Source organism: Quercus lobata, chromosome 8 (assembly GCF_001633185.2).
Source record: "Quercus lobata isolate SW786 chromosome 8, ValleyOak3.0 Primary Assembly, whole genome shotgun sequence".
In the NCBI taxonomy this organism is placed as follows: domain Eukaryota; kingdom Viridiplantae; phylum Streptophyta; class Magnoliopsida; order Fagales; family Fagaceae; genus Quercus; species Quercus lobata.
This window is the reverse complement of record NC_044911.1, coordinates 56,147,214-56,219,302: the sequence shown is the minus strand read 5'-3', so window position 1 is coordinate 56,219,302 and position 72,089 is coordinate 56,147,214. Positions and strand designations below refer to the sequence as shown.

Sequence of the window (72,089 nt, the reverse complement as noted above, 5' to 3'; positions counted from 1 at the left end):
CAATTAAATTTTAAATTGGAATTCAATTTTATGCCGCGTGTTCCATCTAATTTTAAAATTTTTGTGACAAGTGAATTATTAGGTGAAAAAATTGAAGAGTCTAAATCTAATTATATTTCAAATTGGATTTCAATTGGAATTCAACTTTATGCCATGTGTCTTATCTAATTTTTCTTTTATTTTTATATTTTATAGCAAGTGAATTGTTGGGTGCAAAAACCAAAAATTCAAATTCAATTATATATATATATATATAATGAGAAATCATTATATATTTTAGAAATTCATAACATAAAAAATGTGTGAGTTTTAACTTTAATACCATGTATAATTTGAATTCAAATATGTGTAAAATTGTGATTATTTTTAAATATATCCACACATATGCACAGAGTTATATACTAAAGGCAATGCAAAGCTAACCCCATGTGTACTATTAAATAAGCTACCTTGTTTAGTTATTTTATATGTTTAGCCCCTAAATAACTAAATAAAAAACAAGAAGAGGAAGGGGAAAAGAGAATACATACCTTATAAACAGAGCTGAACCCCACTGCGCCAATCTTATTGGATTTGTGGAAGCCATTGGTGGCAATCTTCAATTCCTTATGTGAGAAGGTATGCATGTTTCCAAAATTTTGTACTACTCCTGGTTTTGTGAAGGGTTTAGCCAAATTTCATTATGAGTAAATAATTAACTAATCAAACATATAATATGCCATGTCATATTTTGATAACTTAGAAGTTTTGATCATTTGATAGTTATAGTAATAAGAGAGAGGGATTTTATTTTTATTTTTTGGGGGAGAAAAATAGGAGAGAGGAATTTGAAACTCAGTTCTTCTAATAAAAAATAGTAAACAATATTACTAAATTACAAAATTCTTGACAAATTAATAGTAAATTATCTTTGGAATTCTAAAGGTTCTTTCCTTAAAAAAAAAAAAAAAAAAGAAAAAAAATTCTAAAGTTTCTCAATACAAAATTTGCTTATCAATAAGAAAACTAGGCATACTTTCAAAAGGATGCCATGTAAAAGAGAATTAAACAAAACAAAGCTATATGATTATCATTTTCTTGGGATTCTGATAAAAAGGATAAAAACAGCATTGTTTCAACTATAGGTTAAGACTTTTTTGGCCTAAGTATGGGGTAAGCATCTCTCACAAATTATAGCTATATTGGATGAACTAAAACTTTCTCTTACATTATTGGCAATAAACAGCTCAAATATGATCGACTAGTATTGCAACTTCATAGGAATAAAGATTTTTTTTTTTTAATTTTTTTTAATTTTTTTATTTTACCCATATCATCTAAAAACCAAATTATAAATGCAACATAAACAGAAAATGACAACAAATTTTATAAGCATCTTCTTGATGATGACTACATAAAATGAACAATAGTTTACAGAAACGAAAGTCAGTATTGCTTAATCAAATTCTACAATACCTTGTGTAATACCCGAAAAAAAAAAAAAAAAAGGATTTAAAAGGAAGGGTATTTAAGTAAATTTGTTTATGGGGTCAATTGTTATAATTAACATTGATAAGGGGTTTTTTAGAAAATAAGGTTGAAACCCTAGCTATAAATATAAGTTTATTAAGTCAACGTATATAGAAAGATATTTTGAGAGAGGAGACTACCTAGAATACTGAAGTAGAGAATGATTGACTATGCCTTTCTTGTCAAATCTAAGTATTATTTAGAATTAAAGTATTTTTTTAGTGTGAGTATTTCGGCCAACAGTGTGACTTTCTTTAGACATGGCCGCATGGGTCTGTTCTGCATAATTTTCTTAAGGGAATAGTATCGGATTGATGGAGTTTGAAAAAAAAAAGAAAAAAAAAGAAAAGAAGAAGAAAGCTAGAGGCGGCAGTGGCATATATATAAATCCATAGAATAATCCCCTTGTCATAGCAACGCCAGCTTCTTTCTAATATTATTGTTATTATTATTATTATTATTATTATTGGTTCATTGGTTTGGTGACTGAGGCGTAGGGGAAGTCAGCAAGTGATCATGGAACATGGTCTAGGCGATGCTTTTGACCCTATATGACAATACGTATCCTAGGTTTTATTAGAGGCAGTAGAGGATACATACAAGGACATTTACTTTGAGATAATAAAAAGGAATTATTAGATATTTCTAGCAGTCGTTCTGTTGGCCGGATATTGTTATGTATTTTAACCATTGAAACTTGTTTACAGATGTTACAATTTTATTTTTATTGTATTACTGATTTCAAGTAAAGAATTATCACAAATATATCTGATTATTGAATATATGATGTATCTTATTTAATTGTTTTTAGTTATACTGATTCAAAGTAAAGAATAAGGAATTTTCACAAATACATATGAGCATTGAATATAAGAATTATATTATTTAATTGTTTGTTTTTAGCTATATTGATTTAAAGTAAAGAATATAGAAATATCACAAATAGATTTGAATATTGAATATATGATTATATATATATATATAAATATATATGTATTTGAATAAGATATTTTTTTGGTAGAAACTATAATTTCTTATATATGATTATGGGTAAGTTGACTATGAATTAACTCTGATACCTAAACCAATGGGGGTTATTCATTGGTACTCTGATACCCAGCCAATGAGGGTTATTCATTGGTACTCTGATACCCAAACCAATAGGGGTTATTCATTGGTACTCTGATACCCAGTCACAAGGATCTAGAGTGACCATAGTCATAAGATTGTTAAGAATATGAATTACGTTTGAGTATTTGAACTATTTTGAGTCATTAAAACTGTTTATGTATTTTTAGAACCTATTGTAAGTTATAGTTTTTGATATATGAAAAACTGACTACTTCCTAAACCATCTATGATATATTTGTAAGATTAAAGTATGTGATCTATTTGCAACTTATTATTTTAAGACTATGAAACTTCTTTAGTTATTTTTGAAAACCCATAGCATATTATAACTTTTGAAGGCTCATATTACATTTTATTACTTTACAGATCTAATGCTTGATAGAACTTATTAGGATTTTGGTTACTTATTGAGTTGTCAACTCATCCCTTTTTCCCCTCCAATTTCAGATTATGAAGAATAACAAATTTTAGGAGTTCTGATGTTGTGTTGTGAGCAGGAAAAGAAGTTTAGTGATTTTGGGATTGAATGGTTTTCGAATAGTTTTATATTTATTGGCCAATTGGCATTATGTACATAAGGTTTGGATTTTGTTTCTATTAAATTATTGGAGATCTATTCATAAAGAAATTGTTAAGGTATTTTGGATTTAATTAATTTAATTTTGAGGATAAATTTTATTTGCTAAGAAGGTCTTGTATACTTGTAAGGGGCTTACTTTATAAGCGTGCGACAATTGTCACGTACCTATCTTTATAGTTGGATTCGGGGCGTGACACCTTGTATGATGTTGTCATTGTCAGCTTCCGGTGAATAACAAATACCTTTAAAGCACAAAAAATCTAACTTCATTTGATTGATCAAACTTGTTTAGTCACTTAAAACTTCAATGATCCTCTCTGAAATACTGAGCCCACAGAGAGAGAGAGAGAGAGAGAGAGAGTTATTTAACTTTTCAGGCGGTAATGCTAGTGATTCTGAACTGGGATTCTTTATATCGTAATAATGATTAACGGATAAATTAAGTTCTGGCACAACTTGCTCCATTGCCAAATTATGTGAGGCGGCTGATACAGGTAGAGTTGATAAATTTGTTGTTTGTTTGATCAATAATATGCATTTCTTTTGACTTATTCACGGAGACTTTTCTTTTCCCTCGTGGTCCATAGCGGAGGGAGCTATATTTTATTTATTTATATACATATATATATATATATATATAAAAGGTTATATATAAAATTTAATATATAAAATATTATATATAAAATTTAATAAGTCCTCTTTAGATTTATTTTTAAAAAATTGTATTATTTTTTAGACCTTGCAATCCATCGAGATGACCTTTGATATAATGTTTTTTTTTTTTTTTTTTTTTAGAACTTTATATTGATGTGATGTACATGGTTAATGTAGCATCTTTTTTTTTTTTTAAATTATTTATTACTATTATCATTATGTTTTTAAAAATTTATAAGATTAGAAATATTTATTTATTTTCCTAACATTAAACTCCTTATTAAAGATTAAAGTACACCTTCTTTTTTTTTTATAATTTTTTTTATACAAGATAGAATTCTACTCTAGCCTAATCTAAGTGTATATGTGTGTGAAACTTTCTCTTAGAGACTTGAACTCCGGTCTTTACCCCTCATACCCCACAAGCATTTATACTTGTGGAGTGATTATCGCACCAAAAATGTGCGGTGATGATTAAAGTACACTTATTAATTTGGTTTTTTTTTTTTTTTTTTAAATTCATTTTCATAGGGGTCCTTTTGTTTCAAAATTTTCATTGCGTTTGATTATGTTTTCCATTTGACTTTTTATGTTTCAAATATTTTATTTTCATGTAAGGCCAAACAAAAAATTGAATCAAACGCTTGAAGGACCAAGTGAAAACAAAATCAAACATGAAAGCCCAAAATAAAAAATTTGAAACCTAAAAGGTTAAAATGAAAACAAATCCAAACTTTAAGGGCAAAAAATATACTTTAGTTTTTATTTTATTTTTTCATTTTGAGAGATAAAGATATTATTATTATTATTATTATTGTAAGGACGCGATTCGTGGCGGACCGTAACAGTGTCGGGTTCGCACGTGAAAAGGCCCCTAACAATATCATTTGTAGAGCGTGGGTTTGGAAGGCTAGGCCTTGGTCGACAGGCGGTGGGCTTTTTGTGGTATTCATACAAGTTTCGGTTTTCCTTCACCCTTGGAGTCTTTCTCCTGGAGGTGGGCTGGGTGGCTCTGGTTTTTTGCCATTTTTCCCAACCCCCTTCTTTAGGTTACCCCTTTTTCCTTTTATATTCGCCTGGGTTCATTGTCCTTCGTCCACGTATAAGGTCAACATTTCCAAAATTAATACTTGTCCTATCAGCCCATATTCAAAGTCGTTGGGGGTGGTTGTAAAAGCCAACGACTGCGGCTCTGTCAGGTTCAGAGCATTGAATGGCAATAAGAGCAGCTTTTCCTGGATATTTTAGATCTTTCGTCCTGGTTTCGGTCCTATACCGTTTTTACCATTCCTTTAGGGGGGGGACTTTGGGTCTGCCGAGGACTGAGCCGTCCTCGGCGATATTCACAGGCTATTTTGTCGAGCTTGGGCCATAGCCCTCCTCGGCTTGGGCCTTCGGATTTTCCCCAGGTAGATGGGCCCAGCCCGTAAATCATTTGGGCCCCACAATAGCCCCTCAAAACCCGGCTGTCCAACCTCTTGGTTGGAAAAGGGGGGTTTTGGTGATGCCAAACCTCTTCCTACGGCCCAATCAACTTGGCCTTTTAATAATGCTGGCGGCTCCTCATCTGTCCAAGAAATGCGCCGGTCTATGAGGCAGCTTTTTGATTTCGCGCTTGATGCGCTCTTATCGTTTGGGTATCCCAAAACGTGCTTTAAATGACCACTATTTACGAGGCTGCTTTAATTCGGCGGTTTGTTTTGATGGGGTGGAGAAACGGAATCGGCATGTTTGTGTTGGCAGATTCCTTTGGATATCTGAACCTATTAAATGTCTCCCACTCCACCCTCAGTATAAGAAGGAAAAGTGGAGGTTATTGTTTTTTGTAAAGAATTCCCTCTCATCTTTCTAAGATTTGAAATATTTGGCCTCCCCTAGGGTTCATTTTACCCACTGGTTCACAAACTAAATCGTGATACACTTTATCATAACAACGAGTGATGTAGGAGCCAAACCCTTCCCATAAACGCCATGTTCCAATAAAGCTCATTATGGCTCGATCGGGACAGGGATGGCGAAGACTCAAAATCAACCTCACCCTTCTTTCAGTCAAAATCCGAAGCAGGGACTCGTCACGTCAAACTTTTGGCGTGACTGAGTCGAGAACACCCATCATCAGTACCAACCGCTCTCCTATGAGCATACCTAGTATGGTTCCAGTGTGTTGGGAGTCAGGATTGAGGCAGGGACTAAGTGTCTCTACTTCTTCCTCTCTTCCTTCACTGGGGCTATTCTCCGTCTCCCTTTCTTAGTCTTCCCAGCACCAGTTCCATTCTGGTGCTTTCACTTCTCCCTCTTTTGCTCCTTTTTCTTTCTTTTCATCTCTTCTCTCTTCTTCTCCTCCTTCTTTACTCATGTCCTCCATCTTCTTCATTGATTTCTTCCTTACTATTTCCTCCTCCGCCATTTCTTCCCAAAGAAGGTTCTTATCATAATATGAGCAGTATTGAGGCAAAGATTGGAGAGACTTTGAAGACGAGTTTAAAAGATGCCTAGCAGTTTACTTATCTGTACTACGGATGTAACTATCGCTTAGGCAGTTCACATTTTGTATAGGCTCGTTCGAGCCCTTCTTTGTACATTGTAATAATTTTTCGTATTAATAAAAATCGTTGTTATTTTATTTCGCATGTTTTGTCTCTATGCCTTTTTTTTTTTTGGATCTACAAACGCTGCTCGGCACAATAATATAGCATCTAAATCAATGACGGCTAAGACCAAAAGATTTGATAATAAAAAGACGTCGTCATAACTTTAATAGAAATGCTTGGCATAATAAGGCCGATCAGTGAAGAGTAATACTTACCCCATGCTAGCCGAGGAGAAAAACGAAGGCTTGATGTCATGTAAGGAATAACCCTTTGAAGATATAGCACCCACCAAATGAGCGGCCTTCTTATATGACTAAGTGCTGGGGCGTTCTACCCCCTTCCTTACACCTTTATTGGCCTTAACCTTTTATGGCGTTTAAGCCGTGGATGAAGTGACCTGACATTTTTATCAAGTAACCCATCTTACGAGATTCAAACCTTTTCTTATCCAAGTATCTGGTTTCCCCATTGGCTTGGGTCCGAGGACCATACAAGGCCTTGGTTCTGTTCAAAACTTGTAATTTTTATAATTTTTTGGTACTTGGTTTCCCCATAGACTTGAGTCCGAGGACCATACAAGGCCTTGGTTCTGTCCAAAACTGGTAATTTTTATAATTTTTCGTGCTTGGTTTCCCCATAGGCTTGAGTCCGAGGACCATTCAAGGCCTTGGTTCTGTCCCTGGGCCCATATGCTGAACGGGCCTGGGCCGCGAATTCACTGGGCCTACAAATTAAGAGGTGTTTCCATAACCTTTGATCACGCGGTACCTTTTGGCGTCCTAGTGTTCGAGGTGCACCTTCTCGAGACTCCTTTAACCTCAGGGTTGCAGACGACGTTGGAAATCGAGCCAGAGACGTTTTGTCTGTAGCGTTCCTTGGGACGCTGCGCGAATTAAATGCCACCGGTTTACTTTTGGGTACAAATGGGATAGGGGATCACTTCACTTGCACATGAACTCTCCCGTTCCCTTCAGAACTATATTTCTTCCATATCCACGATCTCTCTTTCTAGTGCCACCGCCTCAAAGCAAGATGTTTGTGGCTTGGATAGGGATGAAAGGTCTCCGCACGTTTCAGAGGCACCGAATCCTCAAGGTGATATGGTATGGACAAGGATGGCACAGATTCAAGCCAGTCCTCCGTCTTGACAGGAGGAAGATGGTATTCCTCCTTCTTTTAGTCAAAATCCGAAGCAGGTTCTGGTCATGCCAGATTTTTGGTATGTCAGAAAAAGGAATTTCCGCCATCAGCGCCGTCTGCCTTGTAGCAGGCAAATTTCTGCGGGGGCTTCCCAGCTTCCGGCTCCCTGCACCTTTTCTGTAGATGGTGTTAGCCTGAGGTCAGGTTCCCTGCACCTTTTCTTCATCGGTGCAGGCCCCAAGTTGGGTTCTTTTGCTGCCTGTGTTATGGGCGTGCAAAAGTACTGAGGAGGAATAAGGCCTCGAGGTAGTAGTCAACTTCTCCTCTGTGTTACCTCCTCGGCTTTATCTTCACTCTCTTGTATTCTTCGTTATTTACGTAGTTGGCTTCGATGTAGGCTTTGTTTCAGCTTTCCATTGTACACTGTACCGTTTCTTTGTCTTAATAAAATATGTGTCTATTTCTCTATACATATCTTTCTTCTCCGTAACCACTACTTTATGCATGAATATTAAATATGAGCTTGCCCTTAATGATATTCTAGGCAGAGAAACGCCTTAACACAGATTCCTACTAGTTTAGGCTTACAAATATTATCAAGCATAACAAGATTAATCATCAATAAATTAAACTCCTGGAACTAACCGGGATAACGGCTGAGTGCTGCGCGATGCGTGCTAGAGCGATGTCCGAGTACGATAAACTCTAAGTAATTCGTCCGAGAGGATAGCCGAGTAGCGAGGGGCTTTGGTTGTGCTTTTGGATAATATGTTGCGCCGTATCACATCAACCCCTTTAATATTGGGGGATCAGGGGGTAGACCGAGGAATCCACGCAATCAAGGTATTAACCCATCTGCTAACGCGGAGCTCTCTTCGGATGGATTTTGAGGTTTATGTGCCATAGTTTTTTTTTTTTTTTTTAAATAGTTGGTTCCCCATCCAGGTAGTTGGTTTCCCCAGAGGCTTGAGTCCGAGGACTATGCAGTGCCTTGGTTCTGTCTAAAACCTAGTTTTCCACATCCAAGTAGTTGGTTTCCCCAGAGGCTTGAGTCCGAGGACTATGCAATGCCTTGATTCTGTCCAAAACCTAGTTTTCCATATCCAGGTAGTTGGTTTCCCCAAAGGCTTGAGTCCGAGGACTATGCAGTGCCTTGGTTCTGTCCAAAACCTAGTTTTCCACATCCAGGTAGTTGGTTTCCCCAGAGGCTTGAGTCCGAGGACAATGCAATGCCTTGGTTCTGTCCAAAACCTAGTTTTCCACATCCAGGTAGTTGGTTTCCCCAGAGGCTTGAGTCCGAGGACTATGCAATGCCTTGGTTCTGTCCAAAACCTAGTTTTCCACATCCAGGTAGTTGGTTTCCCCAGAGGCTTGAGTCTGAGGACTATGCAATGCCTTGGTTCTGTCCAAAACCTAGTTTTCCACATCCAGATAGTTGGTTTCCCCAGAGGCTTGAGTCCGGTGGACTATGCAATGCCTTGGTTCTGTCCAAAACCTAGTTTCCACATCCAGATAGTTGGTTTCCCCAGAGGTTTGAGTCCGGTGGACTATGCAATGCCTTGATTCTGTCCAAAACCTAGTTTTCTCTTTGTGTGGGATCTTGGCTTTAGGGGAGTTAGCTCCTCAGCCAAGCCCCTAGAGTTTATCCATACGGTTAACGTTACCAAGCCCCTAGTCAAGAAACGCAGTCCCTAACAGAACTTTATACTAGAACTCTATAACCAACGGTTAGATATATCGAAGAAACTCTATCGACCCACTTCCTACACCAACACACAAGCCTTTCCCACAGACGGCGCCAATTGTAAGGACGCGATTCGTGGCGGACCGTAACAGTGTCGGGTTCGCACGTGAAAAGGCCCCTAACAATATCATTTGTAGAGCGTGGGTTTGGAAGGCTAGGCCTTGGTCGACAGGCGGTGGGCTTTTTGTGGTATTCATACAAGTTTCGGTTTTCCTTCACTCCTGGAGTCTTTCTCCTGGAGGTGGGCTGGGTGGCTCTGGTTTTTGGCCATTTTTCCCAACCCCCTTCTTTAGGTTACCCCTTTTTCCTTTTATATTCGCCTGGGTTCATTGTCCTTCGTCCACGTATAAGGTCAACCTTTCCAAAATTGATACTTGTCCCATCAGCCCATATTCAAAGTCGTTGGGGGTGGTTGTAAAAGCCAACGACTGCGGCTCTGTCAGGTTCAGAGCATTGAATGGCAATAAGAGCAGCTTTCCCTGGATATTTTAGATCTTTCGTCCTGGTTTCGGTCCTATACCGTTTTTACCCTTCCTTCAGGGGGGGGACTTTGGGTCTGCCGAGGACTGAGCCGTCCTCGGCGATATTCACAGGCTATTTTGTCGAGCTTGGGCCATAGCCCTCCTCGGCTTGGGCCTTCGGATTTTCCCCAGGTAGATGGGCCCGGCCCGTAAATCATTTGGGCCCCACAATTATTATTATTATTATTATTATTATTTTGAGAGAGATTATTATTATTATTAAAGAAAGGAGAACCGCAACTTTTGTGGTTAATAGTTAGAGCTTTTGATTGTATTTATCGTCTATGAAATATAAGGTTTTCCTTGAATTTATTATTAATTATTATATTTTTCTTATATTGACTTGTATATATATATCTATATGTGTAAAGTGATATTTATTATCTAAATAAATTAAAATGAATGAAATTTGTATATGTTTCACAATTTTTAAAGTTATAATATACTCTAGTTGTGTAATATATATGAAATTTATTTAATAGAAAATATTGATCTAAAATGTTTAAAAAACATTAATTGTGATTAGTAATTTACTATGATTTAAAATATATAGTTCACAATTTAAAAACTGACTTCATGAAAAATTGTTTTTGAGCTATACTTAAACTATGTGAGAAAATGATGTATTAAATCATATTATTAACATATTTTTTGTGTATATATATATATATATTATTCTTTCAATTTAAAATTTCTTGGTATATTTAACTTTACCCTCTAAAAATATTTAGAACCGTACCATTAATCATGGTAATACTTGATTGAGACTCAATAACTACTCCATGTTCGTATTTTATGTTGGTGCAAATACAATAATAATGGAAATAACACAATGAGAAACTGAATAATACTTCTAAATATTATTAATTCAATGAGAAAAATTACACAACACTATTTGGACTGAGGTGCGACACTCGCTCTCTTTAAGGAGATTCAAGCCTTTGGTTGGCTAAACTTTGTAATCGGTGCAGACCTTCTCTGACTTGTCTCCTCCATAATACAACAACCCAACAATATACACACTAAAGCATTGTGCTAACTATGTTGACGTTAATTGGTCAAGATTATTAGCTAACAATCGTGAATACTACTACACTAGTATATATTCAATGGTAGAGCCACGTTGGGATTGAAGGGGGCCTCCCCAACCCCCAATATTTGAAAAAAAATTAGTATATATATATATAGTAGAGTTATTTTAATAAAGAAATGTTGTATTAATAATATTTTTATAACAAGTTTTAAATGACAAGTTATTATTAGTTGTTACGGGTGCACAAAAAAGTTATTTAAGTTGTAGATTAAAATTAGAACTAGTAGCAATTTATCACTTAAAATTTATTATGAAATTATTGTAAAAATATCGTAGAAGTAGCACTTAAATTATCCTCTTCCACTAGATGACCATGTGTGTGGTTAAAATACTTCCTACAAAAGCAAGTGTGTAGCTTTGTAGGCTACTTCCACTTTACCATGTACTTTTATTTTATTTTTCATTTCGTTTGATTTGACTTTTCTTATATTTTTATTTGTTCTTAATATATTAAAATAATCAATATATCCCAACATTATAAATGTATATGATTAAAATATATTACTTTTATTATTTAATTTATATATAAAATAATATAACAACACGTGTGTGGTTAAAATACTTCCACAAGTGCTTAGTTGTGTAGGCTACTCCCACTTTACCATGTACTTTTATTTTATTTTTCATTTTGTTTGATTTGACTTTTCTCATATTTTTATTTGTTCTTAAAATATTAAAATAATCAATATATCATAATAATATAAATGTATATGATTAAAATATATTATTTTTATCATTTAATTTATATATAAAATAATATAACATGTATTTGGTTGTAGTTATAGATATTTTTTTTATATATTGAAATTTGAATGATTTTTTGTCTTTTATTTAAAAATCTTTAAATTATTAGTATTTTTTTAAAAAAAAAAATTTTAGTCATTATATTTAATGGGTGATAATTTAATTTGGAAAATCTAGGTTCATGGACAAGTTTAGGAGATGGTAATTCAGAAATAATACACTTTTGAGTTTTGATTATTAAATTGTATGTACATTACTATTAGTATGGATATAATTAATATATACACAAAAAATAATTAATTGTCTAATTTTATGTTTGGCCCCCCCAAATATAAATTCTAAGCCTTTGGTTTATTTAAACAAAATAACAGTTACTTAGAATCATATAAGAGCATTCACATTTGGGGATGCAAAAATGTATTTATTTTACATCCTCAAAATCTACTTTATTTATTTTCCTATTCTATTTTGCAATTCACCCAACATCGGAGTTTCTATTTTTACTTACAACTCATTAAAAATAATATAAACTATACTAATAAATAATATAAACAAATCAATTCTACAATAATGTGACAAAAGAGAAAGGAAAGAGAAAATATTTGAGAACAACTTTTTTTTTACAACCTAGCTACTGTGAGTTCTTATAAATGAGAACTCATTGTAGTTAGGTTGTAGAAATTTTTGGGTTTACACACTTGGGTAGAGCATGTTTTTGGTGTGCGGGGTGTAAAATAGCAACTGGGGAGTTTTACACTCCTCAATGCTATGCTCTAAGAATATGTTTTATATGTTGAATAGAATTGTAATATATATATATATATATATATATTAATAGAATAGAATTATAAGTGGAGTTATGGTGTGCCCTTGTGTTAGAACCCCATTCCCTCTCTCTTGTGTGTGTGTGTGTGTGTTTGTTTCTAAAAAAAAAAGAATTATAATAGAATAGAGAGACCAGCTAGATTACAAGTTTCAGACTTCAATCTTTGACAAGTGTCACACTCTCTAACCAACTTCCTTACATCTGCCCTCAAACCAAGCCAATAGAAATCTCTTTTAACCCTATGTAAGGTCTTAAGAAATCCTGAATGACCTCCTAAGGGATTGTCATGAACCTGATGCAAAACAGCAATCTTCAAGGCTTCATAAGTGCCTAGGTAGATCATCCTTTTGTACAACAACAAACCATTCTGTAGAGAATAACCCTTAGGAACATTCTTCCCTAAATTCAAAGCTTGTAAAATACCCTACAACTGCTGATCCGTGGAATAGCTTGTTTTAAGGTCAGTCAACCAAGCTGGGAATGGAAGAAAGCATACACAAAACTCCTTCTTAAGAGTCCAAATCATCCTCAAAAGTAAGATTCACAGATTTAGCCTTGCTAGACAGCACATCTGAAGCCAAATCATCCTCAGTTTCAACTTTCCTAGACAATGCATCAGCCACAAGGTTATCCTTACCTTTTTATATTGAAGCACAAAGGCATACCCCAATAATTTGGCAAATCACTTCTGTTGAGTAGGAGTACCAATTTTCTACTCTAATAGGTACATAAGACTTTGTTGATCAGTTCTAACAATGAAAGGTCTACCAACCAAGTAAGCTTTCCACCTTTTGACAGCAGTAACCAGAGCCAATAACTCCTTTTCATAAGTAGATAAGGCCAAATTCCTACTTTTGAGGGCTTGGCTATTAAAGGCAATAGGCCTGCCTTGCTGCATCAAGACTGCTCCCAGCCTTTTTCTTAAGGCATCACACTCTATGACAAATGTATTATCAAAATTTGGGAGAGCTAACATAGGTGGTTGAACCATGGCAGCCTTCAATTGTTGGAAAGCTTGCTTAGACTCTTTAGACCAAGAAAATGCATCATTCTTCAATAGTGTAGTTAAGGGAGCAGCAATCTGACCATATCCCTTAACAAATTTTCTATAGTAACCTGTGAGCCCCAAAAACTCTCTCAAGGACTTAAGATCAGTAGGGGTAGACCTCTGCTATATGGTAGCAATCTTCTTAGGGCCAGTATGAACCCTAGCACTAGTGATAACATGCCCTAGGTACTCCACTTCATTACAAGCAAATTTGCTGGACCTTTTAGCATACAATTTATTTAAAGCCAAAACCTCTAAAACAGATCTCAGATGGGTCACATGCTTAGATAAAGAAGTGCTATAAACCAAGATATCATAATTAAAAAAAAAAAAAAAAAAAAAAAAAAAAAAAAAAAAAAACAAATTTCCTAAGATAAGGCTTAAAAACCTGGTTCATCAAGGATTGGAAGGTTGAGAGAGCATTGGTTAAGCCAAATGGCATTACCAAGAACTCATAATGCCCTCATGTGTTTTGAAGGCTGTTTTAGGCACATCCTCCTCCTTCATCTTGATTTGATGGTACCCTGATCTCAAATCAAGCTTGTAAAAGATAATTGCTCCATTCAACTCATCTAACAACTCATCAATAACTGGAATTGGAAACTTATCCTTCATAGTGATGTTATTCAATGCTCTATAATCATTGCACATCCTCCAAGACCCATCTACCTTACTTACTAACAAGACAGGTGAAGCAAAAGGACTAGTGCTATTTTTGATTGACCCAACAAACAACAGCTTTCTCACAATCTTCTCAATTTCATTCTTTTGATAGAAAGGGTATCTATAGGGTCTCTGGCAGACTGGCTGAGAGCCCTCCATGAGAGTGATCTGGTGTTCATGACCCCTCACAGGTGGTAGACCTGTAGGAGTCTCAAAAACCTCTCCAAATTCCTGTAATAACAACTCCACTTCTATAGGCACAGTATCTTCCAACACCACACCAGCTGCAGGAGTGATTTGAAGTAGAAAACCCTTCCTCACTGATCCCTTGAGCAACTGATTACAATCCATGAAAAAAGTGCCTGAAGGGGGACTTAAACCCTGCACCAAGACCTGTTGATCCTTATAATGGAATTTCATAGTTAAAAACTGAAAATCCCAATATATCACACCCAAAGTACTCAACCACTGAGTGCCCAACACAGCATCACAACCCCCTAATGCCAAAACATGAAATTGAACACAAAATTCCACTCCTTGCACACACACTGGTACACTATTACAAAAACCTTGAGTTCTCACCACAATACCATTAGCCACCTTAACCTCCAAAATTCTTGAAACATCAACCTTTAACTGTAGACTAGAGACCAATAATGCATCCACAAAATTATGAGTATTACTTATGTCAACAAGTATCACTAACCCACTGCCATTAATCTTGCCCCTAACCCTCATAGTGCCTGGTGTAGGAGTTTTAGTTAAAGCATACAATGTAATTCCCACATCTTCTTCTTGTTCAATTGGTTTATTAAGATCACTGCCCACTTCCTCATCCACCTCAGTAATTTGCACTCCAGATTGCAGTTTTGGTATTATATCCATTCCCTCTAAAAGAAACAATTTAACATTTTTACACTTATGCCTAGGCCCCCTTTTCTCATCACAATTATAACACAACCCTTTCTTTCTCCTTTCATCCATTTGAACAGGAGTAATTCTCTTAATTGGTATTTTTGGCTTAGTATCTAACACTGCATTACTTTTAGGTAAACCAAGAATGGAAGTGTTACCTGATTCTTGTTGGTACCTGATGCTCTTCTTGCTGCTCCACACATATTCTTCTTGAATCTTGGCTAGTCCAAAAGCTTCATTCAAGGATTGAGGATTGAGCATTCTTACAGGTAATCTTATTTCATCCTTTAAACCACTCAAGAAGTAGCTGAGCTTATGTAAAGGAGAAAGGCCCTTGACTTTGTTAGACACAACTTCAAATTCTGCCTTATACAAGGCCACAGTTAAAGTTTGCCTCAACCTGGTCAACACCTCCATAGGATCATCATAAGCACTAGTCCCAAATCTCACATGTAAAGCTAGTACAAATGATTCCCAATCAGAGAACACCCCTGCTTCTTCTACTTCTTGGAACCAAATCAATGCCTCCAAGTCCATGTGGAAGGAAGCTATCAATAGCTTTTCTGCAATTGGGGTTTGATAATACCCAAATTACTGGTTAGCTTCGTAAACCCAAGTAGCAGGATCAATGCCTAAGAATTGTGGAAGATCCAACTTCACAAACTTTGCAAGTGACAAGGTTGAAGAACTTGGAATTGAATTTGATTGCACATTTCTTTGAGGTGAATTTTGATTCCCATCTATGGAATTCAGCTATTGTAAGATCACATTGATGTTCTAATTCATCTCGTTCAAGGTTCTGGTATGAATGCCTTGAATCTTTTGCATTTCTTGGATGTCCCTGTTATGGTGATCAGAGGTAGTATGGAGAGAAGCAATGGCTTCATTCACCATATTCATGGCAGCGGCTCGTGTCTCAGTCAAAGTAGTGCAGGAATGATGCTCTGATACCAATTGTTAGGAGCAGAGTATGGTGGTTATGTCTCTAGCTGGTTTTGAGGTCAATTGGTCCTCCAAGAAGAAAAGAGATAGAGAAGAGAGAAAATGAATTGAATTATGCTTTACTCATTACTTGAATCTGTACAACAATCCATTCTCACCTTTATACATCTTCCCACCCTTTAACTAACTTTGAACTACTAACTAACTCTCCCATTCCAGTTGTACACTCACAACTGACTCACAACTAACTACCACTCTCAATGCTAATCACTCTTCAATTGCTACTCACTCACTTTTACATCCAATCATAGGCCTACTTGTGTAACACCAATACTAATCCTATCAATATTTTAGAAATCTAGAACTTTATTTTGTCAAATATTTAAAACACTAAAGAGTTTTTTAGTTAAGCCTCCATATCGTAAAAGTTTCACTACTAATTAGTACTAGAGCTTTTGCAAAAAAGATTATAGAGCCTTAATTAAGAAGTTTTTTAAATTTCTTGAAACTCGAATTTGGAGGATTGAAAATATTCTAGTTTTTCATTATGTTTGTTTGGTATAGAGAATAGAAAATTGGAAGGACAAAAAATAACTATATACTAGGTTGTAATTCATGTTTACACACATAAATATTCAACAATAGTGATGATAAAATGATCTTACCTAAGTAAACGGGGGTGATTATTTTGATTTTCATACTGACTATTTTGAATGAACAACTTTACATTAAAATTAAGAAAATTAAAATGGACATTTAGCGCAAAATTAGACTATAATTAAAAACTAATCTAGATTCAATTTGGATTATGATTATGTTTTGACTTTAATATAATATATATGATACGATTTTTTTTGTTGAGAAAAAAGAATGAGAAAACGGAAAAGATTGTTTACATATATTTATTATTATGCTCCTATTATCAAAGATATATATATATATATATATATATATATATATTTTTTTTTTTTAATAGTATGTGAGAAGTAATTTTTTCTCTCTCATTATTATCTAATAAATATTACATATTATCTCTATGTGTGCGTGTTTTGAAAATCTAAATTTAAGTGTTTATTTTATTTTATTTTGTGTATATAGGATAGAGTTCAACATCTCCACGATTTTTTTAATAATTTGATATCTGGTAGGGAAAGAATTTGAACAATAAACATCTTTGTTGGAAATACTAAAAAATACCAATTTAATTACAAATTTCTTTACAATATTTCCATGATTAAATTAACAAGTAAAGTGCCAAACTATAAAAATCCCACCTCCCATGGGCACACAAAATATAAGGAGTGTGGAACTCACATATCAGTGAGACATAGATCTTATGAGCCTGTCTCAGTAGATAGTTTCTCAAGAAGGAGATGGACAAAAAACAACCAACCAAACAACTAGTAGAAACAAAACCCATTTCAAAATGGAGAGAGAGAGAGAGAGAGTGGAAACCACTTGGACACCCTTTGTTATGAGTTTATCTCCAATTTCCTTTCTGAACCAAACAAAGGAAAATACCAATTTTCGTTCTACCTATCTCTCATCATTTTTCTTTCTGTCCATTTTTCAACCTGATAAAAAAAACACAAAAAAAAAAAAAAAAAAAAGGAATTTTATATAGTGCTTGAAAACTCTTTTCATCATTTTTGAATCTCCCTCCCCTTATGTATCTCAAAACCAAAAAATAAAAAAAAAAAAAAATATATATATATATATATATATCTATTTTCCCAACTTTCATACTTTATAGCTCTTAAAATTTTCTGATTTTGAAAAGCAGACAAGACTTGTAGCGAGGCAATTGTAAAAATTACTACCCAAGCAAAACTGCAAAAGCAATTGGCACAGCGTGTTCTCTCTTCACGATGAAATATTTTGAAGTAGCTTGTTTCTTTTATGGATCAAATGATTCAAATATATACAAATTCTTATAAGTTTTGACAGGGGAAACGTCTGTTATGCTAGTCTCCTCTCTTGTTTGAATTACAAAGAGAATGGAGGGTAGGAAAAAGTTCTGGTTTAGAATTTTCTTTTATTTCAATTATATTATTAAACTTTTATTTCTATTCTTGAAAGTTGAAAGTTTTCAAATGTCGTTGATGTTTTTCCTTTTGCTTGTCTTTGTTTCCTATGTCGACCAAACCTCTTCAAAGAAGTAGGGAAATTAAAATTTGAGATGATTGTTGTGTGAATATGACTGGTGAGTGGCCCTAATTTGAATTAGACTAGTTCACACTCAATTCAAGTCATAAATAGCAAATACAATAGAATTCCATTTCCGCTAATGGAAAATAAGGAAAGTGATGTTAAGGATGCTACAAATTTTACGATATAAGACTTATAACTTTTATTTTTTTTCTTGAAAAAAGTATAAGACTTATAACTTGATCTGTCACAAATATCAAAAAAGTAATTACAATATTTATTTATTAAGTTGTTGAAGTCTAGCTACTATCACATTTGATTTATAAATATTTTGTAGTAAAATTTGTAGTAATTTTCATATTTTTCATTTTTTCTTTATACAACGAAAGTGAAGAAGGGATTCAACATGAACATCTCTATTAAAAATTATTGTAAAAGTGAAAACTCTAATACCAATTTGTTATGTGAAAGGACCTCTTGATAGCCCTCTCACACAAATAGTGATTGTCAAATATTATGAGATTTAGAAAGATCTTCAAACAAATAATCAGAACGAATAAATTAATAAGCAATCACATACAAGAGAAAACACTAAAAATTTACGTGGTTCGACAATAGCATATGTTCATGGCAGTGATGGCAAAACTAGAGGGCCTCCTAGCTTTTCAAAATTTCCCTTAACCGTAGTAAAAACATTATCTTTAAATTTTAGAATGATTTTTTTTTTTTTGTAGTTTTTTTTTTAATTAAAAAAAAAGAACTTTATTATAATTAGCTTGACTCCTATGGAAAATAATTATTGGCTCAATCACTTGTCCACAGGTAGCAAATGATGAATTCACTATATTAAAGAAATATTACAGAGTGTTTATACACTCAAAATGTATTAAACAAATAACAAAATCTCGGTAACACTTTCACAAACAAAATCAAAGTCTCTCCCATATGGGAGGACCCTTGGGCAAAGGCATCTAAATCCTTTGTGGTGTTACTTTATTTATAAGACTTTAATATTCATTTATTAGTGGATAAAAAATACCTTTATAGACAATGAATATTATCCTTAGGTTGAAGCAAATTTATGGAAGCAAAATGGAACACCCACCCCCACCCCCCCCACCCCCAAAAAAAAACCCCACGGCTACTTTTTAAACAAAGTCAAAACTCCCTTCAAATATTAATATTCCCACAGTTAAGATTCAAGCCATCCTATAATAGTACTTGGCCCCCCTATAATTACAAAACCTTGGGCAGAGTAAAGTTACCCTATAAACAAAGTCAAACCTGTTTCTCAAAAAACCAATATATATATATATATATATATATATATATACACGCACGCATATATATGGTCATGTTAACAGGTGCTCTTTGAGTAATAGTTAATAAATCATTTAAGGAAAGTTTTTATATCACTTTTATGGGAAATTAAAAAAACTATCAAAATATTAATTACCCCCCCCCCACACACACACACACACACACACACACACACACACACACACACACACATAGTCAAATCTCTCTTCCTTGTTTTATAGATAAACGGAAGCCTTTGGTGGTGAGTTAAAACATCTAGGGACCAATTCATCCTCAAATCACCATGTAATGATGTAACCTTTTTGCGGGATACCATCTGGTTGAAATATGGTATTAATATTAACTTAGATACAGTATCTTAAGTGTTGTTCCTTAGGTTTTCATTTTAAAATTCAGTCATGTGGCTACTTAATTAAAAAATACATTTCCATCCCATGAGAAAAAAAATCCACATAGCAGAATCTTAAAAGGGGAACCTAAAGAACATCACATAAGTACTGTATCTAAGTCTTGTTCATTTATAAATATTGACTTTTTTTAATGGAAAAAATATTTAAATCTATAACATCTGTTTTGTCATAATTATTCTTGGAAAAAGTTCACCATTAATTTGATTTGGAGAAATATTCATTTAACTCACTATGTCGCAATTAATAAAACCATGCACGTATACTTTTAGACTTTTAGTCATATAATTTATTTAACAAGTAATATAATTTTTTTTAAATAATACATATGAATTATTTTAAAACTCGATTTGTAGAGAATCGAGTATGGGGCAATCAAACTTAAAAAAAGAAAAAAAAAATTGAAACTCGAGTTCCACAATATTATTTTTTATTTTATTTGATTTTAAACCAATTGAGTTTTAGATTAAGACTTGATTTTATTAAAATCGAGTTTCAAAACAGGGACATGACTCTAAATAGTTTCAAAACATGGACATATTGCTAAATTTTTTTTAAAAAAAGGGCAAATGCTAAAATTCCCGAAGCAGTAGTAGACCTTTCCTTAAAAGTTAAAACCTAATTTCAGCTCTAATAATGGAGTAATTGTCAAGGTGGCCGGATTTTGTTATTTAATTATCTACTTTATCACTTTATAAAGAGTAGTGATATGGATACAATTTTTTCACAACTTGCTAAGCGATAAGTCGTAAGTTATGAAATCCTAATTCATATAAAAAAAAAAGAATTATAAATTATGATTGAAGCAAGATGATTTCATATAAACCCACATGTAATTCAATTTTTGCTATATACCGATTACAATAAATCATGCTAACAATTTTGACTATTTTTGCGTCACCAAACTATTGATTAGTAAAACTCCAACAATCACAATTTCTGAAATTTAATTTATAAGTTGCGTGCCTACATCTGTGTTTATATAACAATAGGAAAATCAAAGGCAAATGGTTGTTGAAACGTCAAAGTCAAATTAGTCAATGATCTCTGTATCCCAAGTTTTTCAAATGGACCTAATTGCAGTATTGAACTATTAATTAAAAAATGGCACCAAACCAAGAAAGTGCTGGAACAACCGAACAAATTGTCACAATGTAATATTGATTGTTAGCTTAGCTCTAACTCAAGTGAGAAGGGGACAGCTATTACAAAAAAAAAAAAAAAAAAAAAAAAAAAAAAAAAAAAAAAAAAAAGGAGAAAATGGGCATTTGCCATTTTTGCCAAAACTTTTTAGCAAAATGCCTCGTATCTAAAATTATTTAGGGAAATGCCCCTATTTTGAAACTCGATATTCTAAAAGTTGAGTTTCAATTTAAAACTCGATTTTTAGACAATTGAGTTATAGCAAATTGAAAAAAAAAAAAAAAAAAAAATTTCTGGAACTCGAGTTCCTTAAAAAAATTCAAGTGGAACTTGAGTTCTATGAACTAGAGTACTTCACATGGAACTCGAGTTCCAAAAAAAAAAAAAAAAATTTCTAAGTCCACGATCGCTATAACTCGATGTTCTAAAACTCAAGATTTACATTTGAAACTCGATTTGTAGAAAATTGATTTTCAAAACAGGAGCATTTCCCTAATTAGTTTCAGACATGAGGTATTTTGTTGAAAAATTTGTGAGAAATGGGTAAAAGCCAATTTTGGCCAGAAAAAAAGGATTAAGATTGCCCAATACTATGTTTAGAGTTGTTTGGATTCTCTTTATTTTAGATTCTCTTTATCAAAAAATAAATTATAAAAAAAAAAGAGTTGTTAGATTCTCAGAACATGTGATCCATGCTTTCTCAACAGTCAAGCATATTTGACAATTTATAATGGCATTTATTTTTTTTATTTTTTTGGCTTTAGTTTACTTTTAGTACTTTTTTAACTAGACATGTCATTTTGTTTTAAATATACAATGGAAAATGGTAGTGAGTTTTAATCTCCATATTTTATTTAGTTAGTGGATGATGTGACAGTTTCTCATCAAAACAAAAGAAGATTCCAATTAAAAAAGTACTTGAAGTAAGACAAATCTTTTTTTTTTATAACAAATCTAACTGAATTGGTACCGTGTCTATCATGAGAGGCAAGCCAAATGAAAAAAGAGAAAAAAAAGAGTTTTTTAGAACATTTCAATTTCCAAATTCATTTTGCTAGTGAAATTCCCTCACACTCTTTAAAAGGGGGAAAACAAATTTAGGCCTAAAGAGGGGTAAAAATTTTTTTTGTACAACCTACTAAAAGTAAAAGTAGAATAACGCAGGAGCGAAGGGCAGATTATGTAACACCCACATAGGTGACATGTGTCATCTATGTTCTACGTTCTATGTTCAAATGTCTTTATTATCTAGTAAAATATCATTTAATTGGGGTTTTCTAAGGAATATTTAGCTTTTATTTTATTTTATTTTTTTGAGAAAGTTTCAACCTATAACGTTTGTTTCCAATGATAGCTTTTTATCATTAGACTAAGATATCAATCAACTTTTATGTTTTAATTCTCCAAGGTAGACAAGTATTTATTATGTTTATAGTTTCCATGAGTCAAGGTCTTGAAAATGTAATGTTTTTAATTACTAATTTCATTCTCCCATGCTTAGAGGGCTGTTTTAAGCTTTATATAAGCCTATTGGCTGAATTGAATAAAAATCATATTATAGAGTGTACTTTTAGATTATAAAGCCTTGTGCTTCAAAAGACGAATTTCTTCTAAATTAACTTTTATCTCTTGGGTGAATTTCTTTGGGTGGCGAGTATATCTTTGGGTGGTGATATTTTATATCCCATTGAGTGGCGAGTCAATTTAGTTCTATATCATTAGCTAAATTCCTTTGGGTGGTTTCTCTTTGGGTTTGCTTTGGTAGTGAGCTTATCTATCATTTTAATTCTTGAGTGCTTTTTTTTTTTTTTCATATAAACTAGAAAATATAAAAAGATATATATATCCAATCATCCCATATTCATCATATTGGATAAGTTTGGGTTGCCCCATACGATTCTTGTAAAATAGAAGGGAGAAAATGAGTTTTTTTTTTTTTTTCCTTTTAATAAATATTTTATTAAGCAATTTAGATAATTTAATTATGAAGATTCACTAGGTACATCAAGGTGAGTTTGGTTTCGGTTAAAGGGAGGAATCTCTTCCATTCACACCACAATCTGACAAATATTTGTGCACTTTTAGCTAAAGGAGTAGAGAAGTTTTAAAGGGTTATAAAATTAAAAACAATTTTATAATTTCGAGTTTTTAGGAGAAAAAAATTACAATTTTCTATTCATACTTTATAAATCCAGAATTTTAAAGCACTATTCAATCTAATATGTGAAACACTCAAAACAATAAAGAGCTAATATTGAAGCTTTACTTCCTAAGCCATTATAAGTTATGATAGACCAAAAAACAAAAAACCTTAACTTTCTAAATTTTATAATTCAATTGTTATATTTGGGGAGAGAGAATTTAAGCCCTAGATGTCTCAACTAAAAATACCAAGAGATTTTAGTTGAGTTACAATACTCTTGGTTATTTATCATAATACTTAAGAAAAATTTATATTCTTTTTACGTAAAATCTGTCAAAAGGCCATTCATGCTGGACATAGTTTTTGACATCCGGTTAAGGATTAGTTGGGCTCAAATTTCAGGCCCCGATAGTTTGGGCTATAATGAAGAAAAAGCTAACTTAGGCCCCAATATTATAGCCCGATGTCTATGGTAATAAGGCCAAGCTTGGATTTACAAGTCTGGACTATTATATGGTATGGTTAAAGAAAAGGTCTCATAGCTGATGCCTACATGATAATTTTCTGTCCAACTTGCAGCTTGAAGTGTTAGTTGAACTAGTGGAAGAATGAATGATGAATCACCGTTTTTCGCAAAAAGAAATCAATCCACCAAGACACCAACCCAATGAATTGGGCATTCATAGGTATAGTGAAAAAAAGAAGGTAAAGGGTTTTTTTATTTTTTTATTTTTTTTTTTAGGAAAAAAAGAAGGTAAAGGTGACTGCAATAGAAAAGGAAAAAAAGTTTAAGGTATAGAGGCATAAAGGGGGATTATTGGACTAAATTATTCAATTGCAATCATTAGCTTTATGCAAAATTGCTTAATCGGTCGCTTACATCAAAGAGAAAGTCTATAAACACCAAAAGAAAAAAAAAATTGACAGAAATTTTCACAACGGCTAATATAGTAGATTTTTAATAATAGGTAAAAAAAGTGGCGTCAAATGTCAATAGTTGGATTAGATGAGAACTAGTAAAATTTTCCTAACTCAATTATTGTGAAATTTTTTGTATATGTATGTAATGTTGCTATTCCATCAAATATATTTTTGGAGTTAAGATGTGACATATTTTCTATAGAATATCATTCATTGTGTATATGTTTCTCTTCGCTAACCACATACATAGGCATTTGTAACATGTTTATTTTATGGTTATGTCCGTTACACCAGGGAGGCATTGACAATGACCCTAATCATAATCAAATTCCACCTTACTAACCAAAATTGAACATATAAAAACATAATTTCAATCCCCATTACACCACATACAAACTCAAACAAATAATCAATGACTAAATCATAATTTCTTTTAGTTGAATAAAAAGGGTATGAGGAGACTACTAGTGGAAACTACCTTCTATGTCATCTGTGGATAAAGAATTAACAATAGATGTGCTCTTTTTATAGTATTTCTTGGCATGCTTTCCATCCAAAAACCTTGATTTTATTAGGAACCTGAAGTTTCCAAAGATTTCTCCATACCTACTGGCCAATTGGACCCCTAGAGCTTTCAACCCTATTCTCTTCTCTTAACACCTTCCTTGCCACATGGTACCCAAATTTAACAGAATACATACCATTCTTATTATTAAGCCATACAACCAAGTCAGACATAGACCTACGACTTAGTGGTATATATCCTACAAAAGGCCTCAGCATCTTCCCTATGAAAGCTTGCCATGATGAGTGAAAGCTCAAAAATGTGTTAAAAATACAAGAGCTATTTAGACCCCCAACTAAAAATTATGGCTAGATTACTTTTACTCTAACTTATCTAAGTGTGGAAACAAGAGTAAATGAAGAGCAATTAACCGATACTACTCTAGTGCATAAACATGAACAGGAAACAATAAAAGTAAAGTACAAGAGTGAGGGAAGAGAAATGCAAACACAAGATAACACGCCGATGTGTTATCGAAGAGAAAACCAAAGTACTCGGCGTAAAACCTCTCCACCGCCCTTCAAGTGGTAATTGATCCACTAGACAATCAATTGGGATACATGGGTTAGCAAAAGACCCTCCAAGCCTAATTTACCTGATGCACCTAAGCCTCCAAGCTCCTACTCCAACAAGGCTTCTCGGAACCGTGTCTTGTCAGCTTTCCGGATCTCGCAATATGCCCGATTGCATCTGCCAAGCCTCACCGGCTTCTTTTGGAAATTCCCCAAAACTTCCCATGCTCCAAAACATTCTCTACACTCTGAATAGGTGTGGGTTATGTTTGGGTACAAATCTCCTCTCAAGGTATGACAATAGGAGAGGGAAGGAGAAGAGGCTACAATGATTTCTTACTAAGGATGAGTAGCTCTCTCTCTAAAAGATGGGTGTGTGTGTTGTAGAAAACCTATCTAGGGTTTTTCTCTCTGAAATGGCCTATTTTACATTTGTGGGTAATGAGGGTATATATAGTATGGGTGAAAGGTAAGAAAGTCACACTTAAAAATCCTCCAGGCAAAGTGTTTCGCACTTAAAGGTAAGAAAGTCACACTTAAAAATCACTCGTGAAAATGACAGTTTGACACGACTCTTCAACTTCTAGTCATGTGCTCCTCACATGCCCTTTTCGCGGGAACCCTTCTCACAAGCTAGTCGCGAAATGCACTGATCTTCAATTAAGCTTGAGTCTTCACCAACTTAAAACTAAACCCAATACAATAAAATCCCACAAAATACAAGGAACAAAATTAAAGCAATTACAACACTTTTTGTCATGGAATAAAGCCAACATAAAACATAGTTGTAAATCATGACTTTACAATGAGATCACACCTCCAATTTAAATCTGGGTCTATGAGGTCAAAATCCCGCCACTCCTCATCATCCTTATGCATTAGATAGAGAACTTTATTTATTAGGGTGATTTGGAATCCGTTTATCTGTATGTACTTTAATGGATATCCACTCTTCAGGATAGGAATTGTTGCCATAATGCTTTTCGATACGTAAGAGTTATTGGGTGACTTAACAGCATCTAGGAAGTGGCACTGTGGAAAATATCTAGCTTTGAAACACTACAAAATAAGTGAATCCTGGTCATGTAGCATTCTCCAACCTTGCTTTACTAACATAGCTAGGTTGAAATATCTCAAATCCTGAAAACCCATCCTGCCCTCTTTCTTAGGCTGAGATAATTTACCCCAACTTTTCCAGTGAATCTTCCTATCATTCCCAACTTGTCCCCACCAAAATTTTGCACACATTGCATTGAGCTCATTGGATGTGTGGTGGTTTTAACTATCCACTATCCAATATTGATTCACGTAATATTAATAATAAATTTCCTAGTTTTTTATTTTTATTTTGTTTTGGGCATAAAAAGGAGATTCATTACTAAAACAAACAGATAGAGTTTTTACGAACACAAAATTAAAGGAGAGCCACAAAGGGTCTACAAAGACACTAGACACACATAAAAATTCATCCTACTCTTAAATCACCCCAAACTATTTTATAACCACTTGCTGCAAGTAGAGTGCAGTAGAGAGAAAACAACCAATTGTAAGGAAAAACAAAATTATGGCTTCTAAGACACAAATTTATTATATGGTATAATATATGGGTCTTGTTAACAAGAGTTTTAAAATAACAATAATTCATTGGTTTGCACGCATAAATTCATTATAGTTCTCTATGTTTTTCTTGATACTTGTCAATGTCCTATGCAATGTGCAATACACATTTTGAATTAATTTGTCAAAAATTATCTTATAACTCATACATTTTAGTAATCATGTGTTCTAATGTTGAAATGAGCCATTGCCAAATATAATTGGAAAAAGTTGATGGATGCTTAAGGAGATTGGTTTAATATATATTTTTAGAAATTGTTTATGGAAAAAGAAAAAAGTAATTAATTTTTTTTCACAATTTTTTTATATATTTCTCATAAAAATAGTATCAAAACTTGTTTAAAATTATCAATTAACAAATGACTTAAGAGCACCCATTAACTGTGAAAGCTTGGATTCGTGCTAAAACACAAGAGCTTGTTCAGACCCCCAAATAAAAATTATGGCTAGATTGCTTTTACTCTAACTTAGACTAAGTGCAAAACAAGAGTAAATAAGCGCAATGAACCGATAACTCTATCCTAGCCATATTCAACCATCATCAACAATAAAATGAAAGCTTAAAGAGTAGGGAAGAGAGATGCAAACACAAGATAACACTGAGACGTGTTATCGAAGAGGAAACCAAAGAACTCGGCGAAAAACCTCTTTGTGACCCTCCAAGTCGAAATCGATCCACTAGTGAATAAAGTTGGAGTACACGAATAACAAAAGACCCTCCAAGCCTAGTCTACCCCATGTACTTGAGCCCTCCAAGCTCTTGCTACCAACGAAATTCTCAGAGTCTTGTCTTCTCTAACTTTCCGGATCCTGTAATTTAGCCTGATTGCACTTGCCAATGAATGACTCCTTCCAGTACTTCCCAATAGCATCAAAATCCCACTTTACACTCAGAATGGGTGTGGTAAGTGTTTGGGCTAGTAACCTCTCAAAGATCTAGAGATGGAGAGGTAGGAGTTAAGGAAAACCACAAGAAAATGTGTAGATGACTGTGAGTATAACAATCTCTAACTCTCAAGTGTATTTTCTAGGGTTTTCTCTTTGAAAAGCACTCTTTACACTTTGTGGGTAATGAGGGTATACATAGTGTGGGTAAAGATTTGGTAAAGCAAAACACAACTTTTTGCCAAACAGAAACTTTCGCGGGTTGGCCCTTCCTACGATATAGTTGCAAAATTAAGAGCTTGGCACAACTCTTCATCTTTTAGTCATGTGCTCTACATGTGGCCTTTTCGCGAAATCCACTTGTTCAACTTTTGAAGCTTGATTCTTCACCGATCTCTCACACTCATCCCTTACAGTTAAACCCACATGCATACAGGGAAAAAGTTTGAGGAAATTACAATCAAATTTGTCACGGAATTAAAACCAACACAATATAGTTGGAAATCACAACTTTACAAATTGGACTTATTATAATTATATCTAAACAAATTTTGATGCCATTTTCCATACAGTTTCTATAGAAACCTAGGGAGCTTTCTTGTTGTGATATTACTTGCAACATCAAAAAATTACTGGACCATTCTTGAAAATTACAGTAGAGAAAAGAATTATATCCAACAAAATGTGAAAATTGATTTAAGATATACAGCTTGAATCTAAAAAGGTGTAAAGCCAATCACACACATACATTATCATGCACGATAAGTTTTTTATGTTATTCACGCTCAATACTAATTTTGTGTGTACTTTTAGTTTCCTGATAGAGGCATGAAAGCCAAACAACATAGCCTCCGCACATGCACCATATGCGCGGCCAAGGAGCATAATCATTAACCTTCTAGCCAGTAGCCACTAACAGCTCACTGCACATACAATTCATCACAAACACAAAAAAAATGACCAAACATAAATTTTTAGAGAATTGAGTAACCTTTTAATTAAGAGGAATGAAATAATGATTTTCTTTATAAATCGCCAATTTGAACCTCATTAAGGACATTGACAATCCTCAAAAAATTAAAGGAATTCAAAGAAAGAGATGAAGTATAGAGGGGAGAGAGAGAGAGAGAGATAGAAAGTCTTCTACAGTAAGAAGTTCTAGGTAAGCTTCGAAGAAACTAGCTCTCTTAGCTAGGGCTGGACTTGTCTAGAAGGAAGTTGCCCAAAGTAGTCCAAAAGGTAGAGAACTAGGAATGGAAGGAGGTACCCCTCTTCAAGAAATTAGAGTAAGCTCTAAAATAGACCATTCACATCAAGTATAGTTTTTAAGCTTTCTTTTTCATGCCAAAGCATCACACGTATATAGGTAGACTTTACATGGAGCCAATCCCCGCAAAAGTCCACAACACATAACATGATAAGAGAATGACGCTACCCAGCCAGCCAGTTCTTCCCATCGTACTTGAAAATTTTTATGTATTATATATGTGCCTGCTAATACCTTCCTTGAGCATAAAAGTGTTGAGAAAAATTCTATATAATTTTGAATAAATTTCAACAAGTACAGCGGAAGCATAACCACATAAGAATACAAAGATTTACGTGGAAACTCTTTCTCCTTGAAAGGAAAAACCACGGGATAAATTCCGAATAATTTCACTATATAAAATAGAGATTACAACACTTAGAGATACAACTTAAGTAAAGAAAACTCTCCTTTTCTTTTCACTCATTGCTCTCTTCCTCACTATGTATCTCTCACAATTTTCTCTTACTCTCTATTTTGTTCTTCTCTTTTGCTTGCTCTCACTCACGCAGTTCTTCAAGACTGCACTAGTCGTCACACTCTGGGACTTCACTTCTTGCTCACTGGCTAAATTGCCTCTCCTTTTATTTCTTCATCTTTTCCTTCTTTTCTTCCTTTCGCACTCTTGACATCAAATCACAATAAATGCAACTCACTTGCCTTGACTTTGCTTTAGCCAATTTCTTTTTCCTTCAGCTCTCCCTTAGGCCGAATAGCCTTAGGGTATGTTTGGTTGGGGTGAAAACAGGGAGGATGGAAAATAGAGTGAAAAATTGTATTTTCCATTGTTTGGTTCAGGAGAGAAAACAAGAGAGACAAAAAATAGGGAGGAAAATAATCCCTTTAGGCCTACATTTTTTTTATCCTCCTAATTTGGGAGGAAAATAGGGAGGAAAAAGTGCTGAATGATATACTTTACCCAAATACCCTCACTTTACCCAAATACCCTCACTTTAAGTTGCATTTTTTTTTCTTTCTTCTCTCTTCCCTAGGTAGCAACATTCACATCAATTACGTTTGCCTCTTTTTTCTTGGGCATTAACATTGCCTCTTTTTTTTTTCTTTTGATTTTTTTAGGGCTTGGGCGTGATAGTTTATTTTTATTTTTACTGGATGTGATTTTTTTTGGAATATGTTTTTATTTTTATAAAAAAATTTGGGTGATTGCTCTTTTTTGTGTGGTTATTTGTCACTTTTATTTTTATTTTTAAATTTGGTATCATTCTTTAGCAAGGGTATATGAATAAATTTATTCAAACTCATTTTTTCCATCTCTCCACTTTTCCACTCCCAACCAAACAAAAAGGGGAGAAAATAAAATCTTTTCTATCCTCCCACCATTTTCCATCCTCCCACTTTTTCACCCCTCCAACCAAACGGACACTTAACACATCAACCCCTTTCTTTTCTCTTTTTCTCCTTAGTGTGTCCAACACGCCAAAGTCACTGCTCAAGAAGAAAATAAGCTGACTTATGTGGCTTGTCCAACCACCTCTTTAATGAGGTGTTTTATCAAGTGTGGACTAGACCCACGGTGCTATGATGCACCCAACAAAATGAATCCCTGAGCCAATATCTATGGTTTGCAAATTTATTGCACAACTTAGATTAGGAGAGTGCGCGCACACACAAAAAAAAAAAAAAAAAAAAATCATGGCAATGAGTTGGATGTAAATTAGGTATCGACACTATAATCTTCTCTTCTTCTTCTTCTTTTTTTTGTTTGTTTTTTGTTTGTCAAATATACAGACTAATCCACTTTATTATTGTGTAAGTGCTAACGTGGCAAATGATGCCTTTGATGTACATTTAATTTATCACTCATATAAATTCTTTTATCATTCATATAAAACAAACGGTAAGAAGGGCATTGAAATAAAGTTATAACTTTGGGGGGTCAATCATGCGCGTTTTGATAATTTAAAAGGTAAGTATAATCAGGGTGATAGTTTAGGATAGAAAAATGTAACTTGCACTTGAAAATATTGAGTGGAAGTTGTAAGAAGAAAATCTAATTCAATAATAGAATTTGTCGAACTTGCATTCAAAAAAAATATAAAATTGATTAGTGATATATTGCTTAAATTACATGTGTAATTTAAACCAAACTTTGAGAAAATATGTAAATAATTATTTGTTCCACTCTTGCCAAAAAAATATATCCTCCTTGGCTTGAACTTTTTTTATTATTTTTTTTATTTTTATAATACAGAATCCCTTGGCTTCAACTTTTTGCTTAATAATCATTTTTTTTGGGTCTGTTTGGGATTCGCTTATTTTGCTGAAACTAAAAACTTTTTGCTGAAAGTACTGTAGATAAAGGTAAAAGTTAGCTGAAATAGTATAGTAGGACCCATGAATAGTACTAAAAAGTGCAGTGGGACCATGAATAGTAGCAAAAATAAGTTGACTTTTTAATTTAGAGCCAAACGCACTCTTGATAGCTTGGTTTGAATTAGAACTGTAGATTTTTTTCCCCACTCTAATATGTATTCTCACTCTCACTAATGGACTTAACTTACGTCAAATGCACTGAACTCGCTAAAATGACGAGATGTGACAAAAAATACACGTGTCACCATCGTGATGGGTCTAATTCGATCTAATCTTTCCTCATTAATTTAGGCTCAAACATTTCAGTGGATAAATACACAAAAAAACAAATTCATGTCTAGATCAATAAATAAATAAATAAAATCCAGTCGAGATTCCAAATGCCATTGGATTTGGACCTCTATCGTTGAATTACAATGGAGCCATTGTTGTTATATTACAAAATAAGGACAAAATCTAAAACCAAACAAATAGATAAAGAAATCCATCATTATAAATAAATAAATAAAAAAATATTTTAATTGAGATATCATGGTAATCAACCACAACAAAAATCAGAGATTATTTATTTATTTATTGTTATTTTTGGATGACAGTAATCAACGAAAATATGCTAGAAGCTTATCAAGAAAACTATTAACGACTATGTGATTTGTTTTCTCTGTAGGGTGGAAGGCATCCCAAAACACATACTTATTCGCATCCGAACAAGTAAACGGACTGAGCTCATTGCAGAGGTAACCCAATTCGAATTTGCCTGTAGAACAACATCCCTTTCCTACAACGTCAAATCCTGCCAATCCACAACGAATTTCGTATTTGTTATAACCAAAGAACTTACGAGTAGAGGAAAAATAAAATAAAAACAAAACCTAACATGTATTGTTTGTTTCAAATTGGATTAGTATAGCAAGTAGAGCCGGCTCTAATTTTGGGGCACAGAACATTCGCATTAGTTCGTACAAAATATCACACATCAAATTATCTATTTTATATTATATTTCATTAAAATATCAAATTTTTTTTATTTTTTTATTTTTTTTTCTTTATAGACAATAGTCAATATTCACGCTCTTTCTTCATCATCGAAATACATAAAGAAAGAATAAACAACTTCTTCTATGTCTAGTTACATATGGTTTTATTAATTATGACTAGTAATAAGTGACTCTAACTAATTTAGGGGAGGAAACGAGTAACAATGACGGTAGAGATGTGGACTTATGTCCATCACCTATGGCAAAGGTCCATTCTCCCCAATAGTGTCAAGTTGTAAATCTCTCTCAATGGTCAATACATAGAAGTTATGGACTCCACTCTACTTTCACACGAATCCATTATTCATGAGAGTAATGCTAGAGATACATGATTTGGTACAATTTTGTGCCACAACTTGCCACGTGGTGAGACTCTACTCTCACATGAACTGGGTTTGTGTGGGCTCCTCAACTGCAGCTCCTCTTTCATGTGAGAGGGAGAAGAGTTCATTGGATGGATATATATAAGTCATGAGCTAGGATATGGGTTTTCCTTGGTCTCTTTTAAGTCTTAACCCAATGAAATATAATCGTTGATTTGGACCATATTTTTAGATTTTTTATTGAAAAAATCTAACAAGCAATAAGTGTGTGTCTCCTTCACTCATTTCCTCAACCAAATAATAGGAAAGATATTAGATATAGAACAATGATTAGCTCTAATAAACCAATAAAGAAGAATATTTTTCAACTTATTACATGCGTGATTATTTATAAGATTGTTTATATGAATTATTTAAACAAATCAAATAATTAATTAAAAAAATGTTGCGTTTTATATTTAGAGAAAAATATAATTTTTTTTTTTTTGAGAATCCAAAGTCATTTAATTTAATATACTTAAAAGGAAAATTATTACCTACTTATTAAAAAAAAGGGGAGGCATATTATTGTTAATCACAATCATAAACAAGTAATACCAAATTAATTCAGAAAAAAAGAAAAAGAAAAAAAAAAGAAGTAAAACCAAATTACAGTAAGTACAAGGAGTATGAACTTACCATATAAAGAAGGTTTCTTGATGATTTGATCGAGAATCTTGTATGCATCTGCAGACAGTAATCTGAGCCCTAGAAGCTCCTTATTCAGCCTTTTCACCAAACCATTTAACTTCCCATTAAATTCTAGCGCCACGTTGTTATATTTCTCCATGCATTCGTTTTGACCCAAAATATTTATGGTTCTTTCCAGTGGCAAACACCCCATTGGAGGAAGTCCAGTGAGTGATATTTTCCGAACTCCAAGACTATATAGTTCTTTGATGAAATTTTCAGCAAGTCCAATGAGAAAATCCTCATACTGTTGGACTGTGAATTGAGATTGCCGTTTAGGGGATAAGTAATAGTTCTCTAGGAAGTCGTTTGTTCCTAGGCTCATCAAATATAAGGCCTCACTCAAAATCTCATTTGCCTTGTCTTTACCAACATAGGCTCTCAACTTGTTTTGGTACTTCTTGTAGTACTCCAATTCTTTCCACATTGGTATCACTTTCTGCAAATTAAGGAAGCACAAGTTAAAATTTGGTATGACTTTCTCATGCACATGCAATGACAAATTAGAATACCAAAAAGTATGTATTAATTACTCATAAGAAAAGTATGAATCAATTAATCTTTTATAAGGTAAAAAAAAAGAAAAAAAAAAAGAAAGGGAAAATGTTTAGCTCCAAATCAGTTTGAGCTATCTTCTTTCAACACATTATATAATGATTGAAGAAACCAATAATATGTAGTTTTAGTCGCAAAGATTTTAAATGAATTATGTGACTCATTTAAATAATACACATGGTTTGTCATATAAATTGCTACCCAATGAATTGGAGAAGATAATTCCCAACCAGTTAGAAGTTAAAACCTAAATTTGTAGAATAAAAAAAAAATCAATTAATAAGAGAGGAGGGACCAACAGATAATGTCACAAAGTGGATAACTTGATAATTACAATAGAGAGGGGATTCCTTTAGAAACTCTAAGGGCCTATTTGGATTGACTGGAGAGGGAGGGGAATAGAATAGAGTAGGGTAAAAATAAACTAATTTTAGGCTAATTCAACCTTACTTTACTCTACTCTCTCTCACTCCCTCTCAATCCATACGGACGGTAAGAGTTGCCAGTTGAGCTAAAAACCTCTTTGCATGGTTTATTTATTTATTTTATGCATAGGTTGATAGATATGGTTTTGTTTGATACATACAAATACATCAGAAGTTTCATTGTCATAGCCTGTCCCAGCAGAAGCAAAGCAAACTCCAGTGGCAAAATCTGCTATATCATACGCAGGATCTAAGTAAGCGGGTACTGTTGGTTTGAGCCCAAAAGCCTCAGAAATGAAGTCTGGAGGAATGCGACCATTAGAGAACCGTCCTGTGGGGCGACCACCTGCAAAATCACGTCCATAAGGCCTGAAATTGCTCTTGAGAAGGGTTGGAACCACGTTGTTGTTTCCTGCATCCACGGTTGAGTCCCCAAAAACTATGATGGCTGGAACTTTGCTTTCGGTTATAGAGACTAGTATTAAAAGCTCAGTTACTACCAAGAGCCATGGAGTAGTGTATGTGTATGCCATAATTGCTTTGTGTCTTGGTAGCTTGATATGAAGCTATTTGATTGGATGGAAATGGAATTCTGATAAGTAATATATTGGAGAAGAAACGGGATTTTTTTTTTGTTATGGTGGGGGACTAGTTTGTTGGGAGTATTAATGGCTTAGTCAATAGAAGACATAAAACTCTACCTTCCCGAAATTATTAGTATGAAAGGACACAAGAAAGGGATTACAAATAGCCCACAGTAATGCCTATTGGATGAAACTCCACTCCTTAATTAATATGATAAAATATAATCTGGATGTGAAGTGGAAATTTCACTTACAATTTCTTGTTCCATTCCACCGATTGATTGGTTATTTAGCAATGTTATACGTAGAATGGAGCCTGCAAATGATTTAATATTAAAAAATTTATCAATCTTTCCAACAATTTCAGGCAGTAAATGTTCAGAGTTTTAAACAAGAAATGGAGCCTGCAAATGATTTAATATTAAAAAATTAATCAATCTTTCCAACAATTTCAGGCAGTAAATGTTTATAGTTTTAAACAAAGGGATAATTAATGTAGTAGTGGCAGTAATTACAGTTGAGTAAAATAGAAAAAAGAAACAAAAGAGAGAACTCTCGCGATAAATTGTTATGCAAGAATTATCAGTCCCACTCTAAGTACTTTATTTTAGAAAAAAATTGGTTTCAAACTAATTTATAGCTATCTTCTTTTAACTCACTATGTGACAATTGAAAAGACCATACATATATGTAGTTTTAGTCACATAACCTTTGTAATGAGTCATGTGACTTGTTTAAATAATACATATGTATAGATAATTAGTCGCAAAAATTTTAAATGAATTATGTGACTCATTTAAATAATACACATGGTTTGTCATATAAATTGCAACCGAATGAATTGGAAAAGATAATTCTCAACTAGTTAGAACCTAAATTTGTAGAATTAAAAAAAAAAGTATTAATTAATAATAGAGGAGGGACCAACAGATAATGTCACAAAGTGGATAACTTGATAGTTACGATGGAGAGGGGTTTCCTTTAGAAACTCTAAGGGTCCGTTTGGATTGAGTGGGGAGGGAGAGGAATAGAGTAGAGATAGCTGAAAATAGGCTAATTTTGGGTCAATTCGACTCTACGTTACTCTACTCCCACTCACTTTCTCTCAATCCAACAGACTATAAGAGTTGCCAGTGAGCTACACCTTGTCAAATATCCATATCCATTTTAAACCTTGTCACATACTAAAAAATTTCAATCCAAAATTTTTTTATTATTTATTATTATTTTTTTTATCACCTACACCTTGTCACATATCCATTTTAAACTTTTTCTATATAAAGTAACCTAGTGACAGAGTCAGAAAATTATCTTTGGGGGCCATACATAAAATTAGACAACTAAGTTTTTGTGTGTATGAAACCTAGAATAGTAATGTATAATACAATTAATAATCAATTTACATTTCAAGAATGTTTCAATAGTCCTAAACTTACCAATGAACCTAGATTTATCAAAATAAATTATCACCCATTAAATAAAATGATTGAGATTTTTTAAAAAATATACTAAAAAAATACTAATAATTTAAAGATTGCTAAATAAAAGACAAACAATCATTCAAATTTCGACCCATAAAAAAATTCTAATAAAAAACAACTTAATACATGTTATATTATTTTATCAATAAATTAAATGTTATATAGTAGTATATTTTAATCAAGTAGATTTATAATGTCATATGATATATATAAATATATATATATATTATTGTAATATCAAATAATATATTATAAGGACAATTAAAAGAAAACAAATGAAAACAAAAGTGCATTATTATGTCTTGTCTAGTCTAGTCTGCCACATAGGGGCCTACACAGAAGCTTGGGGAACTTTGTATGTCTTGTCTAGTCTAGTCTGCCATTATTATTTACACATTCACATGGAAGCTTTGTTAGTTTTTACATTGTAAATCACAGAATTGTAGCAATGTAGCCTAAAGGAGAGAAGAACTGGAGAGAAAAAAGAAGAAGAAAGGAAAACAGAGAGAGAGAGAGAGAGAGTCACCTGTGTGAGCACTGATCAAAATGTTTTGCAATTATGTGGTGGACTTGGGGGTGCGGCAGATCAACAAAACCTTTGACCTTCCAATTTTATACTACTATGGTGTAAGTTAAAATACTTCTGTGTTCATTTTATAGATGCTAAATGTCTAATTATTGCAATTTTTTGACACATATATTTATCACTAATTGGATTATATTCTATTTAAATAAAGTTATATTTATTTTTAGACTTTCTTAAATCTATATGATAGGCCAAAAACGTATTGACCCATTGTGATGAATTAATTGATTAATTAGCCAAGTTTATCAATTAATCAAATTAACATGCAATTGTACGTGGCAGCACAAACAAATCACCAATTAACTAAAGTATGCAGCGGAAAATAAATTGACACGGTGATTTGTTTACGAATAGGGAAAACTTATACGGCAAAAACCCCACTAGGTGATTTTAAGGTCACCATTCCCGAGAATCCACTATTATCAAAACAAACGGTTACAAGTAAAGGAATCCCAATACTTTATACCAGCCTACAGTTGAACCCTTACCTCAATACCCAATTGGACTTGTTTTGTAGTGACAATCTCTCATTTTCAATGCACGGCTCTTAGTATGTGACTAACCAATTGCATGGATCCTAATACGTGACTTAATCTCCAACTTGAGAAGGATGTTGGCTGCAAAGTTTTTCAGTTCATCACACGATGAAGATCATGAAGTTGCTTGGTCACAAAACTCTATGGTGTACAAAACACAGCAGCTTCTTCAAGAGAAAGAAGAACTAGGGCAAACTACGTTTCCGGTCACACTTTTCTTCACACTTGTGGAATTGTGCTCTTGTGCAACTTGTGTATCCTTTTACGGCCCTCAAAATAATCCTTATTTATGTTTAGGGTTGTGAGAAAAGAAAGATCAAACATACATTCACGGATTGGATGAAAAACAGCTTGAAAAAATGAATTTCATAAACCTTAATAGATAGCCATCTATCGAGCTAGCTATTGAGCCACGGGTTTCAGTAACTTTTAAACCTCGATAGATGCTAGCTGTCGAGTTTTAAAATTCTGCACTTTCTCACTTGATTCTTGGACAGACTTGCATGACTTTAACACTTGAACTTGAAACCTTGTTGCTTGAAGCATTAAACACATCCTAAATCTACCCAATTACAACAAAAGTGCGTTTTGTCAAAGGATTAGCCAATTACATAAAATGTTGACATATTTTCCTAACATAGAATCACATATGTCCTAACAATCTACCCATTTGGCAATCCGTGACAAAACCACAACAAACAAATGAGATATGAGAGAAGTCATAACTCACTCAACTCATTCACTTGTTGAATACAATAAAATCTATCCTAACACAAACTCTTGAAAAACTTTGTAAGAAGAGAGTTTACGGCAAGTAAACTTTGACAACCTGTATTTCTGTAACACTTTAACCAAAACTCATCAAGGCATCTTAGTGTAAAACAGAAATAAAATATTGCATACAAGAAATAAGAAACATGTGTATAAAGAAAGAAAAGAAACAACACATGTAAAGATAGGTGAAAGAACTGTAATAACAACCTCAAATGTATATATCAACAAGTACAAGGTTTGCTATCACAATATGATCACAAGATCTAAAGTACAAGAAGAATGTATTTAAAATAGAAAGAAAAGAAAAAGATACATAAAGTCCAAACTACATCCCTCAATATAAACATTTCCCTCGACAAAAATCTCCTATGCTAACCTTCCCCCAATGTGTATGACTACTCTCATATCCAAAATTACTCCCCCTTTTTGACACGAGTGACAAAGGGTAAGAGTATCAAGTAGACATCTCGTTAACACTAGAAGAGCTAGCATCATCATCCTCATCAGCATCAGAAGCATCAGCATCAGCATCATCATCCTCATCCTCAAATGCTAATGGAGAAGGAGAAGCAGCAGTGTAACCACCCATGGCAGGCTGACGTCGTACAATATGACCAACACGGGTGTTCACTTGACATAACTCATCACTGAGAGTGTCGAGGCGATCATCCATGCGCATAAGCTGTGCCATGATGTCCTCGAGAGTCACACAGCCCGTAGAAGAAGAGGGGGCAGATGTGGATGGAGTTGCAAAAGTTGGAGGAATCACTGTCTCGGACCTCTTCAAACGTAGCTGCGCCTTGCTCCGTTTAATAGGGAAGATGAGTTTATCACGGGTTGCCGTATCCCTATATACATCTATGATGGGAGAATAAAGTGGGAGGGAAAATCTATAGTAAGATGCTCTAAAAGGGAAAGCAAAAATCGAGCACGGGGCTCGGTAAAGGAGTAATAATGAGAGAAAGGATGCAAAACAAAAGTCATAACCATGTTAAGAAACCTAGGGCCTTTAGCAAAGGCCGTACAAGAAGTGAACTGACGATCACCCCAATTAAAGGGACGCTTAAAAAAAGCGGATATAAGCTCGTCTTTGGACACAGTCCTCAAACGCTCACAACCGGGGTAGTTAGGATGCTCTACCCTCGGAACACGAAGCACCTCGGATACAATATCCGGAGTGACCACAATTTGCGTACCTCGAACGCGAGTAACAAAGAGAGGAATTGAATAATCAAATTCATGCATGTTGGAGTAGAACTCCTGAATAAGCACGGATGGACAAGTGACTGAGACGTCACACAGTGACTCCCAACCTCTGCTGTGAATGACAGTGGGTAGGTCAGTGTTGGAGAAGTCCAGCAAAATGACTTGGCATTCCGAATGAACGACTCATCTAGAGAAGTTCTCAAAGAAGTTTGATTTGACCTTCTCATCATGAAACTGGACAGAAGAAGGAGTAGGATCAGAAGAAGTGGATGGCCCGGAACGAAGAGGGTTTTGGGATGGAGTAGATTTACGTTTAGGTGCCATGATGCAACTAACATAAATTAAAGAGAGGGAGAGAAAGAAACACACAAAAAAGCACCAATACAATCAATATATAAGAATATAGAGAATGTAAAGTATGTATGCATAAAAATGCATGAGCATGTGATATGCAATAGTAAAAACATAATGGGCTTAGCCTAATCCAATCCTACCAGCACACAATCAGTTCAACAAGGTAAACACACACCTATAATGCATGAAACATTGTTATAATGCAAATGAGATGTAATGCATGATGATTTAGAACCATTTTCACAAAGCCCATCCCAAAAATTTCACAAAAATTCCACCAATTTTGAAAAACCCCAAAAAAATTTCAAAAACCCAAAACTTAGGTTAGTAAACATGAAGAATGAGAGATAAAGATCTTACCAGGTGTAAGAAAAATGATCTTAAGGCCGAAAAGCTCTTGGGTAGGGAGTTTGAAGTGAGAAAGAAAGGTTTAGGAGGTGAAAAGACACAAAAGTATCGAGAGAGATCGAGAAAAGTGAGATCTGAATCACGCGGACCCTATTTATAGATTCTCATAATTCTCGACAGATTGAGAGGTGTAGAGAGGTGTCAAGCTTTAAAGGCATGAAAAGATACAGCTATCAAGCAGCTATCCAGAGGTGTCCACAGCAAAAAGAAGCTCAATGGATCAAGGGGCTATTGAGCAGCTATCGAGGAGACAAAAACTTTCTTGATGGATCGAGGTGCTATCGAGAAACTTTTAAGATTGTGATTAAAAGAAGTTGAAGAGCTCAATAGATAAGCCAAGTGTCAAGAGGTATCGAGGAGCTGTCGAGATTGCTTAAAATAGTTTTTCAAGAAGAGAAAAACACAGACTTGAATGTAATCAAACATGCAACTCAACCAAGGATCCAAATAACATTTTAATCTCTCAAAAACATCTCTCAATCAAGAAAAATGTAAGCACATAGATCCTAAAAGACACACACACACACATACACTAAACAAGTCTAACCAATTTTATATTTCAAAAACAAGTTAAAACAGTTTAGTGAGCATACATTAACACAAGTATTCCTTGTGATAGCTAAATCACATTGTACCTGCACATGTATCAAAAGTAGCAAAGAATATTACGTGTTGTGTGTGAAACACATCGCAAGATTGCATAAGTGTCTACATGTTATGATGATTTGAGATATGAGAAAATCACTTTAACTCACACACAATTGTGATTGTTTAATGGGGACTATTATCTTTGAGGTACATCTTATAACTCCCATATCTCCTAGAATACACACTTGCAATCATATATAAAGCATTTTGATCTTTTTGCTTTTATTTTTCTTTGCATATATTTTTTTAAAGCAAACCATGCATGGGTATATAAGAGATAGAAAAGAAGTATCCAATGATGTTAAGCTTTTGACATTGCACTTTTGCTATGTCGAAGCATACAGATGTCATGATTGGCAGGCAACAGTGGTGAGATGGTTATTTATGCCTTTTCCTTAGGATTTTCTAGTTCTTCTCATCAAAAAGAGTGATACGAGTGTTAAGTACAAGAGACTACTTAATTTTACTTATCACAAACACGAGCCACAAAGTTCACTTGTTCAGTTGTGCATAGAGATGCTCATCTAAGTTACAAAAGATACAAAGTTTAAAAAACTTTTTTTCAATGACCATCCAAGGTACACAAGTACCAATGTACATAAATTCACACTGTTTTTGTATTTTTCTAATTTTTCAATTTTTTTTTTAATTTTTATGAAAAACAAAATAAAGCAAAACTGAAAAATAAACAAACAAAAACATGTTGAACAAAACAAAGCAATGCATAAAACTAAACTGACTCAAAACAAGAAAGCAAAACACACAAATAATGCAAAAAAAAAAAAAAAAAAAAAAAAAACACACAAAGTGGAGAGAGAATAAGTGACAGAATCACTTGGAGCCCTTTTCCTTCCACGCCTTGGAAGAACCTTTCCGTTTAGCAAACCTTTGATCTAGCGGTGAGGAGGAAGAGTTAAACCCGTTCAAATTTGAAAGGAACATGAAGGCTTTGAGAAGATCTCCAAGAGGAGCAAAAGAGGATGGAAACTGATTCTGATCTCTCGACGCGATCATGCTGTTGCTCTTTTGAGTGGTTAACCACTTGTAGCAATTAGGTCGAGTATGTCCAGCTGCACCACAATGATGACAGAAATGCTGCTTTTTCTGCTTAGGCTTTTGAGAGTTTCCCTTCTTAGCCCTTGGGTAAAAATATTAAAGGGTGTTTGGTTTGAGAAAAAATGTGGTGTTTTCAGTATTTATTTTCAGCTTTTTGTGGGACCCACCACAAAAAACACTAGTTTGGTTGTGTTTTTCGTACTCAATTTTCATTTTCAATATTCAAAAAACAGCATACAATTTTTGGGCGTTTTCATTTTCTTGAAAATGAATATCGTGGCATTTTCATTAAAAAAACCAATTTCATGGGTCCCACAACTATAAGTTGTCCTATCAAAAGCTCTCTCTCTCTCTCTCTCTCTCTCTCTCTCTCTCTCTCTCTCTCTCTCTCTCTCTCTCTCTCTCTCTCAATGGTGGTGGTGGTCAATTGATGAGAGCGATCCATGGCTGATGCTTACTGGTAGTGGACTCCTTTTGGGTGTGGTGGTTTTTTTATGGATTGGTTTGTTGAAATGCATATGGTGGTTGTTTGTTTTAAGGCATATCTGATAGTGAATCTATGGTGGCATTTTTGTAAAAAAACCAATTTCATGGGTCCCACTAACATTAAGTTGTCCTATCAAAAGCTCTCTCTCTCTCTCTCTCTCTCTCTCTCTCTCTCAATGGTGGTGGTGGTGAATCGATGAGAGCAATCCATGGTTGATGCTCACTGGTAGTGGACTCCTTTTGGTTGTGGTGGTTTTTTTGTGGATTGGTTTGTTGAAATGGTTATGGTGGTTGTTTGTTTTAAGGCATATCTGCTCTGATTGTTACTAGTTTGTAGGAGGTAAATGGTTTCTAACGGGTATGATAACTGCCAAAGGCTTCCTCTGTGTTTGTATCCATTGGAGGTTAAAAATAAATAAATAATTAAAAAAAAATTTAGGGAAAACAATAGCAAAAAATTAATGCCAAACAAAAATATGAGTTGGAAACAAAAAAATGAGTACAAGATTTGAGAATAGAAATGAGTACAAAAAATGAAAATAGAAAATGAATACAAACCAAACAGACTCTTAGTTTTTAGCTTTTCACCTTTTGTCTTAGAGCATTCACAGCTAGATTTGCTACGAAAAAAAGAAAAGAAAAGAAGAAGCCTAATTTAATACCAAAAAGTTACTTTATCTACTTTAAAACACTATTTTACAATTTATAGCTATATTGGATGAACTAAAACTTTCTCTTACATTAGTGGCAATAAACAGCTCAAATATGATCGACTAGTATTGCAGCTTCATAGGACTTAAGCCTTATTTTTTTTTTTCCCAATATCATCTCAAAACCAAATTATAAATGCAACATAAACAGAAAATGACAGAAAATTTTATAAGCATCTTCTTGATAATGACTACATAAAATGAACAATAGTTTACAGAAACGAAAGCCAGTACTGCTTAATCAAATTCTACAATACCTTGTATGCTGTTGTCATTATCAGCTTCCGGTGAATAACAAATACCTTTAAAGCACAAAAAATCTAACTTCATTTGATTGATCAAACTTGTTTAGTCACTTTAAACTTCAATGATCCTCTCTGAAATACTGAGCCCAGAGAGAGAGAGAGAGAGAGTTATTTCACAATTCAGGCGGTGATGCTAGTGATTCTGAACTGGGATTCTTTATATCGTAATAATGATTAACGGATAAATTAAGTTCTGGCACAACTTGCTCCATTGCCAAATTATGTGAGGTGGCTGATACAGGTAGAGTTGATAAATTTGTTGTTTGTTTGATCAATAATATGCATTTCTTTTGACTTATTCACGGAGACTTTTCTTTTCCCTCGTGGTCCATAGCGGCGGAGGGAGCTATATTTTATTTATTTATATACATATATATATATATATATATATATATATAAAAGGTTATATATAAAATTATCCTCCTCCACTAAATAACCACGTGTGTGGTTAAAATACTTCATGCAAAAGTAAGTTTATAGTTGTGTAGGCTACTCCTACTTTACCATGTACTTTTATTTTATTTGATTTGACTCTTCTCATATGTTTATTTGTTCTTAAAATATTAAAATAATCAATATATCATAACATTATAAAAGTATATGATTATAATATATTATTTTTATCATTTAATTTATATATAAAATAATAAACAACACATGTATGGTTAAAATACTTCCTGCAAAAGTAACTGTGTAGCTGTATAGGCTACTCCCACTTTACCATTTACTTTTATTTTATTTTTCATTTTGTTTGGTTTGACTATTCTCATATTTTTATTTGTTCTTAAAATATTAAAATAATCAATATATCATAACATTATAAACGTATATGATTAAAATATATTATTTTTATTATTTAATTTATATATAAAATAATATAACATGTGTAGGGATAAAAGGCCTAAAAGTCTGTATTGGGTCGTGAGCCTTGTCTGAGGACGATTAGTGATTCGAGGACAACTAGACGATAGGGAAGACATAAGAATCAGGTGCCATGAGCAAACTACGACTGTGAAGGTTTGGGGAGGTAGTCCGAGAAGGGATGCCTCCTCAGCTAAGCAAGGCAAGGGTCAGAAGGATTGGTCCGCCCTTAAGGATGACACTTTGAAAGGTTTTTCTAATAAGGATAAACCTTAGGGAAACATAGAACAAAGGGAAGCTGAGAAATATCTAAGGGAAAGCCGCTACCACCGCATTGAATGCTAACTCTACAGCTAACTCTCTGGTCGCATTAATGTGGAGGTGATACCTGAACAGTGGCAAACAACTTTACAGCTACTCCCAAAGACTTCAGGAATGTGCTGATGGGACAGGCGCCAAAGCCAACAACTTGACCTACACGTGGATTGCGAAGATGAAGAAGAGAGGAGTATATAATAGAGAAAGAAGCCCCACGGTAGAGGGATCGAGAAAGAGGGAGAAAAACACTGTAGCCATAAGAACTGAACTTGTAATCAAATTTAAAAGAAATATATACAAGAACTAACCTCCTCGGATTGAGCCGAAGATGATTTTCCTTGGATAAAATCAATTTATCTTTGTTTTCTTGTCATCTGGATCCACTATAATTGTTATCCAACTCATTAGAACCTAGTTTTCTAACCCACTCTCTACAAATTCATTGTATTGGACTCTTTGGGGCTAGATCTTATTACCTTTTAGGCTTAGGAACCAAATTGTGTCCTTATAACATGTATTTGGTTGTAGTTATAAATATTTTTTTTATATTGAAATTTGAATGATTGTTTGTCTGTTATTTAAAAATAAATTATTAGTATTTTTTAAAATTTTAGTCATTATTTTTAATGGGTGATGATGAGTCCATAAAAATCATTAAGGTCATCCATCTTAATGGACGATCATTGCATCATAAGTAGGCCATCAAAGATAGACAAGTAACCGCCCAATACATTCAATAATAGCTACCAAAGGTCTTAAACTCTCTCATCAAGACAAAGAACATTACAATTAGGGTAATAATCACCCTCATTTATGTCTAACAGCTACCTAAGTCACCTATAAAAGAGACAATTTGTCCATTTTCTAAAGTATGTCAAAAACCACTACAAAATGCTATCTATAGTAGAAAAGATATGGGCTAATACTAACTTAAGCATTAGAGACTCCCCCACCGAGCACAATCCGATGGTCTTTTCGATCAACTCTCTTTATCTTGCAGGTCCTACAAGATCATCTAAAGCTCTAGATTGGATGAATGATCCAACTGACGATTTTGGCATCATCAGGTGATAATTTAATTTGGAAAATCTAGACTCATGGACAAGTTTAGGAGATGGTAATTTAGAAATAATATACTTTGGGGTTTTGATTATTAAAGTGTATGTACATTACTATTAGTATGGATTTAATTAATATATACACAGAGAAATAATTAATTGTCTAATTTTATGTTTGGCCCCCCAAATATAAAATTCCTGGCTTCATCACTGTATATATTATTTTCTAAAAAAGCCTTTAGTTTATTTAAACAAAATAACAGTTACTTAGAATCATGTAAGAGCATTCGCATTTGAGGATGCAAAAAAGTATTTATTTTACATCCTCAAAATCTACTTTATCTATTTTACTATTCTATTTTGTAACTCACCCAACATTGCAGCTTCTATTTTTACTTACAACTCATTAAAATAATATAAACTATACTATTAAATAATATAAACAAATCAATTCTACACTAATGTGACAAAAGAGAAAGAGACAATATTTGAGAACAAATTTTTTTTACAACCTAGCTACAATGAGTTCTTATAAATGAGAACTCATTGTAGCTAGGTTGTAAAAATTTTTGGGTTTACAAACTCGGGTAAAGCATGTTTTGGCGTGCAGGGTGTAAAATAGCAACTAGGGGGCTTTATTCTCCCTAATGCTAATGCTCTAAGAATATGTTTTATATGTTGAATAGAATTGTAATATATATATATATATATTAGAATAGAATTATAATAGAATAGTTAATTCTGAAGAGTACGTTTTTTAAGGGTAGTGGTTGGGCTGCCTTTCCAACTAACAACGAGTAAAGTGAAGTTGAAAAGTACAAACTCTGAATACAGTAATGAAGCATATGGAAACTCAGCCGATTAGGAAAGAAAGCAGCGGGAATCCTAAAGTTTAGGGTGTGTTGAAGAGCCTTAAAACTAAAGCTAAAGAGCTTTAAGGGATACTCAAAGCTACAAATTATATTAAGACTAAAACTAAAATTTGAAACTTTTAGAATATATATATATATATATATAATTTATTGTTCATATTTTAGAAATCTAGAACTTTAATTTGTCAAATATTTAAAACACTAAAGAGTTTTTCAGTTAAACCTCCATATCATAAAAGTTTTACTACTAATTAGTAGTAGAGCTTTTGCAAAAAGATTATAGAGCCTTAATTAAAAAGTTTTTTAAATTTCTTGAAACTCGAATTGGGAGGATAGAAAATATTCTAATTTTTCATTATGTGTGTTTAGTATAGAAAATAGAAAATTGGAAGGATAAAAAATAACTATAAACTAGGTTGTAATCCATGTTTACGCACATAAATATTAAACAACAATGATGATAAAATGATCTTACCTAATTAAGTGGGGTGATTATTATGATTTTCATGCTGAGTATTTTGAATGAACAACTTTACATTAAAATTAAGAAAATTAAAATGGACATTTATATCAAAATTATATTACAATTAAAAACTAATCTAGATTCAATTTGGATTATGATTATGTTTTGACTTTAATATAATATATATGATACGATTTTTTTATTTTTATTTTTGAGAAAAAAGAATGAGAAAATGGAAAAAATTGTTTACATATATTTACTATTATGCTCCTATTATCAAATATATATATATATATATATTTTTAAAATAGTATGTGAGAAGTAATTTTTTTTTTCATTATTATCTAATAAATATTACATATTATCTCTATGCGTTTGTGTGTTTTGAAAGTCTAAATTTAAGTGTTTATTTTATTTTATTTTCTGTATATAGAATAGGTCAACATCTCCATGATTTTTTAATAATTTGATATTTGGTAGGGAAAGAATTTGAACAGTAAATATCTTTGTTGGAAATATTAAAACATGCCAATTGAATTACAAATTTCTTTACAACATTTCCATGGTTAAATTAACAAGTATAGTGCCAAACTATAAAAATGCCACCTCCCATGGGCACACAAAATATAAGGAGGGAAAAATCTTGTATGAGACAGGCTTATGAAACCCATGTCTCACTGACATATGGGTCCTACATGCGTGGAACTCACATGTCAGTGAGACAAATTTTGTGAGTCCGTCTTAGGAGATACTTTCTCACAGTGGTGGTGCCAGGAATTTATATTTGGGGGGGCCAAACATAAAATTAGACAATTAATTATTTTTGTGTATATATTAATTATATCCATACTAACAGTAATATACATACAATTTAATAATCAAAACTCAAAAGTGTATTATTTCTGAATTACCAACTCCTAAACTTGTCCATGAACCTAGATTTTTCAAATTAAATTATCACCCATTAAATATAATGACTAAAATTTTAAAAAATACTAATAATTTAAAGATTTTTAAATAAAAGACAAACAATCATTCCAATTTCAATATATAAAAAAAAAAATAGCTATAACGACAACCAAATACATGTTATATTATTTTATATATAAAGAAAATGATAAAAATAATATATTTTAATCATATACATTTATGATGTTATGATACATTGATTATTTTAATATTTTAAGAACAAATAAAAATATGAGAAAGTGAGAGTAGCCTACACAGCTACACACCTGCTTTTGCAGGAAGTATTTTAACCACACACATGGTTATGTAGTGGAGGAAAATTATTTAAGTGCTACCTCTACAATATTTTTACAACAATTTCACAATAAATTGTAAGTGGTAAATTGTTATTAGTTATAATTTTAATCCACAACTAAATAACTTTTTTGCACACACGTAACAAGTAATAATAACTTGCCACTTAAGATTTATTGTAAAAATATTGTGAATATAACATTTCTTTATTAAAATAACTCTACTATATATATACTAATTTTTTCAAATATTTTGGGGGGGCCAAGGCCCCCTTGGGTCCCAATGTGGCTCCGCCATTGCTTTCTCAAGAAGGAGATGGACAAAAAACAACCAACCAAACAACTAGTAGAAACAAAAACCATTTCAAATTGAGAGAGAGAGAGAGAGAGAGAGAGAGAGAGAGAGAGAGAGAGAGAGAGAGAGAGAGAGAAGGGCTGATTAACAAAAAAATGTAATGGGAGGCTGAATATCAAGGAATAGAAAATGTAATTTAGGTAACTTGGAGGTATTTTTCTTCCCACGTTTTTGGGTCAAAGTGGAAACCACTTGGACACCCTCTGTTATGAGTTTATCTCCAATTTTCTTTCTGAACCAAACAAAGGAAAAAAACCAAAAAGGAATTTTATATAGTGCTTGAAAAACTCTTTTCACCACTTTTGAATCTCCCTCCTCTTATGTATCTCAAAACCAAAAATTAAAAAAAATATATCTCTATTTTCCCAACTTTCATACTTTATAGCTCTTAAAATTTTTTGATTTTGAAAAGCAGAAGAGACTTGTAGCGAGGCAATTGTAAAAATTACCACCCAAGCAAAACTGCAAAAGCAATTGGCACAACGTGTTCTCTCTTCACGATGAAATATTTTGAAGTAGCTTGTTTCTTTTATGGATCAAATATATACAGATTCTTATAAGTTTTGACAGGGGAAACATATGTTATGCTAGTCTCCTCTCTTGTTTGAATTACAAAGAGAATGGAGGGTAGGAAAAAGTTCTTGTTTAGAATTTTCTTTTATTTCTATTCTTGAAAGTTGAAAGTTGAAAGTTTTTAAATGTTGTTGATGTTATTCCTTTTGCCTTTCTTTGTTTCCTATGTCGACCAAACCACTTCAAAGAAGTTGGGAAATTAAAATTTGAGATGATTGAAGTGTGAATTTGACTGGTGAGTGGCCCTAGTTTGAATTAGACTAGTTCAAACTCAATTCAAGTCATAAATAGCAAATACAATAGAATTCCATTTCTGCTAATGGAAAATAAGGAAAGTGATGTTAGAGATGCTACAAATTTTACTATATAAGACTTATAACTTTTTTTTGTTTTTTGGAAAAAAGTATAAGACTTATAACTTGATTTTTCACAAATATAAAAAAGTAATTACAATATTTATTTATTAAGTTGTTGAAGTCCACCATCACATTTAATTTATATATATTTTGTAGTAATTTTAATATTTTTCATTTTTTCTTCATACATCAAAAGTGAAGAAGGGATTCAACACGAGCATCTCCAATAAAAATCATTGTAAAAGTAAAAACTCCAATACCAATTTGTTATGCGAAAGGACCTCTTGATAGCCCTCTCACACAAATAGTGATTGTCAAATATTATGGGATTTAGAAAGATCTTCAAAGAAATAATAAGAACGAATAAATTAATAAACAATCAAATACAAGAGAAAACACTAAGAATTTATGTGGTTCGACAATAGCATATGTTCATGGCAGTGGCGGCAAAACTAGAGGGCCCCTAGTTTTTTCAAAATTTCCCTTAACCATAGTAAAAACATTATCTTTTAATTTTAGAATATTTTTTTTAAAATATTTTTTGTAGTTCTTTTTTAATTAAAGAAAAAGAACTTTATTATATTTGGCTTGACTCCTATGGAAAATAATTATTGGCTCAATCACTTGTTTACAGGTAGCAGATGATGAATTCACTATATCAAAGAAATATTACAGAGTGTTTATACACTCAGAATGTATCAACAAATAACAAAATCTTGCTAACACTTTCACAAACAAATTCAAAGTCTCTCCCATATGGGAGGACCCTTGGACAAAGACATCTAAATCCTTTGTGGTATTACTTTATTTATAAGACTTTAATATTCATTTATTAGTGGATAAAAATTACCTTTATAGACATTGAATATTATTCTTAGGTTGAAGCAAATTTATGGAACCAAAATGAAACCACCCCACCCCCACCCCAAGGAGAAATTATATAATCATTTGGTAAATTATATCACTTGTCCACCATTCCACTAAAAGACTTCTACTTGTTTAAAATTGTTGAGTTAGTAATCAATTTCTGTTTAAAAAAATTTTCTAACTCAACAATTTTAAACAGGTGAAAGTCTTTTATTAGAATGGTGGACCACGTCACTTGTTCACCATGAGGACCTTATAATTTCTCCACCCAAAGGCTACTTTTAAACAAAGTCAAAACTCCCTTCAAATATTAATATTCCCATAGTTAAGATTTAAGCTACCCTATAATAATAGTAATTGGCCCCCCTATAATTACAAAACCTTGGGCAAAGTCAAGTTACTCTATAAATAAAGTCAAACTTGTTTATGAAAAAACCAATATATATACACACACACATATACGGTTATGTTAATGGGTGCTCTTTGCGCAACGGTTAATAAACAATTTAAGGAAAGTTTTTATATCATTTTTATGGAAAATTGAAAAAGCTGTCAAAATATTAATTACTTTTTTTTTTCTCATAAAAAAATTTCTTAAATTAATTCATTAACAAATGTCCTTAGGGCATTCGTTAATTTTTTCCACATATATATAAAGTCAAATCTCCTCCTTGTTTTATAGATAAATGGAAGCCTATGGTGGTGAGTTAAAACATCTAGGGACCAATTCATCCTCAAATCGCCATGTAATGATGTAATCTATTTATGGGATACTATCGGGTTGAAATATAGTATTAATATATATATTTTCATATTTATAAATATTGACTTTTTTTAATGGAAAAAATATTTAAATCTATAACATCAATTATTCTTGGAAAAAGTTTACCATGAATTTGATTTGGAGAAAAATTCCTTTAACTCACTATGTCGCAATTAATAAAACCATGCACGTATACTTTTAGACTTTTAGTCACATAATTTATTTAAGAAGTAATATAATTTTTTTTAAATAATACATATGAATTATTTTATAAAAATACCTGTGTAATGGGCTAGAGAATTTTTTTCTAAATTGGTTTGGAGGAAAACTTTGTCTATTTCTCTTTATGAACTGACCAATGCATCGATGGATTGTTATTTGATGATAACAATCCATTGATGATAACATATCTTATTTGATGATAACATATTTTACTAATTTAGCTAATTAAACCCATCGTAACATTCTAATTTGGCATCCTTGTGTGAATGAAAAGTTATTAAGAGTCTAATTCAATAATACTTTTCCCTTAATTGCAAATCCCAAGCAAGCAGTAGACCTTTCCTTAAAAGTTAAAACCTAATTTCAGCGGTAACAGTGGAGTAATTGTCAAGGTGGCTAGATTTTGTTATTTAGGGTCTGTTTGGAATCTACTTATTTTGCTGAAACTGAAAACTTTTTGCTGAAAGTACTATAGATAAAGGTAAAAGTTAGTTGAAATAGTACAGTAGGACTTGTGAATAATACCAAAAAGTGTAGTGGGGCCTATGAATAATAGTAAAAATAAGCTAAATAGTAAAATAAGCTGACTTTTTAAGCTGGAGCCAAACGTACACTTAATTACCTACTTTATCACTTTATAAAGAGTAGTGTTATGGATAAAATATTTTCACAACTTGCTAAGCGATAAGTCATAAGTAATGAAATCCTGATTCATAAAAAAATAAATAAAAATAAAAATAAAAAATAATTATAAATTATGATTGAAGCAAGTTGATTTCATATAAACCCACATGTAATTCAATTTTTGCTATATACCAATTACAATAAATCTTGCTAACAATTTTGACTAATTTTGTGTTACCAAACTATTGCTTAGTGAAACCCCAACAATCACAATTTCTGAAATTTGATTATAAGTTGCGTGCCTACATCTGTGTTTATAGAACAATAGGAAAATCAAAGGCAAATGGTTGTTGAAACGTAAAGTCAAATTAGTCAATGATCTCTGTATCCCAAGTTTTTCAAATGTACCCAATTGTAGTATTAAACTATTAATTAAAAAATGGCACCAAACCAAGGAAGTGCTGGAACAACCGAACAAATTGTCACAATGTAATATTGATTGTTAGCTTAGCTCTAACTCAAGTGAGAAGGGGACAGCTATTGAAAAAAAAAGGATTAAGATTGCCCAATACTATGTTTAGAGTTGTTTAGATTCTCTTTATTTTAGATTCTCTTTATCAAAAAAATAAATTAGAAAAAAGAAAAAAGAAAAAAGAGTTGTTAGATTCTCTGAACATGTGATCCATGCTTTCTCAACAGTCAAGCATATTTGACCATTTATAATGGCATTTTTTTTTTTTTTTTGGTTTGGTTTACCTTTAGTACTTTTTTAACTAAACATGTCTTTTTATTTTAAATATACAATAACAAGTGGTAGTGAGTTTTAATTTCCACATTTTATTTAGTTAGTGGATGATGTGGCAGTTTTTCATTAAAACAAAAGGAAATTTCAATTAAAAAAGTAATGGAGGTAAGCCAAACTTTTTTTTTCTCTTTTTTTTTGGGGGGTGGGGGGGGCAAATCTAACTGGATTGGTACCATGTCTATAATGAGATGCAAGCCAAATGAAAAAAAGAAAAAAGTTTTCAGAACATTTCAATTTCCAAATTCATTTTGCTAGTGAAATTCCCTCACACTCTTTAAAAGGGGGAAAACAAATTTAGGCCTAAAGAGGGGTAAAAAAAAGGTTGTACAACCCACCAAAAGTAAAAGTAGAATAATCCAAGAGCGAATGACAGATTATGTAACAGCCACATAGGTGACATGTATCATCTATGTTCTACGTTCTATGTTCAAATGTCTTTATTATCTAGTAAAATAACATTTAATTGGGGTTTTCTATGGAATATTTAGCTTTTATGTTTTTTTTTTTTTTTGAGAAAGTTTCAACCTATGATGTCCGTTCCCAATGATAGCTTTTTATCATTAGACCAAGACACCAATCAACGTTTATGTTTTAATTCTCAAAGGTAGACAAGTATTTATTATGTTTATAGTTTCCATGAGTCAAGGTCTTAAAAATGTAATTTTTTTAATTACTAATTTCATTCTCCCATGCTTAGAGGCCTGTTTTAAGCTTTATATAAGCCTTTTGGTTGAATTGAATAAAATTCATATTATAGAGTGTATTTTCAGATTATAAAGCTTTGTGCTTCAGAAGATGAATTTCTTCTTAATTAACTTTTATCTCTTGGGTGAATTTCTTTGGGTGGCGAGTATATCTTTGGGTGGTGATATTTTATATCCCATTGAGTGGTGAGTCAATTCAGTTCTATATCATTAGCTAAATTCCTTTGGGTGGTGATATTTATGTCTCTTTGGGTTTGCTTTGGTAGTGAGCTTATCTATCATTTTAATTCTTGAGTTTTTTTTTAATTTTTTTTTCATATAAACCAGAAAATATAAAAAGATATATATATCCAGTCATCCCATATTCATCATATTGGATAAGTTTGGGTTGTCCCATACGATTCTAGTAACATAGAAGGGAGAAAAGGAGTTTTTTTTTTTTTAATAAATATTTTATTAAGCAATTTAGATAATTTAATTACACAGATTCACTAGATACATCAAGGTGAGTTTGGTTTTGGTTAAAGGGAGGAACCTTTTTCATTCACACCACAATCTGACAAATATTTGTGCACATTTAGCTAAAGGAGTAGAGAAGTTTTAAATGGTTATTAAAATTAAAAACAATTTTAAAATTTTGGGTTTTTAGGAGAAAAAAATTACAATTTTCTATTCATACTTTATAAATCCAGAATTTTAAAACACTATTCATTCTAATATGTGAAACACTCAAAACAATAAAGAGCTAATGATATTAAAGCTTTACTTCCTAAGCCATTATAAGTTATGATAGACCCAAAAACAAAAAACCTTAATTTTCTAAATTTTATAATTCAATTTTTATATTTGGGGAGAGAGAATTTTAGCCCTAGATGTCTCAACTAAAAATACCAAGAGATTTTAGTTGAGTACCAATGCTCTTGGTTATTTATCATAATACTTAATTTGACCCTCAATCTGGTAAGAAGTAAGATAAATTTATATTTTTTTTACCTAAAATTTGTCAAAAGGCCATTCATGCTGGACATAGTTTTCAACATCCAGTTAAGGCTTAGTTGGGCTCAAGTTTCAGGCCCCGATAATTTGGGCTAGAATGAAGGAAAAGCTAACTTCGACCCTAATACTTCAAATTATAGCCCGATGTCTATGATAATAAGGCCGAGCTTGGATTTACAAGTTGGACTAATATATGGTATGGTTAAAGAAAAGGTCATAGTTGATGCCTACACGATAATTTTATGTCCAACTTGCAGCTCGGAGTGTTAGTTGAACTAGTGGAATGAATGATGAATTAGTGTTTTTCACGAAAAGAAATCAATCCACCAAGACACCAACCCAACGAATTGGGCATTCATAGGTAGCAAAAAAAAGAAGGTAAAGGTTTTTTTTTGAGGAAAAAAAGAAGAAGGTAAAGGTGATTGCAATAGAAAAGGAGAAAAAGTTTAATTAGGTATAGAGGCATAAAGGGGGATTATTGGACTAAATTATTCAATTGCAATCATTAGCTTTATGCAAAATTGCTTAATCGGTCGCTTCCATCAAAGAGAAAGTCTATAAACACAAAAAGAAAAAAAAAATTGACAGAAATTTTCACGACAGCTAATATAGTAGATTGTTAGAGCATTCACATCCGGACTACCAAATGATATATGTAGGACAGATTTAGCTTTAAAGGCCAAAAACCACTCAACACCTGGACTTGTAAATGTTTAAAATTGCAAAAAAATTTGCAATACTGTTACAGTACCATTGTAAATTTACAATGGTATTGTAGCAGCATTCTAAAACAGAATAATAATTTTTTATTCTCACCTATAAATATCTGCCACTTTCTCTCTCCTCCATTCTCCGTCTCACGTCTCTCTCTCTGTCTCTCAATCTCTAATTCTCCCTCTCCTTTCAGTCCTCACTCACTCCCTCTCTTTAGACTTAAAACCCCATAGCCACCGCACTATGGCCTGACCCACTGTCACCGGCCATGGTAAGCCACCATCCACTCATTATTTCTCTTCTCTCTCTCGTTGCAGATCAGTGTGGTGGCATGGAGATCGACGTTTGGGGTTTGGTGTACAGATCAGTGTTTGGGTGTGGTGTAGAGATCGGCATGGGTTTCTCTTCGTGGTTGTCGGCGTGGGTTTGGTGGCAGGGTTTTTTCACTTGGTGGGCCACGATTTTTTGGATTTCTTTGGAGATTGGTGGAGTTGTTGTGGCAGTTGGGTTAACGGTGGAAGTGGGTTTGGTGTGTTGGTGTTGGTGGTGGCGAGAGGTGATGCAGAGAGAGAGTTATTTGGAAGTAGGTTTGATTGATATTTGGTTTTTGCAAGTAGTTTTTATTTTTGGAGGTCTGTTTGAGTTCTGGGCTCCTGAGAAATCAGTCAAATTCCAAGAAAGTTAAGGTTTTTGGTATCTAAGTTTGATTTGTATTGGATTTCTGTAGGTGGTTTTTTTTTTTTTTTTTTTTAGCCTTTTTGGACGGTGGAGGTGGTTTGCTTTCAATGGAAGAGAGGTAAAAATTAGAGAGAGGAGAGAGATGGGAGAGAATAGATATGGTTCAGGGATATATTATTTTAATGAGTAGAATAGGAAAATAAAAGTTAGGATGTTGAGTGTATTGTAAAATGGTATGGTATAAATGATAAAGTAGTTTTTTGAGATGGTAAAATAGGATAGGTTGAAATTCTCGGATGCGAATGCTCTTAGTAATAGGTGAAAAAAGTGGTGTCAAATGTTAATAGTTGGATAGATAAGAATTGTAAGGATGCAATTTGAGTCCTAAGCCTAAAAGGTAAAAGGATCTAAGCCCAAAGAGCCCAATTCAATGAATTTGTAGAAAGTGGGTTGGAAAATTAAGTTCTAATGAGTTGGGTAGCAATTATAGTGGATCCAAATGACAATAAAGTGAAAGTAGACTGGTTTTATCTAAAGAAAATCATTCTTGGCATAGTTTGAGGAGATCAGTTCTTGTATATATTTCTTGAAGTTGATTACAAGTACAATTCTTATTGCTACAATATTTCTCCCTCAATTCTCTGATCCTTTTCTCTCAGAGCCTCCCTTCTATTTTATACTATCTTCCTCCTTTCATCTCTGCTCTCCACGTGTAGATTAGATTGTTGGTGTTGATCCTTGTCACATCAGCACCTTCCTGAAGTCTTTGGGAATAGCTGTAAGGCTAAAAACTATTGTTCAGGTATCACTTCCTCATTAATGCGGTGGTAGCAGCTTTCCCTTAGATATTTCATAGCCCTCCTTTGTCCTATACCTTTTGGATGTGTATTCTTACCAGTAGAATCTCCTAGAATGTCGCCCTGGAAGGCAAATCACAGCCCCAGACCTCGGCATTGATCAGCTGAGGAGGCATTCCTCCTCGGATCAATTTCTTGGACTCTTATGACCATACCTCACCTCTTCACTCACTAACATGAACTCCTATGAAGATTTCTCCGTCCTCAAACTACTCCATGTCCTCTGATTAGGCCCCCGGCCCAATATATATAGACATGTACTACTAGGCCTACCACCCCTACAAGAAGTAGTAAAATTTTCCTAACTCAACTATTGTGAAATTTTTTTGTATATGTATGTAATGTTGCTATTCCATCAAATATATTTTTGGAGTTAAGATGGGACATATTTTCTATAGAATATCATTCATTGTGTGTATGTATCTCTCCGCTATCCACATACATAGGCATTTGTAACATGTTTATCTTATGGTTGTACCCGTTACACCAAGGAGGCATTGACAATGACCCTAATCATAAACAAATTCCACACCTTGCTAACCAAAATTTAACATACAAAAACATAATTTCAATCCCTATTACACCACAAACAAACTCAAAAAAATAATCAATGACTAAATCACAATTTCTTTTAGTTGAATAAAAAGGGTACAAGGAGACTACTAGTGGAAACTACCTTCTATGTCATCTGTGGATAAAGAATTAACAATAGAAGTGCTCTTTTTATTGTATTTCTTGGTATGCTCTCCATCCAAAAACCTCGATTTTATTAGGAACCTGAAGTTTCCAAAGATTTCTCCATACCTGTTGGCCAATTGGATCCCAAGAGCTTTCAACCCAATTCTCTTCTCTCAATACCTTCCTTGCCACATGGTACCCAAATTTAACAGAATACATACTATTCTTATTATTAAGCCAAACAATTGAGTCAGACACAGACCTACGACTTAGTGGTATATATTTTGCAAATAGCCTTGGCATATTTCCTATGAAAGGTTGCCATGATGAGATCACGGCTCCACCAATTTACATCTGGATTTATAAGGTCAGAAACCTGCCACTCCTTATCATCCTCATGCATCTGATAGAGAACTTTATTTGTTGGGTGATTTGGAATCCATTTATCTACACGTACTCTAATGGATAACCCATTTCCTACTATCCAACAACATCCACTCTTCAGGATAGGCATTACTGCCATAATACTTTTCCGTACATAAGAGTTATTGGGTGACTCAACAGGATCTAGGAAGTGGCATCGTGGAAAATATATAGCTTTGAAACACTGGAAAATAAGTGAATCCTAGTCATGCAACATTCTCCAACCTTGCTTTGCTAACATAGCTATGTTGAAATATCTCAAATCCCGAAAGCCCATCTCACCCTCTTTCTTAGGTTGAGATAATTTACTCTAGCTTTTCCAATGAATCTTCCTATTATTCTTAACTTGGCCCCACCAAAATTTTGCAACATTGCATTGAGCTCATCGGATGTGTGGTGGTTTTAGTTATCCACTCCAGCATTGATTCACGTAATATTAATAATAAATTTCCTAGTTTTTTATTTTTATTTTGTTTTAGGCATAAAAGGAGATTCATTACAAATATGAAATTAAAGGAGAGCCACAACGGGTCTACAAAGACACTAGACACGCATAAAAATTCTTCCTACTCTCAAATCACCCCAAACTATTTTATAATTACTTGCTGCAAGTAGAGTGCAGCAAAGAGAAAACAACCAATTGTAAGGAAAAACAAAATTATGGCTTCTAAGACACAAATTTATTATATAGTATAATATATGGGTCTTGTTAACAAGAGTTTTGAAATAATAATAATTCATTGGTTTGTAATAAATTCATTATAGTTCTCTATGCTTTTCTTGATACTTGTCAATGTCCTATGCAATTTGCAGTACACATTTTGAATTAATTTGTCAAAAATTATCTTATAACTTTCATTTTAGTAATCATGTGTTCTAATATTGAAATGATCCGTTGCCAAATATAATTGGAAAAAGTTGATGGATGCTTAATGCTTTCTCAGCAATCAAACTTATTTGACAATTTATAATGGCATTTTTTTGGGTTTGATTTACCTCTAGTACTTTTTTAACTGGACATGTCCTTTTGTTTTAAATATACAATGGCAAGTGGTAGTGGGTTTTAATCTCCACCTTTTATTTATTTAGTGGATGATGTGGCAATTTCTCATTAAAACAATAGGAAATTCCAATTAAAAAAGTACTGGAGATAAGCCAAGCTTTTTTTTTTTTTTTTTTTGGCAAATCTAATTGAATTGTTAACATGTCTAAAATGAGAGGCAAGCCAAATGAAAAAAAAAAATGTTCTCAGAACATTTCAATTTCCAAATTCATTTTGCTAGTGAAATTCCCTCACACTCTTTAAAAGGGGGAAAACAAATTTAGGCCTAAAGAGGGGTAAAAAAAAAAAGTTGTACAACCCACTAAAAGTAAAAGTAGAATAATGCAACAGCAAAGGGTAGATTATGTAATAGCCACGTAGGTGACACATGTCATCTATGTTCTACGTTCTATGTTCAAATGTCTTTATTATCTAGTAAAATAACATATAATTGGGGTTTTTTTTAAGGAATATCTAGTTTTTATTTTTATTTTATTTTTTGAGAAAATTTCAACCTATGATGTCCGTTCTCAATGATAGCTTTTTATCATCAGACCAAGATACCAATCAACTTTTATGTTTTAATTCTCCAACGTAGACAAGTATTTAATATGTTTATAGTTTCCATGAGTCAAGGTCTTGAAAATGTAATGTTTTTAATTACTAATTGGCGTAAATGCACTTTCAGTCCCTACATTTTGTACTTTTTCCATTTCGGTCCTTACATTTTGTTTTTACCACTTTTAGTCCCTAAACCAATTAACGCCTGACATTTAGGTCCTTTCCATCACCCAACTAACAGCAAAAACTGACGTGGCAGACGGTGAAATAAAAAATATATATAATCACACACATTAATTAATTAAATTAAAAACAAACATTAAAATAAATAAATAAAAAATCATTAGTTTTTGGGAAGAACATGACTGTTCATATTCTTCATTTTCTTCACTAAACATGTTTGATTGCCCAGAAATTTAAAATATCGAAGATTTAAAAAAACGCATCAATGCCCTTGAGTCCTCTCTCCACCATTTTAAAAAAACCTACTTTGTATAAATTTCTGATCTTTCCTTTTCTTCTTCCATTTCAATTCCAAATCCTCTCTTTCTCTTTCTCTTTCTCATGGTGCATGTTTGTATTTGTATCTTTCTTTTTCTTTTTCCTTTGTTCAAGCTCTCAATCCCTCACTCTCTCTTAAATCTTAATCTCTGACTCTCTCTCTCTCTCTCTCTCTCTCTCTCTCTCAAAACCCGGCTCTTTCTCCCTCTTTGTTGTTTGATCGATGATGGTGGTGTGGGTTTGATCGGCAATGGTGGAGTGGGTTTGATCAAGTTTTTCTGGGTTTTCATGGGGTTGGGTTTTTCTAGCTTGATTGGTGATGGTGGTGTGAGTTTGATCAGGTTTTTATGGGTTTCCGAGGCTGGGTTTGATCGACAATGGTGGTGTGGGATTGATTAGGTTTTTCTGGGTTTCCGGGGTTGGGTTTGATCAACAATGGTGGTGTGGGTTTGATCAGTTTTTTATGGGTTTCCATGGGGCTGGGCGACGATGATGGTGGTGTTTGCTGCTTTGGGAAATGGGTTTGATCGGTGGGGTGGTGTTGTTGATGGCGGATTTGGGTCAAGGATGGTGAGTTTTGTATTTATAGTTTGTGGGTCTTGGATTTATGAACCTTGTATGAATGAACGTGAAAGATTATTTGGTTATAGGTTTATGGGTCTATTTCTTGGATTTATGGGTTTGATTTACTAGAGGTTTCAATGTTGAAAGTGTTAGAATTTTCTATGTTGAGATAGATTATGAATGTTGGCCGGTTGAGTTTGTCTTGATTTGGTGAAGAACATGAAGTTCATGTTCTGAAGAAGAAGAAGAACATGAAGATTATTAACAGTCATGTTCTTCCCAAAAACTAATGAGTTTTTTTTTTTTTTATTTTTTTTATTTTAATTAATGTGTGTGATTATATTATTATTTTTTTATTCCACTGTCAGCCACGTCAACCTTTGCCGTTAGTTGAGTGACGGAAAGGACCTAAATGTCAGGCATTAATTAGTTTAGGGACTAAAAATGGTAGGTAGACTAAAAATGCTTAAGCTTTATTTTTCAAGCGAAAGCATCACACATATATAGGTAGACTTACATGGAGCCAATCCCCGCAAAAGTCCACAACACACAACATGATAAAAGAATGACACTACCCAGCTAGCCAATTCTTCCCATCATACTTGAAAATTTTTATGTATTATATATGTGGTTGCTAATACCTTCCTTAAGCATAAAAGAATCCCCGAGTCAATATCTATGGCTTGCAAATTTATTGCTCAAACTTAGATTAGGGGGGGAGCACGTGCACAAAAATAAATAAAAAATCATGGCATTGAGTTGGATGTAAATCAAGTATCGACACTATATTTTTTTTTTTTTTGGGTCTAATAAACAGACTAATCCACTTTATTATTGAGGAAGTGCTAACGTGGCGAATGATGCCTTTGATGTACATAATTTATCACTCATATAAATTCCTTTATCATTCATATAAAACAAACAGTAGGAAGGGTATTGAAATAAAATTATAACTTTGGGGGGTCAATCATGCGCGTTTTGATAATTTAAAAGGTAAGTATAATCAAGGTGATAGTTTAGGATAGAAAAGTATAATTTGCACTTGAAAATATTGAGTAGAAGCTGTAAGAAGAAAATGTAATTTTTTTTTTTTTTTGATAAAGAAAATGTAAAATTGATTAGTGATATATTGCTTAAATTACATGTGTAATTTAAACCAAACTTTGAGAAAATATGTAAATAATTATATTATTCCACTCTTGCCAAAAAAATATTTCCTCCTTGGCTTGAACTTTTTTTTTTTTTTTTTAATACAGAATCCCTTGGCTTCAACTTTTAGCTTAATAACCTTTTTTTTTTTTTTTCTTGATAGCTTCGTTTGAATTAGAACTGTAGATTTTTTTTCCCACTCTAATATGTACTCACACTCTCACTAATGAACTTAGCTTAGGTCCAATGCACTGAATCCATTAAAATAATGAGATGTGACAAAAAATGCACACGTGTTACCATCGTAATGGGTCTAATGCAATTAGACATCAGATCCAATCTTTCCTCATTAATTTAGGCTCAAACATTTCAGTGGATAAATACACCCAAAAAAAAAAAAAAAAAAAAAATTCAGGTCTAGCTAGATCAATAAATAAATAAATAAAATCACGTCGAGATTCCAATTGCCATTGGATTTGGACCTCTATTGTTGAATTACAATAGAGCCATTGTTGTTATATTATAGAATAAGGACAAAATCTAAAACCAAACAAATAGATAAAGAAATCCATCATTATAAATAAATAAATAAATACTTTAATTGAGATATTATGGTAATCAACCACAACAAAAATCAAAGATTTTTTATTTATTTATTGTTATTTTTGGATGAAAGTAATCAACGAAAATATGCTAGAAGCTTATCAAGAAAACTATTAACAATTATGTGATTTGTTTTCTCTGTAGGGTGGAAGGCATCCCAAAAGACATACTTATTCGCATCCGAACAAGTAAACGGACTGAGCTTATTGCAGAGGTAACTCAATTCGAATTTGCCTGTAGCACAGCATCCCTTTCCTACAACGTCAAATCCTGCCAATCCACAACGAATTTCATATTTGTTATAATTGAAGAACTTACGAGTAGACGAAAAATAAAATAAAAACAAAACCTAACACGTATTGTTTGTTTCAAATTGGATTAATATAGCAAGTAGAGCCGGCTCTAAATTTGGGGCACAGAACATTCGCATTAGTCCGTGCAAAATATTACACATCAAATTATCTATTTTATACTATATTTCATTAAAATATCAAATTTTCTTTATTTTTTTTCTTTACAGACAATAGTCAATATTCACGCTCTTCCTTCATCATTGAAATACATAAAGAAAGAATAAACAACTTCTTTTATGTCTAGTTGCATATGGTTTTATTTATGACTAGTAATGAGTGACTAACTAATTCAGGGGAGGAAAAGAGTAACAATGATGGTAGAGATGTGGACATATGTCCATCACCTATGGTAAAGGTCCATTCTCCCCTATAGTGTCAAGTTGTAAATCTCTCTCAATGGTCAATAAGGAGAAGTTATGGACTCCACCGTACTCTCACACGAATCCATTCTGCATTATTCATGAGAGTAATGCTAGAGATACATGATTTGGTACAATTTTGTGCCATAACTCGCCATGTGACTCCACTCTACTCTCACACAAACCCATTCTGCATTATTCATGAGAGTAATGCTAGAGATACATGATTTGGCACAATTTTGTGCCATAACTCGCCATGCGGCGAGTCTCTACTTTCACACGAACCAGGTCTGTGTAGAGTCCTCAACTACAGCTCCTCTTTCATGTGAGAGGGAGAAGAGTTCATTGGATAGATATATTTATATTTCCCTAACCTACATATTTATTTTCTTTCAATTCTTAATATATATATATATATATCATACTTTTTTTAATTTTTTTAAGAAAAAATATCATATTTCATTTCATTGTATTCCAGTCCTTATAATCTACCAATCTCATTCCAATTTATATATATATATATATATATATCAAAACATGATGTAAGTCATGAGCTAGGATATGGGTTTTCCTTGGTCTCTTTTAAGTCCTAACCCAATGAAATATAATCGTTGATTCGGACCATATATTAAATTTTTTATTAAAAAAAATCTAACAAGAAAAATATGTGTGTCCCCTTCACTCATCCTCAACCAAATAATAGGAAAGATATTAGATATAGAACAAAGATTACCTCTAATAAACCAATAAAGAAGAATATTTTTTTCAACTTATTACATACGTGTTTATTTATAAGATTGTTTATGTGAATTATTTAAACAACTCAAATAACTAATTAAAAAATATTACATTTTATATTTAGAGAAAAATATAAGTATTTAATTTTTTTTGAGAATCCAAAGTCATTTAATTTAATATACTTAAAAGGGAAATTATTACCTACTTATAAAAAAGGGAGGAATATCATTGTTAATCACAATCATAAACAGGTAATGCCAAATTAATTCAACTAAAAAAAAAAAAGTAAAACCAAATTACAGTAAGTACAAGGAGTATGAACTTACCATATAAAGAAGGTTTCTTGATGATTTGATCAAGAATCTTGTATACATCTACAGACAGTAATCTGAGCCCTGGAAGCTCCTTATTCAGCCTTTTCACCAAACCATTTAACTTCCCATTAAATTCCAGCGCCACATTGTTAAATTTCTCCACGCATTCATTTTGACCCAAAATATTTATGGTTCTCTCCAGTGGCAAACACCCCATTGGAGGAAGTCCAGTGAGTGATATTTTCCGAACTCCAAGACTATACAGTTCTCTGATGAAATTTCCAGCAAGTCCAATGAGAAAATCCTCATACTGTTGGACTGTGAATTGAGATTGCCGTTTAGGGGATAAGTAATAGTTCTCTAGGAAGTCGTTTGTTCCTAGGCTCATCAAATATAAGGCCTCACTCAAAATCTCATTTGCCTTGTCTTTACCAACATAGGCTCTCAACGTTTTTTGGTACTCCTTGTAGTACTCCAATTCCTTCCACGTTGGTATCACTTTCTGCAAATTAAGGAAGCACAAGTTATAAATTGGTATAACTTTCTCATGCACACGCATTGACAAATTAGAATAACAAAAAGTATGTATTAATTACTCATAAGAAAAGTATAAATCAATTAATCTTTTATAAGGTAAAAAAACAAAAACAAAAGGAAAAAGTTTAGCTCCAAATCAGTTTGAGCTATTTTCTTTCAACACATTATATAATGATTGAAGAAACCATTAATATGTAGTTTTAGTCGCAAAAATTTTAAATGAATTATGTGACTCATTTAAATAATATACATGGTTTGTCATATAAATTGCAACCTAATGAATTGGAGAAGATAATTCTCAACTAGTTAGAACCTAAATTTGTAGAATTAAAAAAAAAAATAGTATTAATTAATAATAGAGGAGGGACCAACAAATAATGTCACAAAGTGGATAACTTGATAGTTACAATGGAGAGGGGATTCCTTCAGAAACTCTAAGGGTCCGTTTGGATGGGGATGGAGAGGAATAGAGTAGAAATAGCTGAAAATAGGCTAATTTTGGGCTAATTCGACTCTACTTTACTCTACTCCCCCTCACTTCTTCTCAATCCAAACAGACTAAAAGCGTTGCCAGTTGAGCTAAAAAGCTCTTTGCATGGTTTTTTATTTATTTTATGCATAGGTTGATAGATATGGTTTGGTTTGATACTTACTAATACATCAGAAGTTGCATTGTCATAGCCTGTCCCAGCAGAAGCAAAGCAAACTCCAGTGGCAAAATCTGATATATTATACGCAGGATCTAAGTAAGCGGGTACTGTTGGTTTGAGCCCAAAAGCCTCAGAAATGAAGTCTGGAGGAATGCGACCATTGGAGAACCGTCCTGTGGGGCGACCACCAGCAAAGTCACGTCCATAAGGCCTGAAATTGCTCTTGAGAAGGGTTGGAACCACGTTGTTGTTTCCTGCATCCACGGTTGAGTCCCCAAAAACTATGATGGCTGGAACTTTGCTTTCGGTTATAGAGACTAGTATTAGAAGCTCAGCCACTACCAAGAGCCATGGAGTAGTGTATGTGTATGCCATAATTGCTTTGTGTCTTGGTAGCCTGCAAATGATTTAATATAAAAAATTAATCAATCTTCCCAACAATTTCAGGCAGTAAATGTTTAGAGTTTTAAACAAAGGGATAATTAATGTAGAAGTGGCAATAATTACAGCAGAGTAAAATGGAAAAAAGAAACAAAAGTGAGAACTCTCGTCATAAACATCATGATAGATTGTTATACGAGAATTATCAGTCCCACTCTAAGTACTTTATTTTTAAAAAAGTTTTGCTTCATACCAATTTATAGCAATCTTCTTTTAACTCACTATGTGACAATTGAAAAAACTATACATATATGTAGTTTTAGTCACATAACCTTTGTAATGAGTCAAGTGACTTGTTTAAATAATACACATGTATAGATAATAGTCATATAACCACATAATAGTTGGAAAGATAATTTCAAACCTATTTAAAGCCAAACTTTGTTATTTTACTTTATGTTTTGTCACTCAAAATGCGTTACCCCTTTTTTTTTACTTTTTTTAAAAAAAAGGATAAATACATGACATTCAATACTTGATAAAGCATAAAATAGAAACACTAAGTGTTTTACTTTATTTTTTTTATCACCTACACCTTGTCACATATCCATTTTAATCTTTTCCTTTATAAAGTAACCCAGTGGTGGAACTAGGAATTTATCTTTGGGGAAGTCATACATAAAACTAGACAACTAATTTTTTGTGTGTGTATGAAATCTAGAATAGTAATGTATAATACAATTTAATAATCAATATACATTTCAAGAATGTGTCAATAGTCCTAAACTTACTAATGAACCTAGATTTATCAAAATAAATTATTACCCATTAAATAAAATGATTGAGATTAAAAAAAAATATTAAAAAAATACTAATAATTTAAAGATTGCAAAATAAAAGACAAACAATCATTCAAATTTTGACCCATAAAAAATTCTAATAAAAAACAACTAAATACATGTTATATTATTTCATCAATAAATTAAATGTTATATAGTAGTATATTTTAATCAAGTACATTTATAATGCCATATGAGATATATATATATATATATATATAACTGTAATAACATATAATATATTACAAGGAAAATTAAAAGAAAACAAATGAAAAGAAAAGTGCATTATCTGGTAATTAGGAAAGTGGGGTAACAAAGGCGGTTAGGGGCATAGCTACATAAGGGCCTACCCAAAAGCTTGGGGAACTTTGTCTGTCTTGTCTAGTCTAGTTTGTCATTATTATTTACACATTCACATGGAAGCTTTGTTAGTTTTTACATTGTAAATCACGGAACTACAGCAATGTAGCCTAAAGGAGAGAAGAATTGGAGAGAAAAAAGAAGAAGAAAGGCAAATGGAGACAGAGAGAGAGAGAGTCACCTGTGTGAGCACTGATCAAAATGTTCTGCAATTGTGTGGTGGACTTAGTGTTGCAGCAGATCAACAAAGCCTTTGACCTTAATTTTATAGATGCTAAATGTCTAATTATTGCAATTTTTTGACACATATATTTATCACTAATTGGATTGTATTCTATTTAAATAAAAGTTATATTTATTTTTAGACTTTCTTAAATCTATATTTGTAAAAAAAAAAAAAAAAAATCTCTTTTATTTGTTGAGGTAATTGTTAAAATACTTCTGTGTTCATTTTATAGATGTTAAATGTCTAATTATTGCAATTTTTTGACATATATATTTATCACTAATTGGATTGTATTCTATTTAAATGAAAGTTATATTTATTTTTAGACTTTCTTAAATCTATATATGCATATTATCGAGTATGGGTAACCAAAACAATAAGGGTTCTTTAAAAAGTTTCAAATTAATTAGGATAATTCCAAAATATATATATATATATATATATTTCCTTCTTCTTTTTTTCCAAAAATTCAGTCTAAATGTGGCTTCGCCACTAAAGTAAACAAAATTAAAAGTTGAAAAAGTCAAACACAAGATTTAGAGTCTATTTGGTAAAAATATTAGAGGGTGTTTGGTTTGAGAAAAAAAAGTGGAGTCTTCAGTATTTATTTTCAATTTTTGTGGGACCAACCACAAAAAACACTGGTTTGGTTGTGTTTTTTGTACCTAGTTTTCATTTTTAGTATTAAAAAAATTGTGTACAGTTTTTGGGCGTTTTCATTTTCTTGAAAATGAATATCATGGTATTTTCGTAAAAAAACCAATTATGTGGATCCCACTAACAGTGAGTTGTCCTATCAAAAGCGCTCTCTCTCTCTCTCTCTCTCCCCCCCCCCCCCAAAAAAATATATATATTTCCTTCTTCTTTTTTCCGAAAATTTTAGATGGCCAAGGCCCCCTTCAATCTCAATGTGGCTCTGCCACTAAAGTTACCAAAATTAAAAGTTGAAAAAGTCAAACACAAGATTTAGAGTCTATTTGGTAAAAATATTAGAGGGTGCTTGGTTTAAGAAAAAATGTGGTGTTTTCAGTTTTTATTTTCAGCTTTTTGTGGGACCCACCACAAAAAAAAAAAAAAAAAAAAAAAAAAAAAAACACTAGTTGAGTTTTTTTTTTTTTTTTTTGTACTCAGTTTTCATTTTCAATATTCAAAAAACAGCATACAATTTTTGGGCGTTTTCATTTTCTTGAAAGTGAATATCGTGTCATTTTCGTAAAAAAACCAATTTCATGGGTCCCACTAACAGTAAAGTGTCCTATCAAAATCTCTCTCTCTCTCTCTCTCTCTCTCTCTCTCTCTCTCTCTCTCTCTCTCTCTCTCTCTCTCTCTCTCTCTTAATGCTGGTGGTGGTCAATCGATGAGAGTGATCCATGGCAATGCTCACTGGTGGACTCCTTTTGGGTGTGGTGGTTTTTTTGTGGATTGGTTTGTTGAAATGGATATGGTGGTTATTTGTTTTAAGGCATATCTGATGGTGAATCTAAGGTGTTTAGGGGGTTAGTTTGCTGAAATCTAATGGTAGATCCATGGTTGTGTGTTGTATATTTTCAGGCATATCTGCTCTAATTATTACTAGTTTGTAAGAGGTAAATGGTTTCTAGCACGTATTATAACTGCCAAAGGCTTCCTCTATGTTTGTATCCGTTGGGGGTTGTTAGAAAAAAAAATTAGGGAAAACAATAGTAGAAAATTAATGCCAAACAAAAATATGAGTTGGAAAAAAAAAATGAGTACAAGATTTGAGTGCAAAAACGAGTACAAAAAATGAAAATAGAAAATGAATACAAACCTAAGACAAACCAAACAGACTCTTAGTTTTTAGCTTTTCACCTTTTGTCTTAGAGCATTAACAACTAGATTTGCAATGGGAAAAAAAAAAAAAAAAAAGCCTATTTTAATACCAAAAAGTTACTTTATCTACTTTAAAACACCATTTTACAATTTATCCAACATCCTATTTATTATTTTTCACATCACACTAAACACTATTCATTTTTTATTCATTTCACTCTCTTTCTTATTGTCACTCTCATACCCATACCAGAATTCAAATAAAAAAAACAAAGCAAACGGAACCCAATTTTGTTAGCAAATAATAATGATAGGTGATCATACCATAATATGATGCACCCTCACCTATATAATAAGACCAACTTGGTGAATGTTGTTGCTTCACCAACCAACAGTAGATAATTAATTAAGTGTTCAAGTAAGTTATTTACAGAAATTGTGTGTCTTTTAGATAAGATGCATATCTTTGTAAATAGACATATCTTTTCCCAAGAGACATGAGGAGTATATAAATACTGAGATTCCTCATTTATTGTTACGTTAAATCATTTTATTCTAGTTTCTCAAAAAAAAATCATTTTATTCTCTCTTTTTGTGTTGGTGATTCTTAGTCTAACAACGTCACCATACATAATAAGGACCTAATAGTGGTGTTAGGTTCTAAAGACTTAGGATTTTATGTATTTAGAACTTTAATTTGTATTGTTGGCAAATCATGATCAAAATAATGTGTTTTGAAGTGTTTTAGTCTTGCTCAAAGTTATGCGTTTATGTAAAGTTGGAATCGAGCTTAATGCAGAAAAGATTAATGCATCTCGGCCTGGCTCGATCAATCGAAGCTTAGGCTCAATTGATCAAAGCTCGGGCAGAATTTTTTTCTGCAGAATTTTCCAACTCAGCCCTAGTTGTTTTAAAACGTTTTTAGGGTTTCCTATTTGTCCAAAGTATAAAAGGCAAACCCTAACCACGTTTTAGTATTGCTCATATTGCGGTTTGTGTAAATCTCTTGTGAGATCTAGAGGAGCTTTCCTTTACACAAGCTTAAGGTTTTCAAGGAGAATATTTATCTACACCTTGATGATCAAATCAGTTGCTGCCATTGAAGTTTAAAGAAAACACAAACGGGTGTGCTTGTATCTGGTGGTGAATCCAAGAAAGAAGGAGTCCGTGGATTCAAAGCTTGCACGTGGTCGTGTCAGTAAGTTCTACTGGTTGGTAGCAATAAGAAGTCGAGCGTGGGGGCTTGTAAGTCTTATTGTATGAACTTCGATTCTTTCAAGATAGTGGATTCAAGTTTACCTTGAGGATAGCTAGGTCAAATCCTCCCCAGGTTTTTACCGGTTTGGTTTCTTGGGTGATCATATCTTGTGTTATTTATTTTCTGCTGCTTTGCATGATTTGATCTTTGTTATTGTGATAACCTAGACTTGTTAAATTGGACTAAGTAACAACTTGGCTAATTACCTAGGTTAAATCTATTGGTTTTAAGGGGTCTAAAAACTATCAAGTGGTATCAGAGCGGGTTACTCTTTTGTTGTTGATCTTTTGATCACTGAACTGATCCTTGACCCCTTTGTTATGGATTCTTGGAAATTCTTTTTGTTTATTCATCAACTTGCTTACTTTGTGTATTTGTCTCTTGTTGAGTTTGTTAAATCTTTCCTTGGATGTCTTGGTGTTATCATATATGGTAATAATTATTTGTGTTATACTGCCTTAACCGCCTTAAAGGCACGTGATTCTTGTCTTTGGTATTTGGATAGTGGTTGTTCCAGGCATATGACAGGAAACAAAGGATTATTCAAGACCCTCTTTGAATGAAAGATTGGGACGGTCACTTTTGGAGATGGAAGCAAATCTGTCATTAGAGGCATTGGAACTGTGGACATCCCAGGGTTACCGGTCTTTGAAGATGTTTGGTATGTTGATGGACTGAAGGCAAATTTACTCAGCATCAGTCAGATTTGTGACAATGGACTGAACGTTCTCTTCACTAAGTATGAATGTGAGATACTTGATGGAGGAGGTGGTTGTATGTGTGTTGGTGTAAGGACAACGAACAACTGTTATGGATTGACACCAAGTATAAGCAACAAGTGTTTTAGTGCAAAGATTGATTAAGTTGATTTGCGGCATCAACGGTTGGGGCATGCAAGTCATAAGCAGTTAGAAAAGATTTCCAAATGTGATGATGTTGTTGGTTTACTTAAGTTTGAGAAGATAGATAAGTGCATATGTGGACTATGTCAGATAGGTAAATAGATAAAATCTAAACATCCGTCTGTAGCTAGTGTTCAAACTTCAAGACCTCTAGAGTTATTGCACATTGATCTTATGGGTCCTGCTCGAGTTCAGAGTTTAGGAGGAAAGAAGTATATTCTAGTGGTTGTGGATGACTTTACCAGATATATTTGGGTTGTGCTTTTGAAAGATAAAGATGAGGCTCCTGAAAAGATGATACATCTATGTAAGAAATTGCAGGTTGAAAAAGATACTGTGATAGCCAAAATCAGAAGTGACCATGGAAGAGAATTTGAGAATACCAAACTGGCTACCTTCTGCAATGAACAGGGCACACATCAAGAGTTCTCTTCATCCAAGACACCACAACAAAATGGAATAGTTGAACAGAAAAATAGGGTTGTTCAGGAGATGGCACGTGTTATGCTGCACAATAAAAAATTGCCAAAATCTTTCTGGGGAGAAGCAGTTAACATTGCTTGCCATACACTCAACCGGGTGTATTTCAGACCTGATTCCAAGAAGACTCCTTATGAACTCTGGAGAGGAAAGAAGCCGGTCGTTAAGTATTTCAGGATATTTGGTAGTGATCGTTACATTCTACGTGATAGAGAGAACCTAGAGAAATTTGATGCAAAGAGTGACAAGGGATATTTTCTAGGGTACTCCTCTACTAGTAGAGCATATAGAGTGTATAATCTAAGAACCAAAACTGTCATAGAATCATCAAATGTTGTGATCAATGATGAAGTATGTCCAGAAGCACATTCAGAAAATACTACTCCGGTTCAAGATAAGCCTATGGAGGTTAATGACTCACTTCTTG

The 72,089-nt window shown here is 33.0% G+C and overlaps 3 protein-coding genes and 1 pseudogene across 3 annotated transcripts; all 4 read right to left on the bottom strand.

Annotated features, from left to right (window-relative positions):
* The window catches only part of LOC115957105, a 7,197-nt pseudogene extending 6,571 nt beyond the window's left edge, over positions 1-626 (bottom strand).
* Positions 627-13,042: 12,416 nt separating this feature from the next.
* Positions 13,043-15,696, bottom strand: LOC115957104. The gene is made up of 3 exons (XM_031075334.1): positions 14,034-15,696; positions 13,302-13,649; positions 13,043-13,170 (listed from the first exon to the last, which is right to left on the bottom strand). The coding sequence occupies exons 1-3, from the start codon at positions 15,694-15,696 to the stop codon at positions 13,043-13,045; spliced, it is 2,139 nt and encodes a 712-aa protein (XP_030931194.1).
* Positions 15,697-31,937: 16,241 nt separating this feature from the next.
* LOC115955144 (GDSL esterase/lipase At2g42990-like) lies at positions 31,938-35,070 on the bottom strand. Its single transcript, XM_031073200.1, has 3 exons — positions 34,633-35,070; positions 33,441-33,930; positions 31,938-32,195 (listed from the first exon to the last, which is right to left on the bottom strand). The coding sequence occupies exons 1-3, from the start codon at positions 35,002-35,004 to the stop codon at positions 32,002-32,004; spliced, it is 1,056 nt and encodes a 351-aa protein (XP_030929060.1). The 5' UTR covers positions 35,005-35,070; the 3' UTR covers positions 31,938-32,001.
* A 27,441-nt stretch (positions 35,071-62,511) lies between these two features.
* On the bottom strand, positions 62,512-67,269 carry LOC115957979 (GDSL esterase/lipase At2g04570-like). The gene is made up of 4 exons (XM_031076338.1): positions 67,187-67,269; positions 65,429-65,822; positions 64,251-64,740; positions 62,512-62,744 (listed from the first exon to the last, which is right to left on the bottom strand). The coding sequence occupies exons 2-4, from the start codon at positions 65,798-65,800 to the stop codon at positions 62,551-62,553; spliced, it is 1,056 nt and encodes a 351-aa protein (XP_030932198.1). The 5' UTR covers positions 65,801-65,822; positions 67,187-67,269; the 3' UTR covers positions 62,512-62,550.
* Between the last annotated feature and the right edge of the window lie 4,820 nt (positions 67,270-72,089).

What these genes read in the sequence shown, in the direction of transcription:
- LOC115957104 (XM_031075334.1), bottom strand. Translation starts at nt 15,696, where the DNA reads ATGGACTTGGAGGCATTGATTTGGTTCCAAGAAGTAGAAGAAGCAGGG. An exon ending in AACACATGAGGGCATTATGA is followed by an intron (nt 13,650 to 14,033) that starts GTTCTTGGTAAT and finishes TGGGGCTCACAG; the next exon opens with GTTACTATAGAAAATTTGTT. An exon ending in GTGGAAAGCTTACTTGGTTG is followed by an intron (nt 13,171 to 13,301) that starts GTAGACCTTTCA and finishes CAATATAAAAAG; the next exon opens with GTAAGGATAACCTTGTGGCT.
- LOC115957979 (XM_031076338.1), bottom strand. Translation starts at nt 65,800, where the DNA reads ATGGCATACACATACACTACTCCATGGCTCTTGGTAGTGGCTGAGCTT. An exon ending in ATGCAACTTCTGATGTATTA is followed by an intron (nt 64,741 to 65,428) that starts GTAAGTATCAAA and finishes CTTAATTTGCAG; the next exon opens with AAAGTGATACCAACGTGGAA. An exon ending in CAAGAAACCTTCTTTATATG is followed by an intron (nt 62,745 to 64,250) that starts GTAAGTTCATAC and finishes GTGGATTGGCAG; the next exon opens with GATTTGACGTTGTAGGAAAG.
- LOC115955144 (XM_031073200.1), bottom strand. Translation starts at nt 35,004, where the DNA reads ATGGCATACACATACACTACTCCATGGCTCTTGGTAGTAACTGAGCTT. An exon ending in ATGAAACTTCTGATGTATTT is followed by an intron (nt 33,931 to 34,632) that starts GTATGTATCAAA and finishes CTTAATTTGCAG; the next exon opens with AAAGTGATACCAATGTGGAA. An exon ending in CAAGAAACCTTCTTTATATG is followed by an intron (nt 32,196 to 33,440) that starts GTAAGTTCATAC and finishes GTGGATTGGCAG; the next exon opens with GATTTGACGTTGTAGGAAAG.